This window comes from Adiantum capillus-veneris, chromosome 27 (genome assembly GCF_014529385.1).
Source record: "Adiantum capillus-veneris isolate H3 chromosome 27, ASM1452938v2, whole genome shotgun sequence".
Classification (NCBI taxonomy): Eukaryota; Viridiplantae; Streptophyta; class Polypodiopsida; order Polypodiales; family Pteridaceae; genus Adiantum; species Adiantum capillus-veneris.
This window is the reverse complement of record NC_140957.1, coordinates 10,105,437-10,177,525: the sequence shown is the minus strand read 5'-3', so window position 1 is coordinate 10,177,525 and position 72,089 is coordinate 10,105,437. Positions and strand designations below refer to the sequence as shown.

Here is a 72,089-nt window from a genome sequence, read left to right as displayed (position 1 = left end):
TGAAAATTTTTCTGCTTCCATGAACGCTTTAAAAATCGGTTCAGACTTGAGAGATAAGCAAAAGATACCTGCAGAAGGAGGAGAAACAATAGAGATCAAGTCGGCTAGACCTACCATGACCACAAGTCTAGTTGATGAGCCTATGTACGAGAGTGGTGGACATATGGTCACTTCAGGACCAGCATGTCCACATATGAGACTAGCTGCATCAGAAACAAGATAGGATGAGCCTAGAAGACCAGAGTTGTGGGTTCCAATATCTAGAGGGCTAGATAAAGAGCCTATTTTGGGGCATGGAATAGATTTTCTATATCTTGCAATGCCTGCAGCACAAGGAAGGGGCTTAGGTGTGGAAAGAATGTTTCATGAGAGGGTTCCGAGGCCTTCATAGATAGCGAAGTGGGTGGGAAAAAAGTTTTCGGGATGAGGAGACCCACATTCCCATGTGGCAACTTTTTCTCAGGTAATAGAGGCTGAGAACATTGATGAGTTTAGGATGCAGTATCAAGTTTTTGGGCTAACTTTGGAAGGAAATGCTGCTCATTGGTTTTGATCGTTGAATTTTGAAGAGTTTGACGACTTAACTAGCTTCTTTGAAGAGTTCACAAATGAGTTTTCAAGGAGAGGCATTAAGCATAATACCTTCTCTTTGATATACGACTTCAAGCAAGAAACAGGAGAGTCGGTTAAGAACGCTGCGAGAAGATTGAAGAGATACATAAAGAGATGTCCTAAGGAAGAACTTCCAAAGGAAGAGAGACGAGTGAGTAGATTCATTGAGGGCCTTAGAAGCGAAATGCTTAAGAAAGGCCTTTATATGTGAGGATGTCATACGCTCGAGGAAGTCACCAAAATTGCTATTGATTTGGTTGACAACTGCAAGATCTACGAAGAAGACGTCTCGAATACGAGTTCAGATTGGAAAAGCATGAAGTCAATGGAAGTTCCATCAGTAAAATCTGATCCAAGGGCAGGAGCAGTGGACTACGAGAAATTACCGGAGGATCTTCTCAAGAAGGTGATACAAGCTCAGAAACCTTTGCGACAATGCTATATGTGTGGCGAGGATCACTTAAACAAGGATTGTCTCGTGTTGCGACAACCTCTAGGGCTAAGTGGTGTGCCATCGAGCATAAATACACTAATCATACTACAGAGGAGTGCTATTATAGCAAGGAATATGTGAGAGAGAGACCAACAATGTAGCAGGGTCTAGTAGCAGCCCCACCACCGAGATTTGCACCAGGTAATTACCAAGGCGTGGTAGACCGACCCAAGCTAGTGCTTGGAGCGAAACCTCCACTGCCAGGAGATCATCCAGTGGCAGTTAGATATGCACAAAGAGGTGACAAAGGGCACGAGAAAGCGTCAGTGCCAATGGATTACTACAAAGAGCCTTCAACACAGGGAATGAACCAGGGCTATTACCTGTATGAGGAACCTATAGCGCAGGATCATTGGAACACAGGAGCTAGTGGTATCTCGGCGAGCAATGAGAGCAAGGCGTCATTAGATATTCCTACCCTTATGTTCATTGCAGGACAAGGAGGAATGGCAAGGCCTAGTCCGCCGACCTACCTTCAACGTCCCTATGGGGGAGTTCTAGTGCAGCCTATAGGACCGTGCTATAAATGCAATGGAGATCATTTGATTAGGGATTGTTCGAGAACGAATCTAGTTCAAGTAAATGGATTTTACGTAGATTGTGGACTGATGCATTTGATTGTAGATTGCCCAAACAATCTAGACAAAAAGCCTAATGCGAGTTTGAATGTCTAGAGCACAATTCCATCTAGTAGTTCTGAGGAAGAGAAGAAAGTGTCTACAAAAGTAGTCACCAGATCTTAGAGGAAATGTGGTAAAGATTCAACTCAAGAAGAGAGTAACCCTAATCGTGTGAGTGTAAGCAAGCTATGGAAAGCGAGGCACGCTAAGGAAAAGGCTAGGCGAGAAGAGAAGTTAAAGGCTGTAACTGCTGAGCTTGAACAAGTTCGAGAGCAAATGAAATAGCAAGGGGAAGTTGAACCTAGCAAACCAGCTGAAAATCCAAGGAGTGTTAGTTTGGGAGGTTCTATAATTGCAGAAAAGATTTTTGAGCCCTTGGAAGCTATCATCAAGGCATATGAGGCACGCTTGCAGCCTCATCAAACTCTAGAACAAAGATGGTTGACTTATCCTTATGCAGAACTGGAAAAGCAAAGGTTTGAAATGTGAAAAGGCTCATAGAAAAAGCAGAATCTTTGCTAGAGCCACCTCTAGAACCAATACGAGATAGGATAGTCGTTTTGCCATCGGAAAAAAAGCCCATAGAACCATTAAGCGAGCGAGTGGAAGAGGTAGAAAGGCTAGAACCGTTGTCAGTGGACAAAGGTAGGGTGGCCCCTAATACCACATAAAATTCTTTTGGTGATTTTCCACCTTATGTGTAGGTAGTTGAAGAACAATGGACTGAGGAGTTATGGAAGGCTATAAGAGAAATAAAAGGAGATGGTAATGAAAAGCCAGTGCCTTTCACAGAGATAGGGCATGATGGTCCTCAACTAGAAATGGAATTAACATCCTTATATGGGGATATGGGGTCCATTAAGTCCGAAGACAACAGACCAGCTTCATTGAGAACCTTACCACCTTACATGTGTGAATGTGAGGAAAGGTCGGAAATTAGGGAAATACCATCGCAAAACAAAGCGGGGCATGCTAAGATAGACACAAAGACTTTGATTGAGATCTTGTCTACACCAATGAAGTGCACGATCACATTGGCTGAATTACTGAAAATTAGGCCAGGATTATGGATGGAGGTAGGACAATGCCTAGATAAATTTGGGGTGAAGAATCCAATGAGAGCTTTGCAAGAAGAGCTAGAAATGGGAGACCATCCTCAAAAAAGTGCAAAACCAGTGCCAATTAACAAGGTAGGTAACTACTGTGAAGGAGAAGAGAGAAATACTACTCTGCCTGTGGAATACAATGGGTTAAAAACCAAGGCTATTCTCGATAGTGGAGCAGGAATTGCTATAATCACTAAACAAACATGGGAGAAATGGGGAAAACCTGCCATAAGAGACACGAGGATGAAGCTTCAATTGGCAGATGGCTATGTAGAGTGACCCCTATGGTTGCTAGAAAAAGTAGTGATACAATCCTACAGAATTGAGTGCGAGCATACTTTTTCCGTAGTTGATTTTGGGAAGAAGAATAATTATGACATTATTCTTGGATGACCCTTCATGCATCAGTTGAAGATGATTCAAGACTGGGGTTATGATTATATCTACTTGAGACACATGGAAAGTACTACCAGAATCAATGCCAAGGACCATAGCTATAGAGATGTCATGAGAACTCCTGTATAGGATTTTGACTCAGCAACACACAAAAGTTCGGGGGGTATTACATTGAAAAGCAAGCCTCATGCTATATGGATGTGTGGAGCTTTGGAATGTGGAAGTTTGACCTGAGAAGAGGCTATAATTGAGAGGGCGGTTGAGGATTCTTACTATATGCCAGAACCTTTTCTTGAAGAACTATTGGAAACTTTGGAGTGGGGTCAAATTTTGGCAACATTAGATGTTTGCGCAAACGAGGCCACCCCAACTAAGTTCTGTGACGAATTTGGTGGGAAAGTGTTTTCGATACTTATGATGAGTTTGGTAGTAGATGAAACCATAGGAAATGAGTCAATGGAAGACAAAGGTGGAATAGATAAGATGCAACAAATTCAAAGAGATGCGTCTAGCTCATCTATGGAAGTCCAAGTAGAAGGTATACGACTGACGTTAGTGGGTTTCCACAAGAAATTACCATGCTATGTGGACGCTGAAGAGAATGTCTATCGCAAGACAAAGCTTGACATAAATGAAACCCCAACAATTCAGGTAGTGCAAATAGAGACAGACACATGCACACCACATCCACATCCTAGTTTGGTTCAAGACTGCTTGGGATCAGCCTACATGAAACTAAAGCAAAATATTGAAATGGAGATAGAGTGGTTGTCCCCAGATGACCTCTCAGAAGTTGTCTATTATCCAAGGGAAATTAAATTGGTCCATAAAAATCACGGGAAGCAAGAAATTAATGGTTTATACAAAGATACCTCCGGTCATTGGTACAGAGCGTTAACAAATCATGACATTCCTGAAGAAAATGATACATACTTTGATGCCATGGAAGATGGATCAACATTAGGCATAAACTACAAGTCTCTAGCTGGTAATGTTTATCGCCTAGTCATGAGTCTAGCTCTTGTAACCAGAGAAGATTTTTACCAAATCATTTTCTCACTTCGTAACCTGGAAATATCATTGAGCGATGAAATTCTTCTTAATGAAGAAGATGATGCCAAACTTAGGGACGAGGGGAAAATACTTCTATATTGGGACGGTGAAACTAGATGGAAGGATCCAATTTACTCAGATTATTTCTACAAAGTTGGATCACACCATATGACGGAAGTCCTACACTAAAGCGCTTATGGGTTGAGCGTCGACCAAATCATTGCATGACAACGGAAAAATTCTACTACCCAAATTTTCTCTCTCAAAAATTCTCAGCCAATGAAGTCTCTTACATATTGCCGCTAGAACCAAAAGTAGAGGAGATAAACCAAACAATTGGAGAAGTTGCGAGTCATGATTCAAAGCATGTGCATGAGCACAAGTCTCCACCACAGGATGACACGACACAAAGTGGACCACTACAAAACACTGCACAAGCACACAACACCACACACGAAAAGTTCAAACCAGGGTTATCAGCTACGGAGATAGCACAAAACCAGGTACCTAGCCAGAATACTAGTCTTATAGAAATAGGTGCTTTTTGCGATCAGTGTGCCATAACACACTTGATTCCAAACTGTCCAACTTGAATGCATAGTACAAAGAAGGAGCCACAAGTCAACAAGGCAAACTTGCATGAAGAAGGGCTAAGATCCAAAGAAGAAGCTTTCGGTCCAGTTCCTACAAAGGAGCAACATGAAGACTTGGGATCAATCAAACAAGAGATGCAGCAAGGGATAGGAAGTTCAAACACTATTGGTGACAGCTCAACAGCGGAAGTACAGGAAGAAGAGCCTATGACTCTACAGGAACCAAATGCTGATTTTGTTTCTTCAAAAGACATATCAGAGGACATGGTGGTTAATAAGGAGCTAGAACACACAGATGAACTGACAAGTGTGAACAATGAAGAAGTAGACAACAAGGAGTTAAGGCCAAAGATCGTCCCAGTCACTCAAGAGGACACGGGAAATCTATTACCAAAGAAGATAAACTTTTTGCTAAGTGCAAAAGATGGAGTCGAGCTCAATTTTATGGCAGAAATTGATAGCAATGCCACAACTAATGTCATGGAATATGGCATGTGGTTACTTCTGGGTAAGCCAAAGCTTTATGAAATTCAAATAAAGGTAAATCTCTCACTTGGACTAGATGTTGTAAGTATGGGGATTGTAGAAGCTACTCTCCAACTACCGTCAAAGTACATCAATGAAAAGTTCTTGGTGGTAGATTCTCGACAAATGGGAACACACTTGATTTTGTCCAAGAATTGGGAAAAAGTCTTTGAAGAAGAACCTGAAAGCTCACTTGCAGTAATCACAACAAGTCCAAACATCACTTTGGAAGTAAAGACTGCAGTGAGTCAAAAGTTATCGACGAAACAACACAGAAGACCAACCTTGCAAGACGACTTTACCTTTGAAAACCCTTCTTCAAAACTCCAACAAAGCCTCTACATCAAAAGCCCAACCATCAACAAAACAATGGAAGCCAAAGAAAAAAGTCTATCAACCAAAGTTTCCTTCACCCGAAAGTCTCCAAAGGAAGTCAAAATAGGTCAACCAAGTGCTGGTATCCAAGGCACATATTAAAGTTAATGATCCTATTTGGATACAATCACATGAAAAAACCCAAAAAGCAAAGGTAACAAGATGGATCACATCAAGCGAGTCAATTATTGCACAAGGCTACAACAAAGGAGGTTCAAATGTTTGGGTCAACAAGCCCAAAATAACAGCCTGGAGATATCAATCTCATAACAACCACTCAATCAAGAGTCAACAAAGCCATCAATGTCAATCATCAAACTCAATCAAGAGAAAGGATAGCTACAAAAAGCAGAGAAGGTCTTCCACAGGACAAATCATACAACAGGTCTGGGTAAGGAAATCAGAACTCTACCAAACTACCCAACAAAGTCAAGTGAAGATCACCTCCGAGAAAGTCCAAAGATTCATTCCAATTGAGCTACTTGCAACACAAGGATTCTATGAGGGTAACATTCAAATTTGGTTACCTAAAGTAGTTTCTTCACATGAAATCACACAGGAACAGGAGATAACAACAGGTACCCAACGGCAACCAACCGATACACCCAAGAGTACTACAACCTATAGATGGATCCCTCGTCAATTAATACAAGAGCAAAGCTTTTACGAAAGTAATATCCATATTTGGAAACCAAATCCAAGGGACCATCAAGTCAAAGAAGCAACAAGGCAAGTGGCAAAGCAGGTCACACCAGGACCAAGAATAATGTGGGTTCAAAAATCCACGGTTCAGGCTCAACAACAAGAAAGCCCCACGACTTTTCTATAGCCTCTTATCAACAATACGAAAGCAATGGTCAATGCAAAAAGAACCCTATCTGGAAGAAGAAGACTTCATCAACCATTGCTTCAACATCAGAACATGTCTCATCAAACAACATTCCTATGCCAAAAAAGAATAAAGAGCAGGTATATGCCAGTGTATTGGACAACATGGCATTTCAAAACCAAACAAAAGAGAAAGGCCTAAACATCAAAAGCATATGGAATTGGATTTCGGGTCGTTATCAGGTAAGTCCAAGTCGTCATTGAAATTACATGGCATAAGAGTCTAGAGTCGGGCAGCCGAGCCACTAAATGAGCAAAGCATTAGACCTAAGCTTCAAGTTTAATATTTTCTATGGTCTATGAGTCTAGCTAATAGGCATAAGCTCAAGCTGGAAAGCTGAGCATACGTAAAGCCATGTCGCTCATGTTGGCAGAGGTGAGCATAAGAGTCAAAGTCTATATCATATATAAGGTGGAGAAGGCGGAGTAGTCCAAACAACACTCACGCACTTGACACAGTGAGGAAGAGTGGAGAAACATCGACAACGAAAACCATTCTTGTCAGTAGTGGAAGCTTTTCAAGCACTCATGCTATATGCTTTGCTAGCTACACTCGCTCCATGAAGAACCCTTCAATACTCTTCTCTCGTACCGTATCTTCTTTAACATGCATAACTATGTGCAAGCATATAGATGTCCCATCATTGGACATATGCATTAGACACTCTTTTGTGTTCCACCCATGCACTTATACAAAGAATGACGATGACCAAGTGGCAACAGGTTTTATGAGCATTGTCTCAACAACAACGACTCTAACTTCAAGCCACTAACAATTATCCACTGTATATATATCAAGTAAATAATAGTAGCCATATGGCCATAAGTACTTAACATCAGTAAAACTCTGTTACATTGCAATATAAGTACATATAGCCTCGCATTTAATTGTGACTAAAGGAATTTTTTTCCCACTAGGTTTTTCCCTTTAGTCCTGTCCAGTTACCCAAGACCTTCACTTTGTAATATATGCCACATTTTATTTTTACTATTTTATTTTTTATAAAAACCAAAACACAGAACCACCACATCCCCACACAACTAATTGAAAATCTACTGACAAGTCAAGGGGAAAGGCCAAGCAAGCTCAACAAGGGTTCAAGTCAGCTTATAGGTACAAATGCCAGATAACAACCACAAGACGTTTAAACCAAAGAGAGCTGCAAAGACAACGATCGGCTGCAACAACAAATGACTACAACCCCAATCAACCATTTGAAGATACAACAACCAATTGGAGGGGGAGTGTTCCAGGCTTCAGATACACTATAGGTACAAGTTCAAGGTAGCTCTAACATCGTCCAAAGCAACTAACTAAAGAAGAGGCTGCCACCACAAAACTTCAACCAGCACAAAGACACAAACAACACATCAAGGCCAGCAAAGACATAGGGTCTTGTCGGGGATGACAAGAATTCAGAGGGGGAGAGTGTTGACGGCCACACTTTCAACAACATTTCCATGAAGATTCCTCAAAGATTCTCTAAAGATTCCATATGAAGATGCTGATGAAGTGATGAAGATGAAGATGAATGCTACAATGTGAATAAAGAAGCTCATGGACGCCATCACATATCCCGTTGATATATTTTGAGCCATTACGGTCACTTTTGTAATGTTTACGAGAACTTCATATTTTAAGTCGGCAATTGTATTTTGGTCACAGATGCTTGCATGATGAGCAAAGCCAGCCTGATCTATTGTATTTAATTTATGTAGAAGCCTAGGGACATTTCAAGTCATTTTGGCCGGACATTAGGTTTTCTAAGGCTTAGTATATAATCTAAAACCTAAAGCTTGTAAAAGGGGACTTCTAATAATCTTATCTTCTGTGTTGTATTCTGTGTACAAGAGAGTGAGAGAGTTTGTGTGTGTGCTACAGGAGCTACGATGGTCGGAATCGTGAACGGAGAGCAGCAGTGTGTTGCCCACGAGGAGAGCTACGTGTTGATGCTTGCATCGCACGCGTTCTTCTGCGTTTTGGCAGATTCACCCGCGAGCTACTTTTGGAGTTTCGTTCACAAACGTTGTCCGCTTTTGCATTTCAGCATATGCACGCATTCACAACAAGTAGATCTACACATTAGGCACTTCAAATTTCAGAAACAGTGACCTGCAAAATTCGATCAGACATACTACGCGATTTCGCACGGAGGGTATTGGGTTAGGATTTGTGGTCAAAGACCTTGGGGATAGTAGCCTACTAGTGTGTGTAGGACTTCCCTTGAGTTTTGTGAAGTTTCGAGATCGTTTGATGTGCTTTTGGCTTGCGGTAGCATCGTAAGAGACTCTCACTTTCATAGAACATATGGCATTTAGAGTTGATATCTCCATAGGAAGTAGTCATTATTAGTCAGTCGAGTAGAGGTTGAGACCCTTTGCTTGCTTCCATGCGCCTGCGGATCAAGCTCCGTCCTTAGTTGACATATTTGTTAGGTGAGTTCTCACTATGCTGACGTCCATCGCGGCGTATCCGCCAACAAGATTTTTAATGGTTGGGCATACACATGAGGACATAGATGCCATGTTCAGTAGTTTTTATGAGAAGTTGAGAGTTACACAAAAATTTACTTTACCACATTTGATGGATACATTACGAAACAGCTCATCTTCATCTCCAACTCCATTTTTGCTCACAAAGATCCCCGATTTCAAGCAATATTGTGATGGCCATCTTTGTGATGGACAAGAAATACTTGTTGGACATTCCAAACCACTTCAGTTCAGGTTCTTTATGCAAGATGAGACACCAATGATGCAATATAAGGCACATGTAGGTGTATCAAGTTGGAGTGGAAGTATTCGCCTTTGGAAAACAGACACAGAAGGCAAGCCAATGTTACCACATGGAGATCCACCTCTTGTACCATCGGCGGAGTATGTCAAGGCCCACGAAGAAGAAATTTTGGGACTAAAGAATTATATAAAATTTTGGCAAAATTTGGGGAATGGTTTGAGTGTTCCACGATATTATAGACCTATGATAGATTATTGGAGAAAGGTAATTGAAGAGATTGGAAAAGCAATCATATCAGAGGGAGTCTTGTACGAAATGTTTTGGCCAAAAGCTCAAGAATATTCTCCCCTACAAAGCACTACAACGAAGCAGAAAGATTCCTAGGCCTTGAAGAGTTGAATGAACATTTTTGTGGGCCTCAACGAGATAGGCTAAGGGAAGAGTTTGACCCTATGTCTGATGTACACCAAGGTGACTTTGTTATGCTGGTTCCAAGTGACATAGAAATCTATCCAGTGTGGCTTGCAATGGCTTTATCTGACATTTATAATGAGACTACATCACCAAACTACAAAAAACTCTTCATTCAATATTGGGCACCTTGCGCAAGAAAAAGTGGGATGACAGATATTGAAGCTTATAGTAATTGTTGGAAGGGTTATTGGGCTGTCATTTATAAGGACCCACAAGTGTGGGAAACTGTAGATGCAATTGTTTGGTCCTGGAGACCCAACAAAGAAGGACCATTTTCTAGAATTAAGATTCCAGAAAGGCATGCTCTAAAAGCCAAAGAAGGTCACATGTGCACATCAACCACACTTGGATCAAATTTTAGATATGGTATCAAATGTGGAGTAGAATTATGTGGAGCTTCTATTGTGACTATACTAGTCAATTTTGTAAACAAAATCTTTTTTGTATCTTCCTTTGTTTTATGTAATTTGTAGTTTTTATTCAAATCCATGTGTTGTGCATCCTCTTGACTTTTGGTGTTTATCAACACCACAATCCTATGAGATTCTCACTTTATTTACTAACGAGACATCAACACCTTTACCTCAATTTTCCCACTTTAAGTGAGAAATTCCCAAATTACATGAATTTAGTCGATTTGGAGATTCCCATAATGTGAGATTTTTACCAAAATACCTAATATGGTCTTATAAGATCATCTAAAAGATGTTCTATGACCTCATTCACAAAATGTGTACCTCAATCACTCACAATCATTTTACTCAGAACATCATTTGTAATGGAATTAGCCTATTCAACTTGAGAATAGTGGAAATTAATGAGAATACTTTCGAGAAATAACTTTGTGAGCATAGCGGGTAGACATAATTGAAGATAGCAACATAATCATAGCAATTAGTTAACTTGGCATGAACAATACTTTTGCAAGAGAGAGAATTTAGAGAACATGACAACAGTTGAGGACTGGATTTATGTGGAGCCGGTCCCCCCTCCAATAGGCATTTGTATTATGATTTCTCCCATTAAGAGAGACTTGTTACAATACATTCTTTGTGTTCCTTGTGACCTAGGTGATGCAATGAAGATGGAAAGCTTCATGCATCACAATCATAGCATAACATGAACTTGAAGAAAGCTTTAATTGTCCCAAGTCTCAGTCCCAAGACCTCAAACACCTTCGAAGGTGGAGAGAGCTAGCAGGGAATGAGGGTAGGGAAGAGGAAGAAGAAACATTTCATAGGAGAAAGAACTAGTTCCTCACTTATCATACTCTTGTTGCTAGCATACATAATAGCATAGTAATGAAGAAGAAGGAGATGACAAGCTCAAGCATTGAAGCATGGCTCTTGGTTGGATTTGCACTCCATAGCCAAGAGTGTTGGTGTAGGCTCTCAACCTCTACTTGCTTGGAGAAGGAGAGGGAGCTCTTGCACTTTGCATAGCACACAATGAGAGTGATTGTGAGTGTGTGTGGGTGAGTATACCCCTCAAGCAAGCCCCTAGCTAGCTTGGGTCAACCCCCCCTTGTAGCTCATGCTTGAAGCTCATTGGACCCCTCCAGGCCTAGCCAATCACAAGCACGAGCCATTACAAGCAACATGGGTAGCCTTGGGACAAGTCTCCCCCTTTCCCCTTTGAGAGAGAGGACTTGATAAATGCAAAATAAATTAGATAATTCAAGTAATTTATCATTGGACCCCTTTGAAGCCTAGCCAATAGGCTTCAAGCAACACATGAAGGTAACATGGGTAGGGACCTGACATGTGTCCTTGCTGCCTCTTCAAGTTGGGACTTCCCTTGTGTGTGTGAGTGGGTGTTCTCTCTCTAGCCCCTAGGAAAAGGGGTTGCCCCCCCTCTTGTAGGAATGCTATTGACTTTAGGTGATCAAGCACCTTACTCACCAAGCATGACAAAGCACTTGAACTAGGGGGTGTTCCCACAAGCATCTCAGGCAAGCTTCTCAAGGCACCTCAAGTACCTTAATCATGCAGCAAGTCAAGCACCTCAAGCATGGAGCCAGTCAAGCACCTCAAGCATCTTAATCAAGCACCTCAAGCATGACAAACACCTCAAGCACGACAAGCACCTCAAGCAGGACAAGCACCTCGATCTTGGGCCGGGTTCCCACCTCAAGCTCAGCCCTAGCTTACCTAAGGTCAAAGGACTTTTTCACACATTTATTGGAGGTCTTCAATGAAGCTAACCCTAAGGTCTTATGCTCCATTGGTTAGCCTTGCTCTTTGATAGACCATCTCCCTTTTGGGGCCCTTTACCATTGGTCCCGTGTTGAGATAGATCTATAAGCACATATCTATATCTTAACACTTGTTCCCGTTTATTCTCCCACATTAAGTGATCAATTTAATATGAGAAAATCATTTGGGTTGGTTAGATATTAGATTTTATGACATCATTTACCATGTATCTTCAAGAAAAACCTCATATTCTGACCATTGTGGAGCACATAGTCTCCTAGTTTCACCTAGAAAGCAATACCAAACTATCAACCAAGTGCAAGGCACTCAAATCATAGTAAAAATCCCATCTTTACTCACAAGGCCATACAAATATGACCAAGTGTAAGCCACTAGGAAGCATAAGACGAGCGAAAAACTTATCAAACCTTGCTTCCAACAAATTTCATACATGTCTCAACCAGCTTATTCCTTATCAACCCAAGAGAAAGAAAGAAACAGTATTAATATGTCATGCGTTTCCTAAACCAACAACATAAGTGACAGAAAAGAGCCAGAAAGTAGCTCAACACAATGGACTGAGACATTATCAAAAGACATTTAGAACCCAGCTTGGTCACAATATAGGCGACAATAAGCATTACCCATGCATGTTTGCAAAGGCAAGCAGACCTAAGCAAGTAGCCATTTAAGTCAGTAAGGAAATGATCCTATATCTATACCCAGCCAAGTCACCCATTGGTTAACATTTCTCTGATTCTGATCAAAGGTCATAGTAAGAACATCCTATGTCAACATAGGTGCATGTGATCACACATTCCACAAGTCCAAAATACTATCCTACCTTACCCAAATAGTCAGTATAAAAAGTAGAAACAAGATGATGCAGACCTTTAAATAAGAACCCAACTAGTATTGCAGACCAGCATTCAGTAGACCCAAAGCCCGTGCTTAGCATTACAACTTGGAATACAAATAGAAACTTTTGTAATGAACCAGTATGCCCACCTTAGAAACCTCAAGCTCGTTCCCCATGGTGGGAGCCATCTTCTTAGGCATCGTGGAGAATAAGTAATTTAAGATACATATCTTTAACAGATTGTATCAATCAAGTGTATATAGCTAGGTAAAGTTCTACACGCAGCAAAACTAAGTGAGTAGCCGACTAGAACACTCATTGTTTTATAGCTAGGGTTGATTGCTAGCTAAGGTCATCCACCTGGACTCCACTTCAGGATGCATTTATTGATGAAGTGCTAGCGTACGTTGCAAGCTCAACTACAACCCCAATTGTTGACTAGAGACTCATGCCCATAGCCGTTTTGGCAAGCCGAGAAAGGAGAACGATGTTCTCGACTCTCTCATAGTGCATCAGAGCAGATTGTTGAGCGGCCTTCCAAAAGAACCACCGATTTTGTAGAGCGATGGGATTTTACTCCCTTAAGTGGTAAGAAGCCCATACAAAATGTGACCCCAAGGACAAGGGTGAGTGAATGTGAAAGGACCAAAATATAGTCTAAAATTTTAGTGCCACATGAATGTGATTGTAGGTAGACAAGAAATAGTATTTCACCACAGTGAACACAACTTAAAATAATTTGTATCATCGCCATCCTCTATGTATGCGAAGTTAACTAGGTTGTAGGTACTACATCACCCTGTAGTGACAAAACCCATAGTTTTTTTTCTAACACCAAGGTTCATAGTATTTATAATAAATACTATCCTTGTCAAGGTTATTTGTATGCCTAGATACTTGGAGCAATGTCCATGCAAGCCGCTCACTAATTATATCCATACCAAGCAGTGGGAATCACCAATATTTTTTATCTGGATACCTAGTGGACGAGGTATGGAAACTATGTGTATATAAAATCCAAACAGTCCAAATTATAAGTGTATGCCAATGTAAGAAAGACAACAAGCCTCTGTGTGTGTATGTGTGTGTATGTGTGTGCGTGCATGTGTGTATGTGTGTGTGTGTGTGTATAAGATAAGTAGATTTCTTAGTCCATTTCAATCTTAAAACAAAGGTCTTGAGTTCAAATATACTCAGTGGATAGGGCAAGTTGGTCCTTTGGAATTATCCCACCCTAGTGGGGAACCCCACACCCTCTCTCTCTCTCTCTCTCTCTCTCTCTAACCCTCTTTGCCCCCCCTTCATTCTCTCATATAGAATGTTGTCAGAAATCAAGGCCTTCTTATACTTCATGATACCTATGCTAGGCATATCTGTAGCCAACTATCTCTGTCCATCTTCAAAGTCTAGAATAAAAAAATCCCTCTTGTGATTTTATGTAGTTGCTAAAGGTTCTCTATGTTGAGGGATTTTTTCTCCTCTAGATATCTTTGATGTTTTAGGGGACTTCCCTTTCTTCTTTTCTCCAATTTTCTATTCTTGTCTTCTAGACGCCTTCTTTCCTCTACATGTGCCTTTGCCCTGGTATAACATCCTTATTTTTTGGTGTCCTCAGGATCTCTAGTGGCTAATATCAATAGTCTCACAAAACTTATCATTAAAAACTCTACATGGTGTAATAGTTTGTTGTCCCTCCAGTTGACTTACTTGAGGGTCCCAAAATCCTTTGCCATATAATTGTCATTCTATTTGGATAACAGCTAGTACACACAATCCATTAAATAGTTCAACAAAGAAGTCTTGTAGATTGCTTCTTTCAAACATAGTAGAGTCACCATTTTTCAAGCACCAAACATTGCATATTTGTTGGAAAAGCTATCGAAAAGGAGGCTTGGGCATATTGATCTTGAATAAATTTATTACAAAATTGATTCCTCTAGGGACTATCACCTTTTGGGAGAACCTTCCCAAAAAGTTTGAAGAAGCCATTGAGAGCAAGTATTGGCCTTCTACAACTTTCTCAAATGGTTGGGTCTTTGTTTTTTCTTTCTCCGTATTCATCCATCTAATAGGATGCCACCTCTCTCTCTCTCTCTCTCTCTCTCTCTCTCTCTATATATATATATATATATATATATATATATATATATATATATATATATATATATATATATTTATATATATATATATATATATATATATGTATGTGTGTGTGTGTGTGTGTGTGTGTGTGTGTGTGTGTATGTATAAATAGAGAGAGATAGAGATTATACACACACACATACATATATATATATAATCTTTATCTCTCGTTGTGTGTGTGTGTGTGTGTCTCCCTCCCTCCCTCCCTCACCTCTCTCTCTCTCTCTCTCTCTCTCTCTCTCTCTCTCACACACACACACACACACACACACACACACACACCTACACCTTGGGACCATAATACAACACTGACCATTGTTTTGGCCTAGTTTACATGTGTGAACCACCTTTAAAAAAACACTTATAAAAGTTATGAGGTAGGCCAAAACAATGGTCAGTGTTGTATTATGGTCCCAAGGTGAGTGAGAGAGAGAGAGAGAGAGAGAGGAGAGAGAGAGAGAGAGAGAGTTGTTGAAGTGTCGGTAGAAAGTGTCCCAAGGCAATAGTACATTAAAACTAATCTTGTGTCTAGGCCATAAAAGTGTCTTTGGTCACTAGAGTGGCTCATGCCAGTTTTTAGTAATTAAGTTTAATAGAACTTTTACATATGCAATCAAAACTTCATACCCATACAACATGCTTTTTGGATATGTAAATTGATTAAGTCTTGGTGGCAACAAATTTTGTCTCAGGTGGCTAATGCTTGCATTATTTCTCTCACTCCATATTCTATTATATTTGCCACATTTGCATAGAATAATGCTGCCCTGATGTTATGTCTGAATGCTCTCAAACACTAGACACTTTGTTTTATGTGGAACATAGACAATGTAAAGGTTGTTTATAAGAGGACTCCCTACCAGACTACTATACCTTGGTCTCCCATTAGCAATAGGCTCTTGAAAGATGCTCTAAGTATCTCTAATTCTTGTTCAGGGTGGAGGTTTTTCCTATGTTTCTATGTTTCCCTAAGCTTTTTGTCACATGTTTAGAAACCACACTTCCAAGAGAGAGAGAGACACACACACACACACACACACACACACACACACACACACACACACACACACACACATAGATGGACCTATTAAATTGAAGGAGGAAGTGTCCCGGGATAGGACATTAACACTAGTATTGTATCTGGGCCACAAAAGTGGCTTATGCTAGTTTTCAATATCCAAACACCTAATTTGGACAACTCTCAATGTTGGCAGCCATTATCCCAAAAAAATGGAAGTTTGATAGGTCTATGTAGGTATTTTTCAATGACATTTCAACGAGCTTAAAGATGTTTTGACCTATCTTTGAGACATTCTAGTGAAATTTTGGGTGTTTTGATAAATTAGTCCTTAGAGATGGCCACAAAAAGGCAATTTCAACATTAATAGACTTTCCTAGATTTTTTATCAACTCATATTATGTGTTGGGCATGTTTTTTTGAAAAGGGTTTTAGTTTTTGACTCGAGAGAATTAACGGTGATTTTTTCAGGTGATCTTTTCACAAAAATCGCTAAAGGCACTCGTTCTAACATATGCTTAGTAATTGGAAGGAGATAGTTGTCATGAATTGTTGTTGCATTTACTTTCTTGAGATTTACACAAACTCTCAATTTTTTGTTTTTCTTGGGAACCACCACAATTGGCAAAACCCAATTTGTGTGTTCAATCTTTTAGATAAAATCATCCTCTTTCAACTTATCTATCTCTTCCTTGATTCACTTAGCAAAGGTCTCATTATAGGTATAAGGACGTTGTTTGCTTGTTTTCATCTATGACGTGAAAGGAATTGAGTGTTCACAAATATTAGGATCCACTCCCTTTAAATTTTTGTACAACCATGCCAAGACATCTTTATACTCCTTGAGCATCTTTATCAAGATCTCTTCCTCTTGTTGACTCAAATCAGTGGTGATATAAGCAGATCTAGGACTCTCTCCTAGATATGCTAAGTCAATCTTCTTAGCGTCTTCTAGGCCATCATATGACTCATTTTTCTTAGACTCTCTCATTGGTTGTTGGACTACCAATCATCTATCTTGAATGGTATATTTGCAATAATGGGGAGGTACATCTATTTTGTTCCCTCCTTTCATAGTTGTAGAATCATCATTGCTTTCCATCTCCGTAGTCCATACATTTTTAAGTGTTTGTTTCAACTCATTGGACCGTTTTTTCCTCTCAACTTTTGTCAAAATCATATCACCAAAAATGTCCAATTTCTCTTGAGACGCTTTCTTCTTCTCCTTGCTGGTTTTCTTCATTTTCAAAAGTTTAGCCTTGAAACCTAAATATTCTACCAAATTCATGAATCTTCTATAAAATTTATCCTTAGCACAATCAAGGGCATTGAATTTCATGTGTCAAGTTTTGGAAGTTTGACATAGGTCAAAGTCTCTTGTTTAGACTTTTACTCTCTCTGTGCTCTCGGTATCTTATCTGCCATCTAGGGTATTGGTTTGGAGAGTCATAGAACTTGTCCTTGCCATCATCACACTCTTGCTCGCTTGCAAAAACTTCTATTTCCTCATCATCTGGATCCTCATCATGGTCAAATCTCTCAAAAGAGTCATAGTAACTTTCTTTAGCTTCTATCATGTCTTCTCGTGCTTCTACCACATGAATCACTTTGAGTGTTGTTGGGTTTGACTCAAGTTTCTTTTCATTCTCAAATTGCAATTATAGTTCATCCTCACTCTCTTGAGTGATCTAGCCTAGCATGTAATATGGAATAATATTGTAAATTTTCTCGTCACAAAACTTAGTGGGAGTGGTTTCATTGACACACATGTCTAATGTCGCTAAGCTTTGGGCCCGCTTTAAAGGATCTAGCTTATCCTCAAGAAAGGGTTCTCTCACCTAATCTTCATATTCTAACACCCTCTCAAGAATTGTCTCATTCCTCTCAAAGTAACTGCATTGGAAATGCTACACAAATCCAAAATTCATTCTTCTTACACGACCATGTAGAAACTGCAGACCTACTTTGTGTAGCAGAATCAAAATCTTCAACAGGGGTTCTCGTTACATCCCTATAACTATGATCTTGCAAATTGATTTTCATAGTGGTCTCAATATGTCATAAATATAAGTAATCATAAACCCAATCTTGTACCATTTTGAGCTGCCTCATGAATGGTCATCCAAGAATAATATCATAATTACTTTTCTTTCCAAATTCTACTATGGCAAATGTATGTTCATACTCTATGCCACATGAAGATACACTGCTGCTTTCAATAATTCTAGGGGTCTCTCTACATGTCCATGAGCCAATTACAGTTTCATATGCATTGTCCTAATAGCTAGCTTACCCCATTTCTCCCATATTTGTTTCATATCTATGGTGATACTTGTTCCATTTTCAAGTATAGCTTTAGTCTCAACTCCATTGTACTTGATAGGGAAATGTGGTATCACCCTCTTCTCCTTCACAATACTCTCCTTCATAGTCTTACATTTGATATAGGCTTCTCTAGCTCATTTAACTCTCTTTCCAATAACTTTATCGGGCTTTTGACACCAAATTTCTCAACACACTGCCCCACCTCTGTCCACGTCCTTGGCCTAATTTTCTAGAGGTATACCAATGTAATTGTGCCACTTCATTAGTGTAGATAGTAACTTTGTTAAAATTATAGTATCCAACTCTTGAATTTCCACCTAGCCTCTGTGATGACACTCTCATTACTACTGACTTTGCCTCAAATTCTCCCATATATGGTGGCAAAGTCCTCAATGATGTAGGTCTAATGTAATGGAATTAGCCTATTCAACTTGAGAGTAGCGGAAATATATGAGAGTACTTTCGAGAAATGACTTTGTGAGCATAGCGGGTAGACATAATTGAAGATAGCAACATAATCATAACAATTAGTTAACTTGGCATGAACAATACTTTTGCAAGAGAGAGAATTTAGAGAACATGACAACAGTTGAGGACCGGATTTATGTGGAGCCGGTCCCCCCTCCAATAGGCATTTGTGTTATGATTTCTCCCATGAAGAGAGACTTGTTACAATACATTCTTTTTGTTCCTTGTGACCTAGGTGATGCCATGCATCAAAACCATAGAATAACATAAACTTGAAGAAATCTTTAACTATACCAAGCCTCAGTCCCAAGACCTCAAACACCTTCGAAGGTGGAGAGAGCTAGTAGGGTATGAGGGTAGGGAAGAGGAAGAAGAAACATTTCATAGGAGAAAGAACTAGTTCCTCACTTATCATAACTCTTGTGCTAGCATACATAATAGCATAGTAACGAAGAAGAAGGAGATGGCAAGCTTAAGCATTTAAGCATGGCTCTTGGTTGGATTTGCACTCCATAGCCAAGAGTGTTGGTGTAGGCTCTCAACCTCTACTTGCTTGGAGAAGGAGAGGGAGCTCTTGCACTTTGCATAGTACACAATGAGAGTGCATGTGAGTGTGTGTGGGTGAGTATACACCCCCAAGCAAGCCCCCTCCTTGCTAGGTCGACCCCCCCTTCTAGCTCATAATTGAAGCTCATTGGCTCTTGCCAACCCTAGCCAATCACAAGCTTGGGCCATTTCTAGCATTAGGTGTAGGATTGGGACAAGTGTCCCCCTTTCCCTTTTGAGAGAGAGGACTTGATAAATGCAAAAACAAATAGATAATTCAAGTAATTTATCATTGGACCCCTTTGAAGCCTATCATTGTTTTCCATGTCTTTGGGGCTTCTCCATTACCACGAAGGCTAGCCCACCATTGACGAGCTGATTTTTGGAAGTGCATAGCTACATGGCGTAGCTTAGAGGACTCTGTGAAGCCCTCGCCCCCAAAGGCCGCATCAAATTGCTGGATGAAGGACAACACTTTGTCGGTAGCACCAAAGTTGCCATCATAGGTGAGAAAAGAGATACTCTTTCCTCCCTCCTTGAACTTCTTTAGCTTTTGTGACCTTCGCCATGCAGGGAATGATTTGTGATGCCCTCCCCTCTTGTATTCTCTAGGAGAATAGCCATAACTTTCATCGAAAGAGGAGGAAGGTGAAGAAGAAGGAGAAGAGGGTGACCTCTTCCTAGCCCTTTTCTTCCTTTGTTTCCTCTCTTGCCTTTCAGAATGATGAGGAGAAGGACTATGTGTTGATCTTTTCCTCTTGGGAGGAGTAGGCGATCGTCTAGACCGTCGTCTTCGTGGAGCCACATCTTCAGAAGAACTTAGATTTTCATTGCTTTCTTTCTCTTTGGATTCCTCCTCTCGAATGGGAGAGAGTCTTCTTTTGGGGGTCTCTTCAAGAGGCTTCCTAAGCTCTCTCTCCTCTTGGAGAGGAAGCGAAATTCCATAGGCACGAAGTTGTTGAGTAACTTCGGCTTGCAAAGCAAGGTTGCCCATAGCTTGTTGCAACCTAGTCACGAGATAATTCACAAACATGGGAGCATCTTCCTTAGCACCTTCATGTGCAGAATCAAAGTTATCAATGTTCATTCTACTCTCTTGATTATTGTCAGCCATGTTAACAAAATTTATGTATGTATTTAGTGTATGCTTTGACAATTCAAAAATTTAGTTGTCACTCCTCTTAGCCTTTGAAAATCGGCTCTTAAGTATCTACACCCACGGCTCAAAGTGGTTAATTATAGAGAGTAGAGGAGTAGGTCTAACATAGCAGAGTTGCCGAGGGCTAGCTCCTTTCGGACTTCTTATGGCTCAATAATGGTAAAGCCGTAGGCAAGTCTAAAAAGACTCCATTATTAAGTCCAAAGCTCCCGAGGTGTGCACCATCCCCCACATAGTGGGCTCAACAAAACCAATAATAGATCCTAGTTCCACTTACCCTAATATAATTAACAACATCAACCATTTATAGGCTACTTAAGGACCTCTCTTCTTAAGAAAGAAAAGAGAAACCAAATGCTCTGATACCAATGTAATGGAATTAGCCTATTCAACTTTAGAGTAGCGGAAATTAATGAGAGTACTTTCGAGAAATGACTTTCTGAGCATAGCGGGTAGACATAATTGAAGATAGCAACATAATCATAACAATTAGTTAACTTGGCATGAACAATACTTTTGCAAGAGAGAAAATTTAGAGAACATGACAACAGTTGAGGACCTGATTTATGTGGAGCCGGTCCTCCCTCCAATAGGCATTTGTATTATGATTTCTCCCATGAAGAGAGACTTGTTACAATACATTCTTTGTGTTCCTTGTGACCTAGGTGATGCAATGAACATGGAAAGCTTCACGCATCACAACCATAGCATAACATAAACTTGAAGAAATATTTAACTATACCAAGCCTCAGTCCCAAGACCTCAAACACCTTCGAAGGTGGAGAGAGCTAGCAGGGAATGAGGGTAGGGAAGAGGAAGAAACAACATTTCATAGGAGAAAGAACTAGTTCCTCACTTATCATAACTCTTGTGCTAGCATACATAATAGCATAGTAATGAAGAAGAAGGAGATGGCAAGCTTAAGCATTGAAGCATGGCTATTGGTTGGATTTGCACTCCATAGCCAAGAGTGTTGATGTAGGCTCTCAACCTCTACTTGCTTGGAGAAGGAGAGGGAGCTCTTGCACTTTGCATAGTACACAATGAGAGTGCATGTGAGTGTGTGTGGGTGAGTATACCCCCCCAAGAAAGCCCCCTCCTTGCTAGGTCGACCCCCCCTTCTAGCTCATAATTGAAGCTCATTGGCTCTGGCCAACCCTAGCCAATCACAAGCTTGGGCCATTTCTAGCATTAGGTGTAGGCTTGGGACAAGTGTCCCCCTTTCCCTTTTGAGAGAGAGGACTTGATAAATGCAAAAACAAATAGATAATTCAAGTAATTTATCATTGGACCCCTTTGAAGCCTATCCAATAGGCTTCAAGCAACACATGAAGGTAACATGGGTAGGGGCTTGACATGTGTCCCTGTTGCCTCTTCAAGCTTGGGGCTTCCCTTGTGTGTGTGAGTGTGTGTTCTCTCTCTAATCCCTAGGAAAAGGGCTCGCCCCCCCTCTTGTAGGGATGCTTTTGACTTTAGGAGCTGAAGCACCTTAATCATTGGGCATGACAAAGCACTTAAACTAGGGGGTATTCCCACAAGCATCTCAGGCAAGCATGTCAAGACACCTCAAGCACCTTAATCAAGCGGCAAGTCAAGCACCTCAAGCATGGGGCAAGTCAAGCACCTCAAGCACCTTAATCAAGCACCTCAAGCATGACAAGCACCTCAAGCAGGACAAGCACCTTGAACTTGGGCCGGGTTCCCACCTCAAGCTCAGACCTAGCTTACCTAAGGTCAAAGGACTTTTACACACATTATTGGAGGTCTTCAATGAAGCTAACCCTAAGGTCTTATGCTCCATTGGTTAGCCTTGCTCTTTGATAGACCATCTCTCATTTGGGCCCCTTTACCATTGGCCCCGTGTTGAGATAGATCTATAACCCATATTTATACCTTAACACTTGTTCCCGTTTATTCTCCCACATTAAGTGATCAATTTAATATGAGAAAATAGTTTGGGTTGGTTAGATATTAGATTTTATGACATTACCTCTCTCTTGAAATCATAGTCGTCCTCGACTATGAGGTAGAAGAGATAAAGCCTTAGTCATTAGTCTATTTTACTTAGCAGGTAGAGGATCCCTTGTTACCCTACGACATCTTTCCAAGATGGATGACATCCATTTGGTGCTTGGGAGACATAGCTGCCGCAAGCATGTCTGCTCTTTAGTCCATTGCATTCTCCCAAAGTAGAGTGACAAATTCTACTTGGTGTTTGAGAGACATCGTCATCACAAACATGATTTCAAGCATGCATATTAGTTAAATTTGTGCACAATCAAAAAGATAACTAGCCTTATAAGACAAAAACATGAGTCATTTAAAAGAAATTTGTACATTTGCTTACTCTAATGTAGCATTGTAAGCATTGACAAGGTTCATACTATCTTTAAGTTGTACTCCTTGCATCCATCTAGCATCTTCAAAAGGATAATTTTTGAACTTAATAAGATACCGTCGGATAATCTTACCATGTCGTAGTACCTTGTCTTCATGCCGAAGGATAGCTTCGGGTTGGAGCACCTCTTCTTGGTCTTCGACTTCGGGAGGGTCTTCAATAATTGGTTCAGTTGGTGGCTCTCCCTTGTAGGGCTTAAGTAGGCTTACATGAAAGGCATTGTGTATGAGCCAATGGTTGGGCAACTTAAGTTGATAAGCCGTCTCATTGATGGGCTTCAAGATTTGGAAAGGACCATAGTATCTTTTTGCTAATTTAGCATAATACTTTTGATGGCCCGTAGGATTTTTGCCCGTTGTTTGCCTTAATCGAGCCTTAGGAAACTTGAGTAAGACCCAATCATTTTCTTTGAACATTAAAGCTCTTCTATGCTTGTCAGCAGCAACTTTTTGTCTTTGTTGAGAGATGGATATAGCCTCCTTAAACTTTTGAAAAGATTCTTGTAGGTCACGGTTATACTCATCGGCGGCGAAGATCTTCCCATGTACTTTGAGTAGCAAGGGACTTTTTGGTCTTCCCTCAATGATCTCAAAAGGTGCTTTCCCCGTAGAAGTATGTACAGTATTATTGTAGGCATACTCTACAAGAGGTAAGTACTTTTCCCATTGTGAGTGTTGATCTACTTCAGTAACATAAGTCTTGAGTAGATCGAGTATCGTAAGATTAGCTATCTCACTTTGGCCATCCGTTTGTGGGTGATAGGCCGAAGAGAAATTCAATCTTGTTCCTAGATTTTCAAAGAGACCTTTCCAGAAATTACTGGTCATTCTAGGATCTCTATCTGACACGATGGATGTGGGTAATCCATGGTGCTTGAAAATTTGAGATATGAAGAGAGTTTCCATTTGGCGTGCCTTAATAGTCTTTTTGACAAGAATAAAATGTGCTTGCTTGCTAAACCTATCGACTATTGTCCATATTCCAGTATTCCCATGGATAGACTTGGGTAATCCAAAGATGAAATCCATGGATATACTCTCCCATGGTGAATTTGGAATAGGCAATGGCTGGAGTAATCCAGGTTGCTTCCCTCTATCATACTTGGTTTTTTGGCATACTACACATTTTGAAACATACTCTTGTATGTCCACTTTCATGGTAGGCCAATAAAAATACGTCTCTACTCCTCGGAGAGTAGGTTGAATACCTCTATGCCCCGCATATGGAGGAGCATGGGATTCATACATAAATTTCTCACGAAGGGAATGGGTAACACATAGCCTATTGCCGTGGAGAAGATAACCATCTTGCAAGGTGAATGGTTCCTCTTTCTTCCTCAAAGCAAGGGCTGACATTATGTCTCTAAAATCAAGGTCAGTAGCATACTCATCTATCATAAAGGATATATCATTGTGAGTAGCTATAGACACCGCATTAACCTTTGGTCGTCATGAAAGTGCATCGGCCACTTGATTGTGCTTACTAGCTATGTGAGCAATATGAAAATTAAATTGTGAGAGAAAATTTGCCCACCTAATTTGTTTGTCGGAAAGCTTGGTTTGAGTCATGAAATACTTGAGACTTTGATGGTCGGTTTGTAGAATAAATGGAGTCCCCAATAGGTAGTGCTGCCATGTGTCTAGGGCATGTAAAACAGCTAAAAGCTCTTTCTCATAAATGCCCAAGACTCGTTCATCAGTATTGAGCCTTCGGCTCTCATATGCTATGGCATGCCCTTCTTGAAGCAAAACTGCTCCAAGGAAATCACCACAAGCATCACATTAGACCTCAAATGGCTTTGAGAGATCCGGAAGCACAAGGACTGGTTGGGAAGTAAGTTTCTCTTTGAGATTTTCAAAAGCATTTTGCTCCTTAGCAGTCCATACATACTTAACATTCTTCTTAGTTAAGTCGTGTAGTGGTCCTGCTACTTCAAAGAATTTTGCTATGAAGCATCTATAGTATGCGCACATACCAATAAAGCTTCTTAGCTCATGTAGATTTCTTGGGGTAGGCCATGATTTTATTACCTCTAACTTTGATGGATCCATACGGATACCATCATGAGAGATAATATGACCTAAGTATTGAATCTCTTGAAGGAAGAATTTACTTTTCTTTTGGTTGAGAAAAAGCTTGTTCTCCCTTAAGGCTTGAAAGATTACTTGGAGATGTTGCTTATGTTCCTCCAAAGACTTGGAGTAGATGATGATATCATCAAAGAGCACTCCAGTGAATTTGCGATAAGGTCTAAAAATTTTCTCCATTAGCCGATTGAATGTAGCTAGTGCATTAGTCAAACCAAAAGGCATGACTAGATATTCATAAAGACCAAATGTTGTGCGAAACGCGGTCTTTAGGATATCTTCATCCACTATCCTTATTTGATGATAGCCACTCTTAAGGTCAATCCTACTAAAGTAGGTAGAGCCTTGTAGCTTATCAAACAGATCTTCTACCCGAGGTACGGGAAATCTGTTTTTGATAGTGATATGGTTTAGTGCTCGATAGTCCACACACATACGGTATGTACCATCTTTCTTTTGCACTAAAAGGACTGGAGAACAAAAGGGAGAGGAACTAGGTCTCACCATCCCTTTGTCTACCAATTCCTGTACTTGCCTCATGATCTCCTCTTGTTGAGCTTGTGAGACTCGATAAGGAGGTTTGTTAGGCGGTGAGCTTCCTGGAAGGAGCTCAATACGATGGTCATCATCCCCTCGTTTTGGAGGTAAGTCCATAGGGATATCATCGATTAACACATCTTGGAATCCTTTTAGAAAATTAGACAAATCTAACTTTTCTTGATTCCTACCATTTACATTTGATGAAACATGATTATCTTTTAGAGACTCTTTGACAAAAATCATGTACGCAAAAACTGAGATCTTCATTGACTTATCAAAAGAAAGAGGATTTACAAGTGGAATAGTGCGACCACGCTCACTAGCATCTATATACATGTTCTTTCCCTTGTAGGTGAAATAGATTTTCCTTTCAGGGAACTTCATGTTGGCAGCCATGCGATCAAACCATGGCGCCCCTAGGATAACATCCTCATGTTGGAGAGGAGAGATGAAGAAGTCTTCTTTGTCGACATAGCTTTGGACATGAAGCCTCAACTTTCCAATCAAGGGAGTAAAGGAGGCTTGCTGTCCCTTGAAAGCAGGCGTTAGCAACTACCATATCTCCCATCTCAAAAGCTTGAATGCCCAACTTGGTGGCCAACTCCATTGATATGAAGTTTAGAGTAGAGCCAAGGTCAAACAAGATGAAGGCATCATGCTCTCTTACCTTTCCCCAAGCATAGGAAAGTGACGATCCTTTGCAATGAGCATCCTCTTTTGGAGCTTCGATGGTGGAAGCCCTAGGAGTCTCATTGCAAGTATTCTTCTTGGGGCAAGAACGATAGCCATGTCCTTGCTCCCCACACTTGAAACACTTATGGTCCTTGCGAAAAGCTTCAAGCTCTTCAGGAGAGAGTTTGTTTTTACCTTTGTAAACTCCCTTCTCCTTGGACCGATTGTTGTTGTTGTTGGAAGTGGCTTGGGAATTGTTTTGAGCATTGGTTTTCCCCTTTGCATCATTTTTATCTTTGTTTTCCATGGGATTGACATTACGTCTAGCCCCTTGATGTAAATTGATGCGTGAAGCAACCATGGTGTGGTGGATTACTTCGGTAATAGTACCGGGCCGTTGAGAGTTGATGTATTCGGCCATCTCCTCAGGTAATCCCGCACAGAATTGCTGTCTTTGCTCGGAAAAGTCTATCTTTTGAAAGACAGTAGCTTTGAGATGTAAATCCCAAAACTTGTCTACATACTTGTTGATAGACTCATGAGAGAGAAGCTTCAAGTCGCGCCATTCGGTAAGAACTTTATATTTAGTATTGCTTGGAAGAAATTGCTTCATGATGGAAACTCGTAGAGTTTTCCATGTCTTTGGGGCTTCTCCATTACCACGAAGGCTAGCCCACCATTGACGAGCTGATTTTTGGAAGTGCATAGCTACATGGCGTAGCTTAGAGGACTCTGTGAAGCCCTCGCCCCCAAAGGCCGCATCAAATTGCTGGATGAAGGACAACACTTTGTCGGTAGCACCAAAGTTGCCATCATAGGTGAGAAAAGAGATACTCTTTCCTCCCTCCTTGAACTTCTTTAGCTTTTGTGACCTTCGCCATGCAGGGAATGATTTGTGATGCCCTCCCCTCTTGTATTCTCTAGGAGAATAGCCATAACTTTCATCGAAAGAGGAGGAAGGTGAAGAAGAAGGAGAAGAGGGTGACCTCTTCCTAGCCCTTTTCTTCCTTTGTTTCCTCTCTTGCCTTTCAGAATGATGAGGAGAAGGACTATGTGTTGATCTTTTCCTCTTGGGAGGAGTAGGCGATCGTCTAGACCGTCATCTTCGTGGAGCCACATCTTCAGAAGAACTTAGATTTTCATTGCTTTCTTTCTCTTTGGATTCCTCCTCTCGAATGGGAGAGAGTCTTCTTTTGGGGGTCTCTTCAAGAGGCCTCCTAAGCTCTCTCTCCTCTTGGAGAGGAAGCGAAATTCCATAGGCACGAAGTTGTTGAGTAACTTCGGCTTGCAAAGCAAGGTTGCCCATAGCTTGTTGCAACCTAGTCACGAGATAATTCACAAACATGGGAGCATCTTCATTAGCACCTTCATGTGCAGAATCAAAGTTATCAATGTTCATTCTACTCTCTTGATTATTGTCAGCCATGTTAACAAAATTTATGTATGTATTTAGTGTATGCTTTGACAATTCAAAAATTTAGTTGTCACTCCTCTTAGCCTTTGAAAACCGGCTCTTAAGTATCTACACCCACGGCTCAAAGTGGTTAATTATAGAGAGTAGAGGAGTAGGTCTAACATAGCAGAGTTGCCGAGGGCTAGCTCCTTTCGGACTTCTTATGGCTCAATAATGGTAAAGCTGTAGGCAAGTCTAAAAAGACTCCATTATTAAGTCCAAAGCTCCCGAGGTGTGCACCATCTCCCACATAGTGGGCTCAACAAAACCAATAATAGATCCTAGTTCCACTTACCCTAATATAATTAACAACATCAACCATTTATAGGCTACTTAAGGACCTCTCTTCTTAAGAAAGAAAAGAGAAACCAAATGCTCTGATACCAATGTAATGGAATTAGCCTATTCAACTTGAGAGTAGCGGAAATTAATGAGAGTACTTTCGAGAAATGACTTTCTGAGCATAGCGGGTAGACATAATTGAAGATAGCAACATAATCATAACAATTAGTTAACTTGGCATGAACAATACTTTTGCAAGAGAGAGAATTTAGAGAACATGACAACAGTTGAGGACCTGATTTATGTGGAGCCGGTCCTCCCTCCAATAGGCATTTGTATTATGATTTCTCCCATGAAGAGAGACTTGTTACAATACATTCTTTGTGTTCCTTGTGACCTAGGTGATGCAATGAACATGGAAAGCTTCACGCATCACAACCATAGCATAACATAAACTTGAAGAAATATTTAACTATACCAAGCCTCAGTCCCAAGACCTCAAACACCTTAGAAGGTGGAGAGAGCTAGCAGGGAATGAGGGTAGGGAAGAGGAAGAAAAAACATTTCATAGGAGAAAGAACTAGTTCCTCACTTATCATAACTCTTGTGCTAGCATACATAATAGCATAGTAATGAAGAAGAAGGAGATGGCAAGCTTAAGCATTGAAGCATGGCTATTGGTTGGATTTGCACTCCATAGCCAAGAGTGTTGATGTAGGCTCTCAACCTCTACTTGCTTGGAGAAGGAGAGGGAGCTCTTGCACTTTGCATAGTACACAATGAGAGTGCATGTGAGTGTGTGTGGGTGAGTATACCCCCCCAAGCAAGCCCCCTCCTTGCTAGGTCGACCCCCCCTTCTAGCTCATAATTGAAGCTCATTGGCTCTGGCCAACCCTAGCCAATCACAAGCTTGGGCCATTTCTAGCATTAGGTGTAGGCTTGGGACAAGTGTCCCCCTTTCCCTTTTGAGAGAGAGGACTTGATAAATGCAAAAACAAATAGATAATTCAAGTAATTTATCATTGGACCCCTTTGAAGCCTATCCAATAGGCTTCAAGCAACACATGAAGGTAACATGGGTAGGGGCTTGACATGTGTCCCTGTTGCCTCTTCAAGCTTGGGGCTTCCCTTGTGTGTGTGAGTGTGTGTTCTCTCTCTAATCCCTAGGAAAAGGGCTCGCCCCCCCTCTTGTAGGATTCTTTTGACTTTAGGAGCTCAAGCACCTTAATCATCAAGCATGACAAAGCACTTGAACTAGGGGGTATTCCCGCAAGCATCTCAGGCAAGCATGTCAAGACGCCTCAAGCACCTTAATCAAGCGGCAAGTCAAGCACCTCAAGCACCTTAATCAAGCACCTTAATCAAGAACCTCAAGCATGACAAGCACCTCAAGCACGACAAGCACCTCAAGCAGGACAAGCACCTCGAACTTGGGCCGGGTTCCCACCTCAAGCTCAGACCTAGCTTACCTAAGGTCAAAGGACTTTTACACACATTATTGGAGGTCTTCAATGAAGCTAACCCTAAGGTCTTATGCTCCATTGGTTAGCCTTTCTCTTTGATAGACCATCTCTCATTTGGGCCCCTTCACCGTTGGCCCCGTGTTGAGATAGATCTATAAGCCATATTTATACCTTAACACTTGTTCCCGTTTATTCTCCCACATTAAGTGATCAATTTAATATGAGAAAATCATTTGGGTTGGTTAGATATTAGATTTTATGACATCTACTATACTCAGAGGCTACGGATCCCACATCAACATAAAAGGATCTCATGTCGACATCTATCTGGGGTTGATCTAATGCAATTTCAAATCATCTACTTTAACACTATCTTACTTATGCATCGGGGTGACAAACCTATCCCTCAATTCTATGGGAGGTGGTTCTAGCAATTCTTCGGTAGTCTCTATGAATTGCTTGCACATCTCCTGACCTTTGTTTTTCTAGCTCAGGGTAAGGATGGGTCAACCATCTCTATGCTAAGGTCTATCTTTTTTGCAATCTAGCCTCATAAGTCTGTAAGATAGCTTCTGATGGCTCAAAAACGTTGTCCAACTAATACAGAACCTGCAAAACTTACACTTCTTGGTGCTTCAACTAGTTTAATGGTTTCAACTTCCCTTTGCTGCTTTGATTGCGCTCAAGTTGCTGCCAACTTAGCTTCTACAACCTTTTGCTTACGCTCTTGTCTAGCTTTCATGTACACTCAGCGTTCTTTCCATGGGTTCTCTTGAGACTAACACTAGACTTGTCAATCTTCTCACCCTCATTTTTTCCTTCTTCACTCCTCAGCTTGTCAGCACACTTCCTTGCATATGCTCTAGTTACTACCTTTATTGGGATGATTGTCTCATTCTTAGAACCTACTAGAAATGATATTGAGTTAACCATGTTTAAAGGAAACTTCCCTTTATTATCCGGATAATTAGGACAATATGGAATAAAGTGCATGATGCCATAGTCATTACAATAAACATTTACCCTCAATATGTCAGTTCTAGGGCAATCCTTCATCAAATAATCACCTTGACACTTGTAGCAAAGTCCTCTCAGCATAGAGGTGCTTGCATATGGTCCAGGAGGATAGGCTAGTCTCAGCTTAGGTCCTCCCTGTGCATTGAACATCATTGATTGTTGATCCCAATTATGTGATCCTTCAATCATAGATGCGGACATTTTAGGATCAATTCCACTCCCTAAATCCCATGTCTCTGAAGGTGGTTTCCCATCATAACATGGATAACTCGGGTGACTATATCCACTATGTTATTCATAATATGATGTTGGATCACTCATGTGACTCGTTCATTGGTGTGAGGGATTTGATATTCATGTGATCACAAGATTTTTTGTGATAATAACACATGTGAACAAGTTATTCACATGTTCTCATGTTATCGTTCACAAAATAATAGGTCACTCGCTATTTGGGAACCCCTTAAAAGCTTGGCTACACATGGAAACAAACTAGTCACATGTTCTCATGTTACCACATTCACATAGTAGCAGGTCAACGACCACCTAAAAATCTCTTAAAAGCCTCTCAAAGATAGTTTTTTTAGGCCCTTATGGAAGCTTTGTGAATATAGAATGTGATCACAATATTTTTTTTGCTATTAACAATTGTTATTTACATGTTCACATGTTTTCATTCACGTTGTTGGGCGACAATGATGCAGTCACTTCTAAGTGTTTATCTGCAGGGTGGTGCTTCCCTATATCTCTCGTGTACAGTGCATAGACTCCCGAGATCATTTTTTAGTTCAAGGTTTTATGGGGAGTACAGTGATGTTCGAGAACAATGCTACTGCTTTATCTAGGGACTGCACTATGATATGGAGCTCACCTACAACTTATTTGTTTAGTGTATAGTTTCAATGGAAGTCTTCTTTCAAGGAGTCATAATCACCAGATCAAAGACTTTTCTATGGGTGTGGGCAAACGTGGATCTTGCTATGATTAGTATGGACGATGGAACATGTGAGAAGAGTAATATAATCTTGCCATAAACTCTAAGCTTTGATGTGTAGCCCACTATCAGGAGGGGAGAAGGAGAGATATCCACCATCTCTATGCAGAGAGGAAGGAGATCCTTAGCAGGTCGTGGGCAGCATGGAAGCATGTGTAGTCCGATTTGGCAAGTTGGGCAGTGGAAGCGAAAAATATTTGAAGGGGAAGAGAAGGTGGTTAGGTTGTGATCCAAGAAGAGAAGCAATAAAAGAGCATATGAATTGTCCAATGGAAGAGAAAACAGCGCCAATTAAGTTTGGTGTCTACCTTGCATGGGGTCGAGGGTAGAAATTACAAAGGGTAGGCAAGCACTAATTTTAGGAGGAGAAAGAAAATGGTTGCCATCAAATGAGCACCAACATGGGCAGCATGGCGAATGGCAAATCCGGAGAAGAGCCACGTGGGTTGAACCCACGAGAGCAGTATGGGCAACGTGGAGACCTGCATGGACAATCTTAAAGAGGGTGGCGCAATCATTATTGAAGCCGAGGGTATGAGAAATCATTGACAAGCATGGGCAACATGAAGTGCATATGAGGTCACATGGGCAGCGTGGGTGGCAAGGGGAGCCGACGACTTATAAAGAGAACAAGGGCAGTTTAAGGGAGGGTGCATGACCTGCCGAGAGAGCTGATCTGTGAAGGTGAGCTATTGAACTCCTTAGACAAAAGGGGTGCGCCATGTGCAAGAGCTACGAGGTACAGAGAGAGAATCGGAAAGAAGGCATGGGAGTAGTACTATAGCCGAGTTGGGCTAGGGAGGAGAGTAATGGAGGAAAGGAAAAACACAGTTGATCATGAGCTATTATAAGGGAAGGCAGCCGAGTGGAGAGCATGACAAGACCTGACAGGGTGGAAGCATGGGCACACATGGGCAGCTGAAAAGCTCACCATCAGGAGCTAAGTAATAGAGAAGGTGGAGCGCCATCATCAAAAAAAGCAGGTGGGCTTGCTAAATCCAAAGAAAGAGAGTGCAATTGCATGAGTAGTCAAGCGTCAGGGTGAAGAAACAAGGCCAATTATATGGGCTACAAGTTGCCAGTAAGAGATAATGAGAATCTGAAGTGAGAGAGAACGCAAGACATAATTGCTATGCACAAATCCATCTCAATAAGAAAATAGTTTATTTTTAGCATAAGACGGAGCTTTTTTTCCTATGTTAAAGGTTCTTATTAAGATTTCTTGCATCCTAGCTTGCAATCTATTGCAAATCTCTCAAACTTACATGCATGTGGATATAATGGGTAGCCTTGCATAGAGTGCTTGTTGATGTAGAAGTGAGTTGCATCTCGACAGATTTAAGGGGAGAGAGAGGGTTTCATGTTTGAGAGTTGAAGCGAAAGAGTATTCTTAAGTGTAAAGGGATGCATCATGAGAGGTTGTAAATATAGTGAGTAGAATCCTTAGTAACCCCTTGTACATTTTTGAGCCAAGGTGACCTAAGTATAAAGGTCACTTAGGTCACATTTTGGAATACATTCATTATTATTAACTCAACTTCTGTGTCATACAAGTTGAGAGAGAGAGAGAGAGAGAGAGAGTGTGATCTTATCCTCTTTGCTATGCGCATCTCCCTCACCGTATCCACAAAGCAACCACACCACTGCGGTAGCCTCGCCGAGAGCTACACGCCCACGCCAAGCATTCACGATTTCGTGTTGTTCACAAGCAATTTTTTCTCGACCTTGTTTTGCTTGTAAGTAACACATATATTGTTTGTTTTCAGCATTCAAGTGCTTTCTGGAATGAGGACGAGATTAGCTACGCATAAATGTTCATAAACTTTGGTTTCGTGCACTTTTAGGTTATGACCTGTTGCTCTATCAAAAAAGACTAAAGCCTAATCATAGCCCTAGGTCATGACAAAAATGAATGGAATATTAAGACTATCACTAAGAATCTAGGACTAGCAAGAAATGAACCTACATTAACCTAAGGTCAAGGCCAATTACCTATGATTAGCACACATAAAGCCTAATTTTTTGATGAGTTAATTTTCACAAAAAAAGTGTTGAAACTTTAGGATGCCTAGCTTTCAACATGAAAAAACCATAGCTTAGAAGCAAAATTTCAGTTAAGCCAAGCATAGAGAATGAAGAGATGAGAAAGAGCAACATCATGGAAGGATTACACCTATTCATGCTCTTTGTGCATCCTTGAGAAAGCATCCTTTGTGTAGAGAAGTCTCTTGATCTTTTTATTTGCAAAAGAAACTTTTTGAAGCTAAGTGTAAACACAAGCTACAAAAGCCAATTATTGAAATCCAAAAGCACACAAAAAACATTAATGAAAACCTAAAGCTAGGGTCTTGCATACCCGAATTTGCCAAAGGGAAAAAACCCAAGGAAAAAAAATGCCTTTGGTTATGCACATGATGCTCTAAAGTAGCAAATTTATGCATACATAACAACAATGAGCGATAAAATATGCTTCTACAAAAAGAAAATTTTGCAATTGGTACAACCTCTCATAATGGTTCAAAAGTCGATTAATTTCTAGCTCAATGAAATATGGAGTTTAAAAACAAGCCAAGAGCCGAAAATAATGCAACTTTTGAATGAAATGAAGTGGCTCTTGATAGCCAAATTTTACAATTTGATGCTCTTCAAAAAGTTGTCTAACAACTAGCTCACATGAAATTTTACATTTTCTTAGTGCAATCTATGAGCTAGAGATGACTTCAACTTGATGAAATGAAAATGAATGGCTCTTAATAGACAAATTTGTACTTTAAAAGCTCAAAAAGTTGGCTAAACACTAGCTTAAATGAAAAATTTTGCATTTTTAGACCAAGCTATGAGCTAGCATTACAACTTTAATCCAAACATTTGGTATGGCTTAGCCAAATTTTGCAATAGATTGCAATGATGACCCCTTCTTGGATCATTTGGAAGTACACACCTGCCCACATCACTTCAAAACAACTCAAATGTTAGTGCTTTTAAGCATTTGTAAATTCAATACAAGCACTAAAAATATGCTCAATCAATCACAACCCCCAATGCTCTCTGTTGGCCATTTAAAACAAGCTCAATTTTAATGCTTTTCAATGATTTTTCATTCAATTTAAGCAATAAATAAGCCCAAAATCATCACAAATCCTGCATCTTTTCAACAGTCTCATGGCCATTCAAAAAAGATCGATTTTGGTACTATCAACGTTTTCTGCATTTAAATCAAGCACTAACATGCAACAAGAAATACCAAGGTCAAGTTTTGATGCACGCTATTGCACATTGCACTACCACAATCAAAACTTACATGAAAAATATGTCCTTTAGTGCAATGAAATGCCAATTAAACCAAGCACTGAACCATGCATAAGCCAAAAATTTGGTGCAATGCGAGTTCATTTATACATGGAGATGATCATGGAATCATAACTCTCATTTAGCAATTATGCCACGCATATCATAAGAGATAAAATTCATAAGATGAAGTATATGTATAATCATCATAATTGGTAATTGGTAATTGATGGACTGAGTTGGCAGTTCTTCCACAGGGCAGAACTTAACATATCTTTTAAGTCTTAGGGCTGCCTTTCGCACAGATTCCCCATCTTTCTGTTTGAATTTATGGATTTGTGAGACCGTATTATGAGCTATTCCCCTTTGTGAGAAGTCCTCGATAAACTCGTCAAACACTTCCTCTATAGACTCAAAGTCTCTACGCTCCACAGAGTCAAACCAAGTAGCTGCATCATCCTCTAAGGTTAGTCCAAACCCTGCAAATTGGGTAGGGAAGTCTAGCACCTCTTCCGCTCTAATTACACGCACAAAGGCTGCTACATGATCTCTTGGATCTCCGTTTCATGTGTATTTCTTGTTTACCCATTTTTGCACTTGAGAAGGTCTAATTCTACCATGGTCTACAAATCTCATCATTGGATCTCCTCGTCCCAATCTATATACCTCCTCCGGACTTCTGTAGTAAGCTGGTTCCTCTCCCAATGGTGCTCCTAAGCCGTAATTTCTAACAGTTCTTGCAAGAGATGATTCATCTCTTCGAACTTGTTCTATGGGTGGTCTTCCAGGCTCTATTGACCCTTGAGTCTTTGGTTTACTCTCTCCTTGATACCTTGAATAGAGTGGTGGTTCTTGTAAATCCCTTAGCCCTCGTGTAGCTTGATAACCATCTTGGTTTCAGTCTTGTTCCAATGTTGCACTCTGTCGAAGCCATGCTTGCAATGATGGCTGAGTAGCTGGTTGGTTTTGGTTGTTGAATGTCTGCGGTTGGGTGGAATGTGAGGTCGCGTCATACTCCTCTGAGAAGGGATTTGTCGACTTTCTAGGGGTGTAGGTGGCTCTTGGCACTTCATCGGGGGCATATGTTGATGCTCCTGGAACTGTTGCCTTTTCTACCTTCTCTGGGAGAATACGTTGGTATTCTCGCCCGTACCTATCAACAAAAACTATATCCTTCCCCATAGCAGTTTCATAAGAGAATAAGTAAAGAACCTTATCTTTGCTTAACTCGTTTGGATAGGGTTCTTTGCAGCGAAAGTAAGAGACTATTTCCTCACTCTCATGCTTGTATATTCCCACGTTCTCATTATAAGTTGAAACCCTGGTTGTTTTCTTATCATACATAAAAATTGCTCCAGGTCGATCAATGTTTGGAGGCGGTTCTTGAGTTTCTGAAACCATTTTCCATTTTGCCACGTTATCTCCATATCTATTGTAATCCTCAGGGTTACTAACTATCAGATAGTGGTTCCCCTTTTCATCTCGGAATCTATCTCCATCATCATAGCCTTGAATTACCTCCAGTCTCTGAGCAGGCCTTTCTTCAATACAAATACACTTGCATCCTCGATAGTCAGAATAGACCAGGGCTCCCCTCGAGTTTGTTCCTTCTAAGAAGATTACAGTGAACTTGGAATCATTCAAAGGATTTACGGAGGTGCTTCCTCCTAGCATTGGTCCGTCATAGGTGAACCCTCCTGGCTGTTGACTTCCCATCATGAAGAAAGATTTGTCTGACGAAGTGTCAGTATCACTACCCTCCTTAATAATCGGTGCTAGTGGATCTAGCCTTGCCTGAGTTACACTCTCCTCGGTGGACACTAAGCTACCTTGGTCACCTACCACCTTTTGGTCTCTAAAAATGTATTTTCCTGATCTTAAATTCATCAAAATTATCAATGCAACTTATTCCAAATCCAACCACTTACCTGGCAAAGGATCAATGTCCACACAACTTCCTGCTTTGCTGCTGAATCTACCTGTACACATGCGTTTAATTTTGGCAATCGAATCAAAGCATTTAACTGCTAGAGGTGATCTTAGTAATGATTGGTATAACTGGAGAGTTAACCTCAACCACTACTGTATTTTATACAATGCTGATGTTCTGGATTAGGTCTCATAATCTGGAACTGTACTTCCATCGGATGTTGGTCAATTTACGCGAAAAAGTCTGAATTCCGTCTTTGCTCCATCAAATGGCCAAACAAGGTCCAAATTCACTTCTGAAAGAAGTTCTGAAACCCTTAAGACAAATGGAACCTCACTGTATAAGTTCTGTCAAATTTTCCCTTCACTAAGCCCCAGTAGACATCCTACGCGTAGGATGTCTTTTGCTTTGTTTTGCCTGGATTCTTGCACTATGAATACCCCTTGATGTACTGAGTCCACAACTGTTTTTATTTTTTGATTTGGACACCTATAAGCTGGTCAATGGATCAGAAATCTGTTCCGACAGCCTGCTGCTGGTATTGTTCAGTCTAATCAACTCCAATTTGGACCAAAATTGACTAGGAGGCTTGTCTCAGGCTACACAACACCCTGCTAGGCTTACTGTCAGTATTTGGCTTCAATTTCTTGCTTTAGACATCCTACGCGTAGGATGTCTTTTTGCCCAGAGTGGCTTCAAATGCAAAGCATAGACTCCTCTTGAGGTGCTGATCACTTTGGTGTGCTCAAAATTAGGTTTGGAGTGCAAAATCATATAGATGACATCCTACGCGTAGGATGTCTTTTTGGTCTGTTTGATCCCAGACTTGACCCACAACTTCCCCCTAATGTGAGCAACCCAGTGGTTAGATTTTGGTTTGGATTTCAAAAAGTCCCCAATTTTAGCTGTTCTAGCCTTTTTCAGTCAAAAGTGCTAAAGTCTGCTTAGATCCCAATTTTCTCACCCAAATGAGATGAAACCTCTCTCAGACACTCAATATATCATGCAGATCATGCTCATGCAGTCATCCTATGGTTTTGGTCTTAAATTAATGTCTTGGCACAATTTAGGTAGGATGTCTGGAAATTTCAGTCTATCTGGCCTTATCCTGTCAAGATATGGTCAAATTTCCACTTTCCAAGTGAAAATAGGGTAAAACCCACCTTCTGAACACACTGGTCAACTGAAAATTCCAAAATTCCCTCCAGATTAGCATGTAGACATCCTACACGTAGGATGTCTCCTGGCTTAAAATTATTTTTTTTGCTGATAGAATTGCTCCTGATGCTCTGCAGCTCTATCAGAAACACTCACAACAACTTTTGGACTTCACTTCAACTTTCAAACACACTTTTGTGTCTTTTACAACCTAGTGATGAATCTAACAAGCTCTCCTTTCACCGCTTCTACCACTCCAACTTCTACTCTCTACTCAACTAATACCTAAAACTATCTCGTTCTACCTAAATCTACCTAAGTCGAAGGATCTAGGCCAGACACACGCTCCCTAGACTCCCTCTAAGACCTAAAGAGTCCTCCACCCTCTGATCCTATCTAAATGTAAAACGAGACACTTGGCAAGAAAAAAAATACCTATCATCAAGGACCAGTCTCCGTCACCTACCTAAGGTTTTCGTCCCCGGCAGGGGCGCCAATGTTGGACGGATACGCCGCGGTGAACGTTAGCACAGCGAGAACTCACCTAACAAGATTTGTCAGTTAAGGACGAAGCTCAATCCGCAGGCGCGTGGAAGCAAGCATAGGATGTCAACCTACACTCGACCGACTCCTAACTAATTCCTACAGAGGTCTCAACCCAATGTCTAAGTCACAGCCTTCAAGAGTGCATAAGATGAGACTTCCTGCAACGCTTTCTAGAGCCGAATACCCATCAAACAGTCTCAAAACACCACAGAACTTGAAGGAGACCCTACTAACACCAATACGTCGCTCTCCCTAAAGTGTATGAACCAAAACCCCAACCCTAAACACCCGGTGCAAAATCGCGTAGGATGTCTGGCCGAAATTTGCAGGTCTTCGTTTCCGAAATCTAAAGTGCCTAATGTGTAGTTCTACTCAATGCGAATGCGTGGATATTCTGTAATGCAAAATCGGACAACGTATGCTCATCGAATCACTAGATGAAGCTCCTAGATGGAGCTCGCAAAACCAGACCGTACACGCGCAATGTAGGTATTGGCGCGTAGCTCTCATCAGGGGAAACATGCTGCACTTCTCCGCACTCAATTCCGATCACCGGTGCACGCGTAGCGTCAAGATGAAGCTCTCACTCTCTCTCATACACAATACGCTCACTCACAGACTTCAAACTCCCTTTTAAAATTGTTGGAGGCTCGCCATAGCATAGGCAATCTCCCACAAATCTATCAATCCGGAGAGAGAGAGAGAGCATGACCCGGCTAGGGCTTGGAGGCATCACACAAAGAATGTGTGAGAGCGTCATCGGATGCAAAGATTGAGAGGATTCAAAAGTGTGCATCCTCCAATGCAAATAGAAATCATCCCAAATCAACTAATGCTAATCACACATCAAGCATCAATTTCAAGCAATCATCTACACACATCAAGCAACGAAGTGAAACACACTAATCTTGGAATCTCTCAAGCACAACTCTAATTACATGCATTGACGATTAAGCACACAAGATCGCATTCAAGTTGGCCACCCCAACCATGCCAATCATGGTGTCCAAATCAAGTCACACATAATCAAATTAAGCTCAAGGCTTCTTAAACCTACACACACACAAGCACACCATTAGAGGACAACTCTAATCCCTCAATCACGAGTACGCCCACTCTGCTTAATCGAGAGAGTTAGATAAGGACTCCACTAATCGGAGTAGCTTAGCATAAGTAAGAGTTAGATTAGAGAAGATCAACACTTCAAAACAATCAAGGAAAGTAGATAAACATGATTGACAACATAATGAAGACTAGATTAATTAAGAGAGGATTACACTAATTACATGTGATTAGCACTAGCCTTCTAAGCATGGGCATTAAGCTCAAAGGCTAGGCCATCAAGAGCTACTCTAGAGAGAGAGTTCTCAAAAGGACCACTCAAGAATGGACCTCTCATTAAACATAGGGCTCTTTTATAGCTTTGGACTTCAACCCCTTCAACTATGGGATAAAGTGAGCTCTCTAGCCTAGACTCATACAACTTTGGAACTCCTAAATGAGTCCAAGCCCTATACAATGAAAAGTAAATATTGTGCACTATGGCACATCCACAGCTTGGTGCATAATTGGTGTAGCCGTTAGCCGCTGCTAACAAAAATGACAAAAGGTTTTTTCATTAAGGTCAAAAAGTGGTATAATTATCGTACAATTCTCAAACCCTAAAGTTCCAAATTAACCATCTACTCAATCTAAATGTCAAAACTGGGATACAATCTGGAAACTTATGTAAGCCCCAATATTTACAAGGTGAAATGTCGGGTTTTTCTCAATAAATGAATAATTACAGAAAATAATAATCTGTCGAGCCGTCATTTTCTGTAGGGTGTGTCCAGCTTCTAACAGTTCACCACTTGTCCAAAAAGCTAGATCCATTGAAACATGCAAATAAGGAAGGGCCATCGTTTGTCCAAGTTAGGATCCATTGAAACATGGAGAGAAGCAAGCTCCACCTTTTGTCAAAGTCCGCTTCCCCCCCCCCCCCCAATGATATTTTTTACATGGGGGGGGTTTATTTCAAGGTCCACCACTTGTGCAACCTATTATCCCTAGTAGCATGAGTGGTTTGGTCTCAAGGTTGTCCACTTGTCCACTCTATGTCATTATATTAGGAAGAATTGGGTATTAAGGTCCACCACTTGTCCAACCTATAAGGTTATATCTTAAATGGTATTCTTTCTCACAACTTGAAATACCCATGATATGTTTTAAATGGGAATTTCATTCCGAGGCCCACCACTTGTCCAAGCTAGGTCTATTGAACCATAGAGGGAAGCAAAGGTCCACCACTTGTCCAAGCTAAGCTCTATTGAAACATGGAGAGAATGAAGCTCCATTGTTTCTCCAAGATAGTCTCCAAGATAGAAACAAGCTCCACCATTTTTCCAAGCTTCGCTCCCTTGCAACACACTAAACCCATGATATTTTGTACATGGGGGGGTTTATTTCAAGGTCTACCAGTTGTGCAACCTATTATCCCTAATATCATGAGTGGTTTGATCTCAAGATTCACCACTTATCCACTCAATGTCATTATATTAAGAAGAATTGGGTGTTCAGGTCCACCACTTGTCCAACCTATAAGGTTATATCTTAAATGGCATTCTTTCTCACCACTTGAATACCCATGATATGTTTTACATGAGGGTTTTGTTCCAAGGTCCACCACTTGTCCACGCTAACTCTATTGAAACATACAGAGAAGCAAAGGTCCACCACTTGTCCAAGATAGGATCCATTGAAACATGGAGAGAAGGAAGCTCCACCCACTACAAGACAAATGTTCTTTTTCAGCGGTTTTATCGGCGTTTCTACGTGTAAAAAAATTTGAGGGAAAAATGACGTCCGGCCGCTGGTATCGGTGCCGAAACGAGTCACGCCGATACTTGCGGCGCAACTTATATGTTATGTATGCCGATACTTTTCATGTTTACACAGTCGAAAGTATCATCATTGCTTATGTGTACGCCGATAATACCGGCATAACACATTGTATTAAAATGCCGATAGTTTTGACTCTGCATACTGTTACGCCGAAACTACCGGCACTGGTCTGGTAAAAACAAAAAAAAACAGAATGCTGGTTTACAGGAGTACTGATTGTGCTCCTGCACTCTTATCACTAATGCCACTTTTATTTTCACAAATTCAATACGATAGTTGCAAAATGACGTACGCAACTTTAAATGAATCACAACATTGCGTCAAACAAAACACCATACAATGAAATTTGGTGTATAATTGGATACAAGTTTTCAAATTCCAAAAGTTTGTAACTAAATGTCTTTTTGGAAGGCCTACTCCTAATTAACTGCTATCTTCCTCATCCTCGTACTGTTCTTCATCCATGTCCTCATCTTCATCACTTTCCAGCTCCTCTTCATCGACCACATAGTCTTCATCGTCCTTGTCGGAGCTCTCATACTCTTCGTCGACACCAGTTTGTGTTGCCAAGGGCGGACCCTGCATACACCGGTCGTAGCTAACATAAATTTTCATCCTCAAATCAATCACTCTAAAACTTGATAAAAATGTTTATTACATTTGCAATCCATTTTGTCAAGCATTGACGTTGTGATGTAGATATTGCATTACAAACTTCTGCAACTGAATAACCGACTTTTTCTAGATCTACAACAATCCAATATAGTTCCTACAATAATTTTAAGTAACGTTTAGAATGATAACCATGCAAGTGCATTATAAGTAAGAAAAGATGAATCCTTACCACATGTACTTTTTCGACCATTTTAAGGGGAGTTCTTTGTTCACGCAATTGATTCATGTATTTGGTAAACCCAAGTTTGCTGCCTTCTTCACACTCAGCTTGAGAAGGCATGCCCCCCACTGCCTCTTTCTACAAAACAAATTTGAAGTGATCCAAACAGGCAATACAATGCATAATACACTTAGAGATGACAATTTAACAATTGCTCAAGTGTAAAGAATACTTACAAAAAGTGCCTTGAAACTTGCCAAGCCACCAAATCCCAGTTTAGCGGTATATGTTTGCGTCGCTCACGCATCTAATTGCTGTCTGAACTTATTGGGGTTTCTTCTAAACTCTTGATTGGCAGTCACCCAATCTTTGGTTGACACCCATGCAGGTTTTGCCAATCCATCCCTCACGGCCGTTTGGAGTTGATTTTTCCACGTGCATTGGATCTTGCTCATCTTTTCAAATGCCACTTTCTTAGTAAACCTTTTATGTGGGGGCATTGGAAACCTATTCATTTCAAGCAGAGACATTTGGGATTGGACCTCTTTTCAACTAACCAAAATTCTAAATGATCTTTTCTGTTGAAAATAAAGGGAAACTTACTTATTGTGTATGAAGTTCACAACTGCTCTTTTACATTTTATGTCAACTTTGCACCAATCTTGTAGTATGTCGGTGCCGATTTGGACTCCAAGGTATCTTTTCAAGCGATTCAACACCAATTTTCCGCGCTCATCGGCTAAGATCCAACCGTCCTCATCAAGGTCACAATAGTTTTTGCCAAAATTAAACCATACAAAAGGAAAATATATCAACGTCGCTTTAGTGTACCACTTATAGATGTGCGTCAAGCGGTCCACAAACCATTTGGCATGCTAGAAAGCTCACATAGCTTGCCAAAAAGCTCTATGGCAAGCTGCACGGGTGTATGGCTTGCGGGCATGACCATAAGAGGTCCGCGAGTGTTTTTTCCAAAGGGAAAAATGCTCGCGGACCTTATGGTCATGCATCCGCGAGCCGATTTGCATGCCGGCAAGCCATAGAGCTTGCCGGCAAGCTCACATAGCTTGCTGACAAGCTCTATGGCAAACCGCGCGGGTGTATGGCTTGCAGACATGACCATAAGAGCTTCGAGAGCATTTTTTCCAAAGGAAAAAATGCTCATGGACCTTATGGTCATGCATCCGTGATCCGTTTGGCATACCGGCAAGCTCTATGGCAAGCTGCATGGGTTGGGTATTGGCTTGCGGGCATGACCATAAGAGGTTAGCGAGCGTTTTTTTGAAAGGAAAAAACTCTCACGGACCTTATGGTCATGCATTCGCAAGCCATTTGGCATGCCGGCAAGCTCACATAGCTTGTCGGCAAGCTCTATGGCAAGCCACACGGGTGTATGGCTTGCGGGCATGCATCAAGAGGTCCGCGATCATTTTTTCCAAAGGGAAAAACGCTTGCAGACCTTATGGTCATGCACCCATGAGCCGTTTGGCATGTCGACAAGCCATAGAGCTTCTCGGCAAGCTCACAAAGCTTGCTGGCAAGCTCTATGGCAATCCGTGTGGGTGTATGGCTTGCGGGCATGACCATAAGAGGTCCGCGAGCGTTTTTTCCAAAGGGAAAAATGCTTGCGGACCTTATGGTCATGCATCTGCGAGCTGTTTGGCATGCCGGCAAGCCATAGAGCTTGCCGGCAAACTCTATGGCAAGCTGCACGGGTGTATGGCTTGCAGGCATGCATCAAGAGGTCCGCGAGCGTTTTTTCCAAAGGGAAAACCGCTCTGCCCTCCACTGTTTGTACTCAGCTCACAAAACATCTAAGGGGAGCGCCTCAGGTTGCTCCTTGTAGCTCTTTGAGAAAGATCCAGACCGCTTGAAATGTGCGGATCGATCCGAACGCCCGGACGATGGCGGTGGTGAGAGGTGACTGCCAACCAAAAAAAATTACAAGAAAGTGAATGAGTACTTTTTTATGGTCTCATTTCTTGCAACGCACACTCATAGAGAGAGAGAGAGAGAGAGAGAGAGAGAGAGAGAGAGAGAGAGAGAGAGAGAGAGAGAGAGAGAGAGAGAGAGAGAGAGAGAGATACCTCAACATTGGCAGTCGTTTGTCATCTTGCGCTCGAGGAGGACCGGCGGTTGAGCGGTTTGCAAAGAGGAGGAGAGCCAATCTAGCATGTAAACACATTCTTGTCAGAAATAGATAGATAGATAGAGAGAGAGAGACACAGAGAGAGAGAGAGAGAGAAAGAGAGAGAGAGAGAGAGAGTGGGAGCTAAACGAGAGAGACATAGAGAGAGAGAGGGGGGGGGGGGACGGGGGGGGAGAGAGAGAAAACAAGAGAGCATACCTTAGATTTCAGATCGTGATTGATACGAGGGCGACGACGGCGCACTTAGGGACACGTAGAGGTAGTCAGCGAGTGGAGAAGGAGGGAGAAGGGGGAGTGCAGGTGAGGGGGAGGTGCAGGTCAAGACAAGGGCACGAGAGTGAACAGAGAGCCAAGTTTCAAAACTTGGCTCTCTGTTCTGAACCCGCGGGGTATTTTCCCCCAGTGTCGAAAATTTCGGCTGTGTAAACGCCGCAATTTCCGGTGCTACATCATGTTTTGTGATTGAAATTGTCACTCTGCATCCGCCGATATTTACGACACTGGTTTTTATTTTTAATTTTTTTTCCAGGTGTTTTGGGAGCTAGGAAGGCTTAACTACACTCCTGTGGATGGAGGAAGGAAACAAGAATCAACCTAATGACATTTTGGCATGTCCGTGCATGCGGTGCAAGCACCTTACGAGGCGTAGACGACGTATTGTGGAAAAGCATGTGAGAAAGTATGGGCAATTTGATATTGCGCCTCACCACAAATGGATGGTGCAGCGTCTCGTAGGAGAGGAGGTGAGTGGAGGCCGCTAAGATGCTATCTTATTGCGCATCAATTTGTCGTTTTCCTTTTATTGAATTTTTAGCATCATGAAATGTATGTAGGTGTCATCCGTACCGCCCATGGACTTGGATCCGGATCCGCATGTCGTATCTTCTTTCCATCGAAAAGCGGCAAGACGAGCAGAAGCGGCAACACCACATGCCGAAATGACAGAGCGCATGGATAGTGAGGCCGCGGATGAGGTTGGGATCGAAGAGGGGATCTAGGAATTGTTAGAAGATTTTTTTGGTGATGTTCTTCCTGAAGAAGAGGTTGCAGAAGCAGGAGGTGTAAAAGGTAGCTGAATCGTACGTGAACGGGAGATCAAGGATACATGCAATGAAGTGTTGTATGCAGGGGCTAAAGTGTCCAAAGTATGCACTTTTCTTGCGTTGATGAATCTACAAAGTATATATGGATGGTCAGATGCATCAGCAACTGCGGCCTTGTTCGAGCTACTACAAAAGCTCTTGCCCCCAGGAAATAGTATGCCAAAGTCACGAAGGGATGCAAAGAAAGTATTGTCTACTGTGGATCTTGATTACGAATGCATACATGCTTGCAGAAATGACTGTGTTTTGTTTCGTGGGGAGTTGGCGACGGAAGAGGCTTGCCCAATATGCAAAGAGAGCCGCTTTCGTTCGGATTTATAGGGTACAAAGGTTCCATGTAAGATTTTGAGGCACTTTCCTCTTATTCCCCGCGTGCGTCACATGTTTCGATGCAAAGGGATAGTAGAGCTAATGTCTTGGCATGCGAGCAATGCATCATCGAATGGAAAGACCGTGTACCTGCTGATAGTGCTGCATGGAAGCACATAGATGAGAAATGGCTAGTGTTTAGAAGAGAGCCTAGACATTTGAGGTTTGGCCTAACAGCGGATGGAGTGAATCCTTTTGGGCTACGATCCACGAGTGGGAGCTCATGGCCCATTGTTTTGGTGAATTACAATATCCCTCCATGGTTGGCCATTAAGAAGGGTCATCTATTGCTCTCTCTTTTGATACCAAGCAAGCATAAGGTGAAGAACTTCAATGTGTACATGCAACCCTTGATTGATGAGCTTGTGAATTATGGAAAGGGGTAACGGTTGTTGACAGGGCATGTAAAAATAGGCTCCAGGTATTCTCTATGAGGGCCATCTTGATGTGGACAATGCATGATTACCCAGGCTTTGGTGAGGTGAGCAGCTTTTCCGTTTCAGGATATCATGCATGTCCCACATGTGGACCACAGTTACAAGCATGCTATTCAAGGCTATTGGGAAAAGTGGTTTATGAGGGTCATGCAAAGTACCTCCCTATGGGTCAGCCAAAGCGACCAAGTGGCATTGCAAGTGTTCCTACGCGTATGAAGGCCCATGATTGGCATGAGGCTAGGGATGCAGTTGAGAGGGTGCCTATCCATGGAATGAAGAGAGTGAATGCACTTTATGGCTTGCCTTATTGGGAGGATCTCCTTATCAATCATTTATTGGATCCTATGCATGTTTTTAAGAATGTGGTTGTGGTTATATGGAAGCATCTTACTGGTGCTATGGACAGTGTCAATGCCCGCAAGGACTTAGAGGAGGTCGGAGTTAAGAGGGGATGCTGGATACAAGAGGACGGAGGGATCCCTCTTGCTCCTTGGATATTGACTAAAGTGGAGAAGGAGCTTGTGAAGAAGACAATAGGGTCCATCCGCACGCCAACAGGCACCATGCACACTCTAAAAGGTGCATTTACTAGTGATGGTAAAGAATTGGCTGGTCTCAAGTCCCATGATTGGCACAAGATGTTACAGGTACGTCTCTTGTAAGACCAATGACACTACCCATAGCAATGAAACTTCTCTCTAATTTGGCATGGGTTTTTGTGTAGTTCATACTACCCATAGCAATGAATGGGATAAGTACGGATGGAGTGCATGCTTGCATCACCAAGTTATCCTCATTACCTGATGAGTTTTCGTTTTTGGTTCATTCATGACATCTTTGGTTTATGTGTTTTCCATCTATTAGGTGGATTTCTTGCAAGGAGATGGATCCTTCTAGCATTGATAAAATGCGGAATGAGGCCATCCAGATAGTGTGCTTGATTGAGGAAAATTTTCCCACTAGCATCATGACGATTCAGATGCATGCATTGGTCCATTTGGTAGATGAGGCTGCATTGGTAGGGACCATCCACACTCGATGGATGTTCTTTTTAGAGAGGTTCATGAAAACATTAAAAGGGTTTGTTCATCAAAAGGAAAAACCGAAGGGCATTATGGCAAAGGGGTGGCTTATACAGGAGTCTTGCGTGTGGATTTCAGAATACCTTGGAGGTATAGACTCAAATTTGCCTTTGTTGTGGAGTACTGCAGATGACGAGAGGATTATGGGGGATATTCTTCAAGGTCAAGGCACTGAATTCAAAATGACATAGAGCTTGAGGGAGAAAGTGATGAACTTTTGCATCACTAATGCCCCAGAGATGGAGAGATGGGTGTCTTTGTATGAGGAGACACGCCTCAACGATCCATCATTGCCACATAGTCCTACACATGATTGGGTTCGGGCTACCGTATTGGATGCACAGTCTCGAGGTATGGACGTGACGGAGGTAGAGTTGGCTTGCGCACATGGTTGTCTTTGGCAGGTATGACCCTAAACCCTAAACAATAATATGGATATGTTGCGTCTTCTGTTGTATTCTAATTTCCGTGGTTGTCTTCGCAGGCTAGGAGACATGGGGCCATGTGGAGTAGAGGACGACATTTTTGCGTGGCATCTATTGATGACAAGCGTGTCACTCATGATTTGGGTGTCTCGGCGACCTTTGATCAGGAGGTTAGGGCTGGCACAGGTAGGGTGGAGAGGTATACCTATTACGGTACACTCGATGCCATCTTGTGTGTTTCCTATGGATCATTCGATGTGTACCTCTTTGATGTTACTTGGTTTCAAGCCGAGCGTGGGAGTCATCAGCCCTCCATGAAAAGAGGATCTAATGGTTTTATAACCATAGATAGCCAATGGAAGTGGACAAATAGAGAGGATACACTTGTTTATCCATATCAATGCGATCAGGTACGTTGTTTTACTTTGTCCATAACAACACAACTTATAGTTAAAACTCATGATTGGTGTGTGTACCTTGTCAGGTCTTTTATTATCCGGTTTATGGAAACCAACATTGGAAGTATGTGGTTGAGGTGGCTCCTCGATCACAACGCATCTTTGAGGAGAGAGACTCACTCGAAGAAATGCAAAAAGACGAGGAGTTCCCACATTTTAGCGATGAAGAGGATGCCACAACGAGTGGGCACCATGAGGAGCTACATGAGCATGGGTCTACATCCAAGGGTGATAGTGATAGTGATTTACCAGAAGCGGATGATGACGTTCAATCTCAAAGTACAATAGGATTGAACTTGGAGATTGTATTAGACATAGATCCAATTGATATGAGAGTAGATATGCTTGAAATATCATAGCTTACATCGTATTTGTTCCTGACTCTTGGTTTATCCATATTGGAGTAGTGCTATTAATTGCTTGTGTACTTGATTTACAGCATCCCTCGAGTCTCTCTCTCTATCTCTCTCACGCACACAAGTACCTTCACATAAATTTTATAAAAAAAACTCACCAATGCTGGTATTATTTCTAATTTTGCACTTCACTGTATAAAAATTCAAAAAAAAAAAAATCAGTGCAGAGCCGATATCTCCGACGTATCAACTATTATGAAGAGCCAAAACTTCCGACGTAACAAACTATACATAACCGATACTATCGGCGTTTACTCTCGGGAATGTCTCCAATAATATCGGCACTATATGGGTTTGCATAGCTGGCAAGGTTGGGCATCAAGAATGATACACTGCGCCGATATTACCGACGACAATACCTAGATTGGTGCCCACCCCTCCAAACTATGCACCTTCAAAAAGGAAGCTATGTGACAATAGAGGCAAAAGTTTATATATTATAACCGCGAATTACAAAATGCGCATTTAGGCATGCATGCCCGCCCCATACATAGATAGGATGGTTATGAAACCATCGCGGGGAGAAAGAGGGAGAGGCGGAGATAGATAGAGAGAGTGGGATAGGAGGTAAAGACGCCCGCATTAGACGCGGGGGTGGTGACGAAGGGCCTCGCATGGAAGAGGGAGAGGGAGTGGCTCCACTTTGATTCCGGCGCCAGCCGCGGGACGTGATGCCCACCAAAAGCGAATTGCACAACACGCGATCGCGACACCGACAATGGTTGCTGCCACAAGCGCCGTCATCGCCATAGAACCATTCCCGAGAGCCATATTTGAAGTTGAAAAATAAGAAGAGGGCCTCCCTTTATATAGAAAGATGGGAGTACGTATTTTCCTACTATACATATAAAAATTTATATCAATATGTATTTGTAAGATGATACTAGTCAAGTAGAACTTGATGTAAATGGAATGTTTGCCATCATGGGAGGGTAGACCCATCCCAACCATGATGGCAAGAATCTTTTGGGGAAATCGACGTATGTCGGTAGTTCCGGCACATATATTACGACCGCTAGTAATATCGACGTCACAATATTCCCCAAGTACAAAAGTACCCTGAGATTTTGCTAACATGTCCCAGTACCTTTTCACTGCGCCGGAACTACCAGCGCTAAGGATTCTTGACAACCTAAGATTATGCTAACATGTGCATGTACCATTCCTGAGCACCGGTAATACCAACACAAAGGATTCCTGACAACCTAAGATTAGGCTTACATGTCTTTTGTCCTTGCGGGTGCCGGTATTATCGGCGTTGCAGGATTGATGACATGGCAATTTAGGTGGTGAGGTGTTTTTTTTAATTTTGGCCGTTGTTAGTACCGGCGTCCGTTATTAAGTGTTGGTAATATCGACGTCCGTCATGGTTTTTATTTTGTACTTTCTATTTTTGTAGAGAATTGCCGATAATATCGACTCCCATAAAAATTAGACAAAAAAAATGTTGGTAACATCCTTGGCTCTTGTAGTGACCATTTCTCCAATAGAGTTAGGCTGGACAAGTGGTGGACCTTGGAACAAAACCCCTATGTAAAACATAGAGAGAAGCAAAGGTTCACCACTTGTCCAAGCTAGGCTCCATTGAAACATGCAAATAAGGAAAGGCCACCGTTTTTCCAGGTTAGGATCCATTGAAACATGGAGAGAAACAAGCTCCTACATTTGTCCAAGCTCCGCTCCATTGCAACACCCTAAACCCATGATATTTTGTAGATGGGGGGGTTTATTTCAAGGTCCACCACTTGTCCAACCTATTATTCCTAGTAGAATGAGTAGTTTGGTCTCAAAGTTGACCACTTGTCCACTCTATGTCATTATATTAGGAAGAATTGGGTGTTAAGGTCCACCACTTGTCCAGCCTATAAGGTTATATGTTAAATGGTATTCTTTATCACCACTTGGAATACCCATGATATGTTTTACATGGGGGTTTTGTTCCAAGGTCCACCACTTGTCCAAGTTAGGCTCCATTGAAACATAGAGGGAAACAAAGGTCCACCACTTGTCCAACCTATACGCTCTTGTATTATGAAGATTGTGCTTTAAATTCAAAACCTTCCCGCCTAAATTTAAAATTCCCACCCAAATTTTAAATATCCCGCCCAAATTTCAAAACTTAAAAATCTTGCTTAAATTCAAATTTTATTGCTTATATTTAAAATATCCCGCCCAAAATTGATTTCAAACTATAGTTCACCACAAAATATGTGATTATCTCACCTAAATTTAAATTTGCACAGCTCGATTAATTATTTTGTATGTAAATTCAAAAAATACCGCCTAAATTCAAATTTTACAGCCTTAATTTAGATTATGCCATCCAAATTCAAATTAACAAGTCTAATTTGATCCATGTCATTATGTTAAGAAGAATTGGATCTCAAGGTCCACCAGTTTTTCAACCTATAAGGTTATATCTGAAATGGTACTCTTTCTCACCATTTGGAATACCCATGATATATTTTACAGGTTGGTTTTGTTCCAAGGTTCACCACTTGTCCAAGCTTAGTCTATTGAAACATGGAGAAAAGCAAAGCTCCATCACTTGTCCAAGCTAGGCTCCATAGAAACATGGAGTGTGCACATGTTATACATCATTTGTAGTGTAGATTGTTCACTTCTCTCTATCCAGCCTATTGTAAGGTCATTATTGTAAGGGACAATGTACCCCAAGAGAAGATAGCATTCCACATGTATTTAGATTCAAATTTTTTCCCAATATTCAAATCTTGAATTTGAATTTAAACTTAGAAACCTCTATCTCATTCTCTTTTCCCACAAAGAAGCCCATATTGTCACTCTCCCTCTCTCTCTCTCTCTCTCCAACCCTTTCTCTCTCTGTCACTCACTCTTTTTCCCTCTTTCTCTTTCTATTTTCCTCTCTCTTTTATCATTTGCGTAACAAAATCGTAGTTGATGGTGGTAAACAATCAAAAGCATTGGTAAAACAGAGCACGTGCAAGCATATACAGGTGCATATCTAACTCTTTTTATCACATACATGTATGTGAAGACTCAATGTATGATTATGTATTTTAATTAGATTACTAATTTGAATGAACTATGTAATAATAAGTACTTAGAAGAAAAAATCAGAGATTGAAGGTAGTAATTGTGCGCGTATTCATAGTTTCAATAAAAAAAATTAGCCTGTAATATTGAAAAGCGAGAGAAGAAATTAAAGATTTACCTGGTTTTGTTTGCATAGCTATTATTGTAGCCGATGCTATTTTTGTCGTCGCTGTTATTGTTGTCCTGCTATCGTCACTATAGTCGTTGTTGCCTTTGCTATTGTTGTTGTAATTACTGTTACTCTTGTTGCTGCAATTACTGTTGCTGCTATTGTAACCGCTGTTGAAAGGTCAACCTTTCAACAACGCTTCCACAAAGATTCCATGAAGATTCCTCAAAGATTTTCTAAAGATTCCATATAAAGATGTTGATGAAGTGATCAAGATGAAGATGGATGCTGTAATGTGAAGATATTCCATATAAAGATGTTGATGAAGTGATCAAGATGAAGATGGATGCTGTAATGTGAAGATGCAAGCTCATGGACATCATCGAATATCCCGTTATTATCATTTTGAGCCATTACGGCCACTTTTGTAATGTTTACAGGAACTTCATATTTTAAGTCGGCAATTGTATTTTGGCCGCAGATACTTGTTGGATGAGCAAAGCCAGTTCACGGTGTTGTAACTAAGCTCTATAGAAGCCTAGGGACAAATCAGGTCATTTTGGCCGAACATTAGGTTTTCTAAGGTTTAGTATATAAACCAAAACCTAAAGCTTTGTAAAGAGGCTTCTAATAATCTTATCTTCTGTGTCAACTGGGAGACTGCGAGAGAGTGAGAGAGTTTGTGTGTGTGCTACAAGAGCTACGGTGGTCGGAATCGCAAACGGAGAGCAGCAGCGTGTTGTCCATGAGGAGAGCTATGCGTTGATGTTTACATCACGCGCGTTCATCTGTGTTTTGGTAGATTCACCCGCAAGCTACTTTTGGAGTTTCGGTGAGTAAACGTTGTCCGTTTTTGCATTTTAGCATATCCACGCGATCAGAGCGAGTAGAGCGACACATTAGGCATGTTAGATTTTAGAAACAATGACTTGTAAAATCTGACCAGACATCCTACGCGTTTTCTGCACAAAGGGTATTGGGTTAGGATTTGTGGTTAGAGACCTTAGGGATATCGGCCTTCCATTGTGTGTAGGACTTCAAAGCCTTGAGTTTCGTGAAGTTTCGAGATCGTTTGATGGGCTTTTTCCTTGCGATAGCATCATAGGAGACTCTCACATTCACAGAACCAATGGCATGTAGATTTGATATCTCTGTAGGAAGTAGTCATTAGTCGGTTGAGTAGAGGTTGACACCCTTTGCTTGCTTCCACGCGCTTGCGGGTTGAGCTTTGTCCTCAATTGACATTATATGTTAGGTGAGTTCTCGCTATGCTGACATTCGTTGCGGCGTATCCGTCCAACATTGGCGCCGCTTCCAGGGACGAGGGCCCTAAGTAGGTGATCGAGACTAGTCCTTGAGGATAGAGGTCCCTCTGGCTTGCCAGAGTACTATTTTACATTTAGATAGAATCAAAGGGTAGTGGACTCTCTAGGTCTTAGGAGGAGTCTAGGGAGCGTGTGTCTAGCCTGGATCTTCCGTCTTAGGTAGTAATAGGTATTAGTAGGTTGTGGTGTAGAGAGTAGGAGTTGGAGTGGTAGATGTGGTGCTAGGTTGATTTCAGAGTCCGTGTGAGGCCAGGAAGCAACCAAGACATCAAAATCACCATCTCACATGATGAGTAGGAGTAGGGTAAGCAGGATATCTTGATTGTTGATCTAGAGTACTTTATGCATGTCTTATTTGTTGTTAGGCTCATCAGAGAAGTGGAAAACGCCTGGATCTTTGGATACTCTTAGAAATTTTCCCGACACCTTATCTTTAGCCTCAATCAATTGTATGAATGTTCATAAGAAAATGCATCTTGTCCTTGAATTCAGGCATGGGTCGAAGTCTAATCGGTAGACTTTTGTTATGTCGCCTATTTTTGTACCTATTTTGGCATCTTGAACTTTGGTTGGGGAAGTCAACAAATACCTCCTTGTCTTGATCTCCGTGATCTTCATCTTCAGACTTCTCCAAGTTCTTGTCATCCGCACCATCTTCATTTTCAAACCTGTCATAAGAATCATAAAATTCTTCTCCATCCTTCTTGATGCGTCTCATGGGTATTTCCACATATCCCACCACTTTAATGTCAAGTTTCATTTCTTTTTGCTTGACTATCATGTCTTCTAGCTCACTTTTGTATTTGTCTTCTTTTGCAATTTGGCTCAACATGTAGTATGGTACAATGTCGTAACCATTCTCGTCACAAAATTTTGTGGGAGTGGTTTCATTTACGCACACATCTAAGGTAGCCAAAATTTGAGACCATTCTAGGAGTTCTAGTTTGTCTTTAGGGAAAGGCTCTCTTATATATGCATCATCTTCCAACACCCTCTCTAGCGCTCTCTCATTTTGGTCAAAATCACTGCATTGGGAGGCTCCACACATCCATTTTTTTTTTTAATAGAACCATGCAGGAACTTCCGATCCACTAATAGTGGCTGAGTCAAAATCTTCCACAGGTGTTCTAGTGACATCACGATAACTATGATTTCTCATATTTACTCGTGTGGTGGTTTCAGCATGTCGTAGATACAAATAATTATACCCCTAGTCCTACAACATCTTGAGTTGCCTCATGAATGGCCTACCAAGGATAATTTCATAATTGTTCTTCTTGCCGAAATCTACTATGGCAAAGATATGTTTATACTCTATGCCACATGAAGATACCACTACTGCCTCTAGCAATCCTATGGGTCTTTCTACATGCCCATCCGCTAGTTGCAATTTCATTCTAGTTGTTCATATGGTTGGTTTCCCCCATTTTTCCCATAATATTTTTGTAGCGATGGCAATGCCATCTCCACTGCCAAGTATCGCTTCAGTCTCTATTCCATTGTACTCAACAGGTAGAGTAGTGTTTCCGTCTTCTCCCTCGCAATATTCTCTAACTTTGTTTAGAGGTACAGGCTTAGTGTTTGCTCTCATTGGTTCTGTGTCATTAAGCTTACTTTCTATGAATTTAAGAGGAGTTTTTATACCAAATTTTTTGAGACATTTACCTACTTCCCTCCAGATGCTTGGCCTAATTTTTAGCAATTCAGCCAATGTGATTGTGCACTTGACAGGAGTAGACAACAAGTCCGTCAAAATTTTAGTATCTAATTGATTTGTTCCTCCTATTGGTTGTAAAGATAACCTCCTAATTTTTGACTCCCATGTATGGTGGCAAAGTTCTAAGTGATGTTGGTCTACTATCCTCTGACGTAACAGAACCAACATCCCCTTGAAACGATTTAGTGTCTAGATCCCAAGGTGATTTATTCAAATTTAGTTCAAAGAAAGGTGTTGATTTAATTGTTTTGGTCTAATATTTTTCTTGAGCTTTCCTCAACGTTTCCCATAACTCTTCAGGTCATTGTTCTTCCACAATAGGTACATATGGTGGAAATCCCCTTAGTGATTCATCAGTGCTGTTGGGCACTACTCTTGGGTCCTCTACATTAGGCAATGATTTCTCAATGCTTTCTACCTTTTCTGGTACCCTTTGTTCAGTTTGAACACGTATTTCTATGCTTGGTGGTTTAATTATTCTATCCCTCAATTCCACAGGTGGAGACTCTAGTAAGGCTGTGCAATCTCAATCAACTACTTGCACATCTCTAGTATTTGTTTATCCAACTCTAGATATGGATGTGTCATCCACCTTTGCTCTAACGTTTGTCTGTTTTTCAACCTTGCTTCATATGCTTGCAAGATTGCATCAAGTGGTTCATTGACTTTGTCTACCACCACAGACCCTCCCAAGCTTACACTCCTAGGTCCCTCTACTAATTTTAAGAAATTAGACTCCCTCTACTATTTAAGTTGCTCTCGAGCCATTGCCAGCTCAGATTCTACAGTCTTTTGTTTTCGTTCACGTCTAGCTTTCATTTTAGCTCTTCGTTCCTTCCAAGGATTATCACGAATGACACTAGACTTGTCAGTCTTGATTTCTTCTTTGTTCTCATCATTACTCTTGGACTGATTGACATCTTTCCTTGCTTGGGCTCTCATCATGACCTTAACAAGAATCGTAGTTTCATTTTCTGAGTCCACCGACGATGGTATGGTATTTACCATATTTAGCATAGTTTTATCTCTCTTGTCTGGATGATTTGAACAATCAACAATAAAATGAATGATGCCACAGTCGTTACAATAAGCGTTTACCCACGATATCTATCCTAGGACAGTCTTTCATAAGGTGATCTCCATTACATTTGTAACAAGGTCCTTGAGGCATAGATGCACTAGCATAAGGTTTTTGCGGCTATGAAGGTCTAGGTTTAGGCCCTCCTAGAGCTATAAACATTATAGGTTGAGGCTCCCAGTTATGGGATCCTTCTCTTCTCAATGTTGGCACTTCAAAGGTGTTTCCACCTTCTTCTTTCCAACCTTTAGGTTGAGGTGCTTTCTTGTAATGTGGATAACTAGGACGGTTATAGCCTCCTTGTTCCTCATAGTATGATGCTAACAGCGCTCTTTTCTGTATTTCTTCCACAGATTTCGCGTACCTAACGGCTACCTGTCCTTCTCCTAGCAAAGGTGGTTGAGCACCAAGTACTGGCATGGGCTTCTCTACTCCTGTCGGATAGTGAGTCGGACGTGGCATGTATCTGGGTCCTGGTCCTACTTGATGCTCTCATGGTCGTTCTCTCACATAGCCCTTATTGTAAAAGCACTCATCTGTCGTGTGATTCATAAATTTCTTCTCGATATCACAGCACTTTGGTGCTCTTTGCGATACAGTTGGACAATCTCTTGATAAGTGGTCCCCTCCATAACTATAGCATCTTCTTGGTTTTGGTACAGACGCTATTGCTGCTGCATTTACTTGTCTCAGGAGCTCTTCAGTCAATTGTTCATAATTGACCATAGCATCCGTCTTTCTTTGCAGTTCTAACTGAAGATGTATCATTAGAAGTAAGACTCTTTCTGTCGCCACTCTTTTCTGCTTCATCCCCAAAAAATTTACAATTATCAACCATGTCTATTGCTACCTTGGTTGCTTTGTCTAATGTTCCACACTTCTTTACGTGAAGGTCCTTTTTCAGTACCTCACTTTGTAAGCCTTGAATGAATCGACTGACTATCCTGGCTTCCATCGGAAGTTCATCCACTGGACATCTCTTTACATACCGCTTCATCCATCTGGAAGAATCTCTCACAGACTCCTTGTTTTCGTGCTCAAAGTTTATAATTTGAGAGTAAGAGTTATGCTCTAAACCTCTTTTGGAAAACTCTCCCGTGAACTCATCATAGAAATATTCCATGCTCGGGAACTCTATGTTTTTCAAGGATTGAAACCAATCCGCTGCGTCTCCCTCTAGGGTCATGCAAAATCCTTGAAACTGCATCCTAGGGTCAATGATATTCTCAGCCTCTATCACCTGCATAAAGTTAACCACATGTCCAAATGGGTCTCCTGATCCAGAAAATTTCTTATTCACCCATTTAGCTACCTGAGATGGTCTGACTCGTCAATCTCCAAATACTCTCTATGGAACTATGCCTCCCATATCCACTTTTGCTAGGGTTCCTACTATAGGTGCTCTTCTTGCCGGTGTTCTGGCAATCATTCCATGTGATGGTGGATGTGTTGGTATCGTATAGACCGAATATCCACCTCTTGTTTTCGTCCTTTTTGCTACCATATTTGAACTAGGAGTCTTTCCTAGACCTCTCATAGTAGTTCCTGCTATCACCACTCCTTCTTTTCGACTCGTAGACTCCTTCTGGATGCTTTTATCTTGCTTTAAATGCTCGATCTGTTTTAAGGACTCATCCATAAATTCTATCTCAACCTTTTCTACACTCTTAGGCTTTGTAGCGTCTGGGTAAAGTGTTGACACTGATATTCCATTGATCTTAAAATTATGAAGATGTATTTGAACGGTCTTACAATACCTTCTCTCATACTTGTCTACTATGAGGGTAGGATATCCTGGTTTACTCCTATCCTCAAAAATATACAAGTACGTCTCTTCTGTCAACTCTCTTGGCATAGGGTCCATACACTTGTAAAAAGTGCCTCCCAATTCTCGCTGTCCTTGGTATAATCCATCTTCTAAGTGGTCCGTAAAGACTTTTTTCACCCAAATAGTGGTTTTGAATAAGGTCATAGGAATTTCTGGTTTCTTTTCAGCAACGTCAAACTCATCCCTATCCACCACTATGTTTCCAAACTCAATCCTAAAGTCTGAATCTCCTACAACTTGGTATTGGGAACCTTTGATGTCCACATAGCAATCAAAATTGTAGTAAGCGTCTACAAAATCAAGTGCCATTCTAGGAACATCACCGCAGCGATTATAGCAATTACCATTGTCATCCTAGTATATGGCCGCTCCATGTCGGTTAGGGTACTTAAATGCTAACTCTATCTTATTCTGTTCCTCAAAGATGTTAGATGTCACTGCTCCCAAGTTACCACTCAAAACACTCCTACCCTTTCCCTTAGAAGCCATGTCAGAGGATGAGTAGTCAGATGACGTACTAGATCCTTCTTGTATAGCGGTCAAGGGTTCTAAGTCAAACTGATTTACACTCTCTTTAGTAGATGTTGTGCTCACTTGACTTTTGACACTTTTAGCTCCTGACTTAAAAAAAGGTTCCTGATCTCAAATACATAAGAGATTCAAAGAAAAATTGCAAACTTGAAAGCTTATCTAGACTTCTCCTGTCCGTCTGACTTTGTGATGATCTCCTTCTGGGATCTACACAAGTATGGTTAGTCTATTCACAAGGGTTGCCCTTGAACTATGGAATAAATCTTTCAATCATGTACAATTGTTATCACTTTTCTATGAGTCAACTGGAACAATCTGGCAATTTGTGTTTTACACCACTGGGTGTCTCTAGATCTTCTGGTGGTCCAATTTCAACTTTGAAATGATGGTTGGGATCTATGTGAAGGGTATAACACAACTATATGGTCAATTCTTGCAAAAAGGCTCTATCCAAGTACTCCCTTGAGTCTATCCCTCAAGTTTTATGCAATTTGGACACTTGGTTTGTTATTTAGGCCAATTCTAGAGTTTTTTTCAAAAACTGGATCCCTATCTCGGCCTTAGACCCACTTTTGATGGTCCAAACACCTTGAGACTTCTTATGTGTGCTATATAGGTCCTTTTGATACTATCCCCAAGAGGGTTTTGCCAAATCTGCCCTCCAACAAAAGTTCCTTGCATTATCGCGATAGAGCAAGCAACTTTGTCAATTTTTCTCCTTTTCCAAATTTCACTTCACAGCTAGGTTCCCCACCCTTTGTGTAGTGTATACACCAATTTTTACAAAGTTTGGGCAATGGGTCAAGCCCCTTTTTTCAATAGGTCTCTGAATTCAAACTTTAATCACCAGACTTGAGCTTTGGTGGTCTTGCAGGTGTCCAAATCTTCCCAATTTTTGTGTGCACTCTAGTTATGATGTGTTGAATCAATGGTCCAAGGGGTGTGGTCAAAAATTTGCTCTATCTCAAGTTGGTTACTCTATCGGGATAGAGCAAGCAAAGAGCAAATGGGACTTAGTTTTTCAGCTATTTTTGGACAATTAGGTTCCCTGTACCCTTAGAACACTATTCCTTGACTTTCATTCAATTTGGACTTTGTTTGCCCTTAGACTCAAGCACTTCACAATTTTGCTTTTCTATGATAAATTCACAGCTCAGATGCACTAACAGTGATGCAAATTTTATGGCAATTCAAACTTAAGCTTGTGAATATCAGTTGTACACCATGTCACAGTGAGCTAACCAAAGGCCAGTGGTTTTATCTCCTTTTGACCTCTTTAGGTTCACTTATTGTTTTCTTCTGGAATTCCCTTGTTTTTTTCTTTTTGGTTTTGTCACAATTTTAGTGTTTTCTCAAGCGCTGGATCACAAATCCAAATGCCTAATTCTATTCACACCCTTGAAGAGTATATGGTGTGGGTTTTGCTTTCAAGGCAAGCAAACAACCCTGTTGTTTTTTTCCTTTTTTGTTTTGTGCGTTTACAAAGTTTTTTACACTATTCCTACATAACCATTAGAAAACAATCAAAAACCATAAACCATAACTCCAAACTATATTACCTAACTAAATCTAACTAGTCGCAGACCCTCGGCAAGACACTGGCTTCTTGGCTATCTACTAGACCTCAGGATACCCTCTCCTGGATCTTTTTTGAAAGTTTAAGCTCTTTGCAGTCGAGACTAAAGCAAGATAATCATCACACAAGTGACGTAGATCTTCCTACTCAAGGTCTCGTGTCCCTGGCAATGACGCCAATGTTTTAGGGAAAACTACTCCCCTGCTCATGCTCACAAGCACAACCCACACAACATATTTGTCATCCAGAGACATGACTAACCCGTAGATGCATGGAGGCAATCTTGTTAGCTTGTCAGGCTGAGACCAATCTACACATACGCACTTAGATGATGTATCAATCACTCACCTATGAATAGCCTCAACCCACTCTATCCCTTAATGCTCATAACACCGTTTGCACATCAAATCAACTCAGAATCACACCAAACTTACTAGGCACCATCCCCTCACTAATTTACACTTACCTATAAGTCCGGTTTCACCAGATTCTAACCCTAACTCTCTCAATTACAATTTCCATTAGTATCTCATAAAGGAAGCAATAAAAATGTGCTAAAAAATGAACCATGAAGCAAAGAAGTGCCCAAAAAAGTAGCAAAAATACTACTAAGGCACATGATAATAAAAATTCGATGTTATGTTTTGTCTATGTGAGGCCTAGCGCCTTATTAGCACTTGGTAGGCGAGGGGAATCACCTTGGCTCGCTTGGTCAAGGCCCTAAACCGATGCCCTGGGTTGATAAGGGTTAGCCGTCGCCTTGGTAAGCTAGTAGGCTTTTTGGAACACCTTCTTGAGGGTTCAAGAAGCCGAGAGTCGCACCTAGACTTGCCTTGGGGTGGTAGCCTTGTGATTATGCTTTAATTTTTCAATGAATGACTAAATCAAAACTTCCATGAGCTTCAAAAAACTTTGACAATGTACTAATAGATTAGGAGCTTTTTTATAGCCCGTAGACATGATAGACTTGAATGATTTATTAAGATTGTTCACATAGTTTTTAAGCTAGTAGGTTTATGAACTTGCATTAGCCTAGGGTCATAATTGATTACTTGTGTTTCATGCATAAAACTGAAATTTCAAGTGGTTTAATCTTCACAATAGTTTGAGTAATTTTTTGCTTTATGTTGTCTATGTCTTGAGTATGATTGACCCATTGTTAGCGGGTACGCCGTGACGGATGATGGAGCACAGCGAGAACACAGACCAACAAACTGTCAATCCGAGGACGTAGCTGACCCGACTAGGGCATGGAGGCAATCTCTGGGTTGTCAACCCTGAGCTAGACGCTAACAACACTCTACAGTCACTAATCCTATCACAACACTACCATAAAGCAGAGAAACAGACAACGCATCCTACGAAACACTACAAGCTTGAAACAGTCTCAAATCATATCGGAATGACTTGAAATCGGAGGGCAAGACTCACAAGGACATATCCTATGTGGCCAAACACCTAAACCCTGAAAACCATAATTGTAAGACCTCTAATCGCTGTCACGATAGACTCAAAACAGTAATTTCCAAAGTGTCCGGAACTGATCTACAAAGACATCAACACGAAGAGCTTCTCGCCCTGATTCTAATGACTACTTGATCATTTAGAACGGATGTCGTTTGAGGTACTTACGACCAAATATATCTCGTAGCAGGCGGGCTCGCGATGTGGTCCTCGGCTTGCATTGCTTGCGTCGACACGGAGAGCTCCTCGATGCTAACACGCTCCTACTCTCATATCTGCAATGTGATTAGTGTGCGCGACGGTGTGTGCGTGAAGCTCACTACTGTGTGCCGCAGAACCCACGACTGTATATTAATTGAGATAATGTAATGTGTCCTTTACAAAGCCTTAGGTTTAAGCTTATATACAAAGCCTTCAAACCTAATGTCCGACCAAATGACTTGAATTGTCCCTAGGCTTCTACAGAGCTTAATTACAAGAAACTGAGTTGGCTTTACTCATTATACAAGCATCTACGACCAAAATACAAGTGCCGACTTAAAATATGAGGTTCCTGTAAACATTACAAAAGTGGCCGTAATGGCTCAAAATAATAATAACGGGATATTTGATGATGTCCATGAACTCGTATCTTCATGTTGCAGCATCCATCTTCATCTTCATTACTTCATCACCATCTTCATGTGGAATCTTTATAGAATCTTTGAGGAATCTTAATGGAATCTTTATGGAAACTTTGTTTAAAGGGTGTCCTTTCAACACTCTCCCCCTCTGAATTGTTGTCGTCCCCGACAAGACCCTATGTCTTTGCTGGCCTTGACGAGTTTTTGATGTTTTGGTGTTGGTTGAAGTTTTTGTGGCAGCCTCTTCTGTAGTTGGTTGCTTTGCGTGATGTTAAAGTTGGCTTCAAGTTGTACCTGTAGTGTATCTGAATCTTGGAACTCTCCCGCTCCGATTGGTTGTTGTATCTTGAACTGCATGAGGTTGTATTGACTTGTTGGTGCAACAGTTCGTTGTCATTGTAGCTCTAGTTTGCTTTTCTTGTGGTTGTTACCTGTAAGTTGACTTGAAGCTTTGTCAAGCTTTTTTTTTTTGCCTCTCCCTTTTGACTTGTTAGTAGATTTCCAATTAATACTGTGGGGATATCGTGGTTCTTCTTGTTTTTGTTGTTATAAAAAATAAAAGAGTAAAAGTAAAATGTAGCATATATACAAAATGAAGGTCTTAGATACCTGGATAAAACTAAAGGCAAAAACCCAGTGGAAAAAAAATTCTTTAGTCATAATTAAATGCGAGGCTATATGTACTTAGGTTCTGATGTTATAGAGTTATGCTGAGTTAAAGTACATATGGCCATATGGCTACTAGTATGGGCTTGAATACATGGATAAGTGTTAGTAGCTTGAAGTCAGAGTCATTGTTGTTGAGCAAAGGCTCATTAAACCTGTTTCCACTTGGTCATCGTCATTTGTTTGTGTAAGTGCATGGGTGGAATAAAAAAGAGTGCCTAATGCATATGTCCAATGATGGGACATCTATATGCTTGCACAGAGTTATGCATGTTAAACAAGATGCGGTGCGAGAGAAGAGTATTGATGGGTTCTTCATGGAGTTAGTGTAGTGAGCAAAACATATAGCATGAGTACTTCAAAAGCTTTCACTACTCACAAGAAGGGTTTTTGCTGTCAAGGTTTCTCCACTCTTCCTCACTATGTCAAGTGCGTGAGTGTTTTTGTTTTGGACTACTCCGCCTTCTCCACCTTATATATTATATGGACTTTGACTCTTATGCTCACCTCTTCTAGCATGAGCGACATGACTTTATGTATGCTCAACTCTCCAACTTGAGCTTATACCTATTAGCTAGACTCATAGACCACAAAAAAATACTAACTTGAAGCTTGGGTCTGACACTTTGCTCATTTAGTGGCTTAGCTGTCCGACTCTAGAATCTTATGCCATGTAAGTTTAATGGCGACTTGGACTTACCTGATCGCGGCCTGAAATCCAATTCCATATGCTTTTGATGTTTAGGCCTTTCTCGTTAGTTTCGGTTTGAGATGCCATGTTGTCCAATACATTGGCATATATCTGGTCTTCATTCCTTGGTAGCAAATTGTGGTCGCTTGATGAGACAGGTATTGATGTTGAAGCAATGGTTGATGAAGTCTTCTTCTTCCAGATAGAGTTCTTCAAAACTGTGACCTCCGCATTCATTGTTTTCTTTTTGTTGTTAAGAGGCTGTAAAGGAGTTGTGTATCTTTCTTGTTGTTGAGCCTCAATCGCGGATTTTGGAACCCACATTGTTCTTGGGCCTGGTGTGATCTCCTTTGCTACTTGCCTTGTTTCTTATTTGACTTGATGGTACCTTGTCTTTAATTTCCAAATATGGCTGTTACTTTTGTAAAAGCCTTGCTCGTGTAGTAATTGACGAGGGATCCATCTATAGGTTGTAGTACTCTTGGGTGTAGCGGGTGGCTACTCTTGATTTCTTGATGTTTCTTGCTTTTCCTGGGTGATTCCTTGATAAGCTACTACCTTAGGTAACCAGATTTGAAAGTTACCCTCATAGAATCCTTGTGCTTCGAGTAACTCGACTGGAATGAATTTTTGGACTTGCTTGGAGGTGATCTTCACTTGACTTTGTTGGGTAGTCTGGTAGAATTCTGATTTCATTACCCAAACTTGTCGTATGGTTTGTCCACTGGAAAACCTTCTCTTTTGCTTTTTGTACCTGTCCTTGCTCTTGGTTGAGTTATGTGATTGACATTGACGGCTTTGTTGATTCCTGTCTAAGTGGTTGTCATTGGATGGATATCGCCAAGCTGTTATCTTGGGCTCGTTGACCCAAACATCTTCTTGTAACCTTGTGCAATAATTGACTCACTTGATGTGATCCATCCTGTTACCTTTGCTTGTTGAGGTTGTTCCTGTGATTGTATCCAAATTGGATCATTAACTTTAATCTGTGCCTTGGATACTAGCACTTGGTTGACCTGTTTTGACTTCCTTTGGAGACTTTCAGGTGATGGAAACTTTGGTTGATAGACTTTTTGCTTGGGTTTCCATTGTTTTGTTGATGGTTTGGCTTTTGATGTAGAGGCTTTGTCTTGCACCTGCATTGGCTGGGGTAGAGACTGTGGGCTTACTTTAGCTTTTCCTTTTTCAATAGCCAAGAATCTTTGAGCTGTTGTAGGCTTGACCTCTATTGCCACTTGATAGCTTGCCGTGATGACCATTGTTGAAGATTCAGGCTCGTCTTCAAAGACTTGTGCCCATGGCTTGGACAAAATCAAGTGTGTTCCCATTTGTCGAGAATCTACCACCAAGAATTTTTCTTTGACATTCTGTGAGTGTAGTTGGAGAGTAGCTTCTGCAATCCCCATACATATAACATCTACTTCAGGTGAGAGATTTACCTTTATTTGAATATCATAAAGCTTTGGCTTACCTAGAAGTAGCCACATGCCATATGACATGACATTAGTCATGGAATTTGTATCAATTTCTGCCATAAAGCTCATCTTGACTCCGTCTTGTGCACTTAGCAAAAATTTGATCTTCTTTGGTACTAGATTGCCTGTGTTCTCTTGAGTGACCTGAGCAATCTTTGGCCTGGACTCCTTGTCGTCTAAGGTTCCAGTGGTGAGAGATGCATCATGTGGTGGTGATTTGCATCTAGCACTTTGGATAGCTCTCATACCTCCCTCCGTTGTAGCAAGTGTAGCAATATCACCCAATGATATTGTAGACATCATTGAGGTATTCACTTCTTGCCTATCTGACCCTTCATTATATGAATCACAAGCAGGATCACCCATAGAGTCATTTGTCTTGACTTTGAGTTCATCATAGTCAGATTCTTCATATGTCTCACACATAACCTTTAGCATGTAGCAGGGGACTATGTCATACCCATTCTCATCGCAGAATTTTGTTGGTGTGGTCTCATTAACACAGACATCCAAAGTAGCCAATATCTGAGTCCACTCTAGCGGTTCTAACGCATCTTCCGGAAAAGGTTCTCTTATGTAAGCATCATCTTCTAAGACCCTCTCTAAGGCATTCTCATTTCTCCCAAAGTCACTACACTCCGATGCTCTGCACATCCAGATTTCTTTCTTTTTGCCCATCCACGGATGGTCTGTTGATCCACTTTGTGTTGCAGAATCAAAATCTTCCACGGGCGTTCTAGTTACATCTTGGTAACTATGATTTCTCATTTACACGTGTTGTGGTTTCAGCATGTCTCAAGTATAGATAATCATAACCCCAATCTTGTACCATCTTGAGTTGCCTCATGAATGGTCTTCCAAGGATGATTTCATAGTTATTTTTCTTGCTAAAGTCAACTATGGCAAAAGTATGCACATACTCTATACCACAAGAAGGCACTACTATCGCTTCTAGCAATCCCATGGGTCTTTCCACATGCCCATCAGCTAACTGTAATTTTATTCTGGTTGTTCTAAAGGCGGGCCTACCCCATTTCTCCCATATTCGTTTTGTTGCTATGGAAATTCCTGCTCCGCTGTCAAGTATAGCTTTCGTTTCAATCCCATTGTACTCGACAGGCAAAGTGGCATTACCATCTTCTCCTTCACAATACTCTCCTACTTTGTTTAGAGGTACCCGTCTTACATTTGATCTAGGCTTCTCGATCTCATCTAGCTCTTTTTCCAGGAACCTTAACGGACTTTTGATCCCAATTTTTTCGAAGCAATTTTCCTATATCCGTCCCCATACTTGGCCTAATTTTCAAAAGTTCTGCCAACGTAATTGTGCACTTCACTGGCGTTGATAGCAAGTCAGTCAAAATTTTTGTGTCCAATTCTTTTGTCCCTCCTAGCCTCTGTGATGGAACTCTCACAATCTCAGACTTTGCCTCAAAATCTCCCATATACTGTGGCAAAGTTCTTAACGATGCAGGTCTACTATCTTCGGAGGCTATCGATCCTACGTCACCATGATATGACCTCGCATCAACACTCATTTGTGGTCTATCTAATGTGATTTCAGGAAATGGTGCTAGTCCAGCATCCTCTTCTCTTTTTTGGGCATCTCGGACATCCTTCCATAACTTCTCTGGCCACTGCTCCTCAACTATAGGAACATAGGGTGGGAAATCCCTCATTGATTCATCTGTTGTATTTTGGACTACCCTCGAGTCTTGCGACCTTGGCAGTGGTTCTTCCCTATGATCTACCTCTTCTCCAGGAAATTCGTCTACTTTAATGCTCTCATCTTTGTGCAATGGGGTGACTATCCTATCCTTCAATTCTGGTGGAGGTGGTTCTAGCAATGCTTGAGCAGTTTCAATGAGCTGCTTACACATTTCTAGCCTCTGCTTCTCTAGTTCAGGATAAGGATAAGTCATCCATCTTTGTTCTAAGGTTTGTCTATTTTTCAATCTAGCCTCATCAGCCTGTAAAATTGCATCTAAAGGATCGTTCACTTTGTCCACTAGGACAGATCCTCCTGAACTAGCACTCTTGGGTGCTTCAGCTGGTTTAAGGGTTTCAGTTTTCCTTTGTCGTGTCTGTTGCTCTTGAGTTGTTTCCAACTCAGCTGTAACAGCCTTTTCTTCTCCTTTCTCCCTTTCTAGTCTCGCTTTCATTCTAGTCCTTCTTGCTCGTCTAGAGTTTCTACGGCTTTTGGAACTCTTACTAGTCTCTCCATCTGTAGGCTTCTACTCCTGCACTTTTGCTTGTGCTCTTGTGACAACGTTTACTGGAGCAACTTGCTTACTTTCATCTTCTTGTTGTTTAAGCACATGTTCTTTTGCAATTGTTTCTTGCTCTGTTGTTGTTGTCATTGTCGTCTCTCCTTTTGTTGCGGCTCGTTCTTTCTCTGATTTGATGGTAGAAGGAAAGGTAAATGTGGTTGCATTTTACCTTTTTTTCTTGGATTCTTAGGACAATCCAAAATCATATGTGTGACTGTACACTCATTACAATATATATTTATCATGATATCATGGTGTGGACAATCCTTAATCAAGTGATCACTACTACCACATCTGTCACATGGACGTATTGGTTGTTGTGGCAATACTTGATATTGACCTTGAAGTGGCCTCTGATCTACCACATATCTTTCTATTTGAAGTTCATGACTCACATATGCATTTCTAGCAGCTATGGGTCTTTCACTTAAGAACACTTGTTCTGCTACAGGATGATATCTAGGCGGTTGAGACATAACATGCTCAAACCCTGGTGGAGTCTTAGGTCTATAGTCAGGACAATGTTGCGTCGGATGGTCCCCTCCACATGTTATGCACCTGCATCGTTGAGGAACTCTATAGGTTGGTACTTTGTTAGAGTGGTTGATGCGTTGCATCACATTCTCTATGATTTTCTCCTCAACATTTACTTGGTTTTGTCCTAGATTCCCTCTTTGATCCTCAAGATCAGCGGTTTTCTTTTCCTCACTCGCATCATTCATATTCTTCTGACCATCTTCATAAAATTCGCAATTGTCAACTAGGTCAACTGCCGCTCTGGTCACCTCTTCCAAGGTTTGGTATCTGTTCACGTATAGGTCCTTTTGGAGATTCTCATTCGTAAGCCCTCTGATGAAGCATAGGATCTGACATTCTGGCGTGGGTAACTCTTGGGAAGGACATCTAGCAACATATTGCTTGAAACGTAGTATTGCATGTCGCAATGTTTCTATTTCACCTTGTTTAAATTCCTGAATCTTAGGAAGGGTGTTATGTTTTATGCCCCTCTTGGTGAATTCTTGAACAAATTCATCCAACATTTTCTCAATGGTTGTGAACTCTCTCCGGTTCAATAGTTCAAACCATGCTTGTGCATTGTCCTCCAATGTAAGTCCAAAACCCTCATACTGCGTGTGGAAGTCCTCTACTCGTTTTGCTCGTAGGACTTGCTTGAAAGCCGAGACATGGGCGTATGGGTCTCCTATGCCATTGTACTTTCTATTTACCCATTTTCTTAGCTGAGATGGTCTTATACTTTGGGGTGCAAAGTATGGAACCATACTCCTCTCTAGTATCGTTTCATCTCTCGTTATCGCTCTAGGAGGAAATCCAGGTGGTGGTCCCCTCTTTGGAATTCTCTTGGAGGTTCCTGTGTTTGGTGGATGTATCTGAGGTCCTTCATTGACCAAATATCCACTCATCTCTAATTTGGTTCACGGATTTGTGCTTTCTACAGCTCTATATTCTCGTCCATACTTGTCAAAAAATAAAGATGTCCATTGTCGATCGACCTCGTATGTATAGACATATAAGAGCTTGTATTCTGTCATCTCATCTGGGTAAGGCTCTAAGCAACTGTAAAGGTTGAATTGATTTCCATTAATATACCTATATAGTCCTTCACTTTCATGGTTATACGTCCAAAATCTCTCCACAAAATTGGTCTTTATGTACTGTAGGTTTGGAAGATCTATTCTGGGCGGGTGCTCATCTATCCCTGCAATCCATGTGCTTGTATAAGCTGAGTCTGAGTCTGATGTAGACATGACTTCTAGGCTTAACAGCTCTAGCTTGCTGTAGTAATACCTCTCTCAGAGTGTTTAAGTGTTTTGGTAAGGGAAAATCCAAAACTATGTCCAAAACCATGAGCGTTTTGTCATAATTCTCTCAAATTGTCGGTTTTAGACACCGACAATTTACTCTAAAATCTATAGTGCTCCTCTCAAGCTACGTTTTGATAAAAAAACTTTTGGAATCGGAGTCCGTATGTGAAAAAAAGTAATGACCAAAACAGTGAGATGTAATTTGGAAAGTTGCTCTATCTGATGTTTTTGCAAGTGGTCAGTTTGAGCCCAAAATTGGTGTGTGCACTCCTTAGGCAATGATAAACCCAGTGGTATACTTGGTTTCAAAAAAAATTCTCAAAATTTATTAATGACTTGTCTATCCCGATAGACTCACCAAGTACCCCTTGCAGATGTCCAAATGCACTCAAACTTTGTGTACAGGGTATAATGGGCCTTCTGAACCCAAATATGAATTCAGATTTGAATTTTGATTTTTCTACAGTGAATTTCTGAGTCTATTGCGATAGACTCACCAGAGTGTTACTGGGATACAGTTTTTCAACTGTTTTCACATATTTGAGTTCCCCCTTCTCTTGAGATACTACTCACCAAGTTTCAACCAATTTGGAATACTTTTCCTTTTTAACTTGCATCAAACAACAGTTTCTTTTCTGATCTTGTGAAGTAATCCACTTAGATGCACTTACAATACTCCAAACCTACTCAAATTTTAACCATAGGCTCACAACAATATGTAGAACAAGGCCCTAAGGTCAGTTTTCAAAAATTTCAATTTCTGTGAAAAAGCTTGTGTCTATCGCGATAGACTCAGCAGATTCTTCAGTTTTGAAAATTTTCCAGATTTCTCTTCACCACTGTGTTCCCTACCCTCTGTACACCTTGCTCACCAATTTCCACTTGTTTTGGACTTTTTTCTTAGGTCTCTAACTCCAACTCTAGAATTCTGAGTCTATCTAATCACTAGAAAATAGACTTAGGATGACTTCCCAATTGTCCAAAATCCACCAAATTTTGTGTGTAACCTCTTGAGAGGCTAAACAAGCTATGCTCCAAAGGGTTTTGAAAATTTCAATTTCTTTGGCCCTGCTTTGAGTCTATCGCGATAGACTCAACAAGTACCCCTTTTATAGGTCAAACTTGAACTTTGACTATACCATTGTGTTCCAACACCTCTCCTTAGTCCTCCTACCAATTTTCAAGTGGTTTGGACTTTACTTTGTCAGTTAGACCAGATCTGGTGTTTTTTACAAGCTGAATCCTCTCAAATGGTCTTAGACCCACTTTCTGATGTCCAAATGACTTCAAAATTTTTATGTGTCCTTGATAGCACCTTTCCAAGCTATGCCACACAGGTTTTTGAAAAATTCATTTTCTATCACTGGGTTCTTAGTCTATCGCGATAGACTCACCAAGTATGCTAAAATGACACTTTTTTCAAATTTTCTCTTCACAGATGTGTTCCCTACCCTCTGTAGATCATGTATACCAAGTTTCACAAGGTTTGGAAATTTGGTCAAGTCCCTTTACCCAATTTGTCTCTGAACTTAGACTCTAAACACCAGACTTGAGGTTTAGTGGTCAAGCAGGTGTCCAAGTACACTCAATTTTTGGGAGCAGCCTTGTATTGATGTGTTTTACCTGTGGTATGAGGGGTTTTGCCTGATTGTGAGTCTATCTCCAATTTACCAATCTATCGCAATAGACTGAGCAGAGAGCCACTGGGAAGTGATTTTTTTCTCTGTTTTTGGACAGTTTGGTTCCCAATGCCCTTAGAAGCCTATCCCCAAAGTTTCATTCAATTTGGACTTCTTTTCCTTTGGATTCAAGCATTTCACAGTTCACTTCCCTACACTCAAAAAAAGCAAACTCCCACTTAGATGCACAAGCACTGATGCAAATGCTTTGAAATTTCACATACAAGCTCTAGAGCATATGCAAAACAAGGTCTTGAGGTCAAATTTTTTTGAAAATTGCAGATTTGGTTTTCAGATTTTTGTTTTTTGGATTTTTTAGAGTTTTTTTTTTTTATTGGATCAAATATGTGTTTTCCCCCTACCTTAAGGTCTCCAATGCAAAAACAAGCACTCAAATCGGCTTTCAAACGACCATTTTAGAGCACTTTTACCATAATCAGCACAATTCCGCCTTTTGTATTTTCAAGCACATTTTCATGTCAAAATTGCTCTAGATCAACATCAGATGTCCTACACTACCTAAAGTACTACTTTGGATGGTTGAATGGTTGTTTTTTTTCTTTCTGGCAAGCAAACAGCCTCCTGCCCACCTTTTGCATTTTTCTTTGAGTTTTCTTCTCTTTCAAGTTCTTCACAAGCATAAGTCACAACCAAACACACAAACCATAAAACCTAATCTAAACACACAACAAAATAATATAACTATACCTCAACCTCATGGTGGACCACCTCGGCGAGACGCAGGCTTCCTGGCTATCCCTCAGTCAAGAGATCCGCTCTCTGACTTCCCACTAAGAAGGCAAACGGTGACAACACTCTAAAAAACTCTAGAGAAATGCTATACTGTCAAACACGAGTGACGCGGTCTACGCTAGTTTAGGCGCTTCGTCCCCGACAGCGGCGCCAATGTTAGCGGCTATGCCGCGACAGACGATGGAGCACAGCGAGAACACAGACCAACAAACTGTCAATCCGAGGACGTAGCTGACCCAACTAGGGCATGGAGGCAATCTCTGGGTTGTCAACCCTGAGCTAGACACTAACAACACTCTACAGTCACTAATCCTACCATAACACTACCATAAAGCAGAGAAATCGACAACGCATCCTACGAAACACTACAAGCTCGAAACAGTCTCAAATCATATCGGAATGACTCGAAATCGGAGGGCAAGACTCACAAGGACATATCCTATGTGGCCAAATACCTAAACCGTGAAAACCATAACTGTAAGACCTCTAATCGCTGTCACGATAGACTCAAAACAGTAATTTCCGAAGTCTCCGGATCTGATCTACAAAGACATCAACACGAAGAGCTTCTCGCCCTGATTCTAATGACTACTTGATCATTCAGAACGGATGTCATTTGAGATACTTACGACCAAATATAGCTCGTAGCAGGCGGGCTCATGATGTGGTCCTTGGCTTGCATTGCTTGCGTCAACACGGAGAGCTCCTCGATGCTAACATGCTCCTACTCTCATATCTGCAATGTGATTAGTGTGCGCGACGGTGTGTGCGTGAAGCTCACTACTTTGTGCTGCAGAACCCACGACTGTATATTAATTGAGATAACATAATGTGTCC

At 41.1% G+C, this 72,089-nt stretch overlaps 1 protein-coding gene and 1 pseudogene across 1 annotated transcript; both read right to left on the bottom strand.

Annotated features, from left to right (window-relative positions):
- Positions 1 to 41,718: 41,718 nt before the first annotated feature.
- LOC147421496 (uncharacterized) lies at positions 41,719 to 42,414 on the bottom strand (the record flags this gene model as incomplete). The annotated part of the gene is made up of 3 exons (XM_086502943.1): positions 41,719 to 41,874; positions 42,158 to 42,268; positions 42,367 to 42,414. Coding segments are annotated over 3 exons (315 nt in total), but the record flags the coding sequence as incomplete, so codon positions are not given.
- Positions 42,415 to 42,429: 15 nt separating this feature from the next.
- LOC147421495 (uncharacterized) lies at positions 42,430 to 44,891 on the bottom strand (annotated as a pseudogene).
- Between the last annotated feature and the right edge of the window lie 27,198 nt (positions 44,892 to 72,089).